Source organism: Streptopelia decaocto, assembly GCF_964273445.1.
Source record: "Streptopelia decaocto genome assembly, chromosome: 6".
Lineage (NCBI taxonomy): Eukaryota > Metazoa > Chordata > Aves > Columbiformes > Columbidae > Streptopelia > Streptopelia decaocto.
In genome coordinates this window covers 33296390-33368261 of record NC_138660.1, presented here as the reverse complement: position 1 = coordinate 33368261, position 71872 = coordinate 33296390, and the positions used below count along the sequence as shown (strand labels likewise).

Sequence of the window (71872 nt, the reverse complement as noted above, 5' to 3'; positions counted from 1 at the left end):
GTTGTTTCATCAGTCCACTGTATGGTGAAGATGGGAAATAGCCCATGTGCTCATCTCAGGGCCTCCAGTCTCAGACAGAAAGCAACAGGTCTAGTGTTACTTGGCAGTGCAAGGAGGAGCAGAGGGTCATTTTCAGTAGTTCTTGGAACTTTGCATTTTAAGGTAATTAACCTCCTTTCTAAATGTGTCCCTTTGCAGCATAAGTTCCTTTAGATTTTGTCACTATTTGGAAATGAGCCTTGAAGCATAGCAGCCTGTAAAAAGTGCAGCATAAGTAGAGAAAACTAATTCTAAAAAAATATTCCCACTTTATTTCACAGGGAAGCATCAAAGGGACAGAGTCTGCAGGGAAAAAGCAATCAGTTTACTTTAAAGGAAAAGTTAATTAAGTCTTTTTTCCTGTCCTATTAATTTTCATCACCTACATAGCTGGGAAAATGAATCCTGATATACCAGGGATCACAACTCTCTTGAGTACAGACAATATTTATGTTTTATTTTCTAGCTGCCTCCACCTTTAATAGATAAACAGGTTTTAAAACAATACAAACAGCTCTCATATATATCACCTCTTTTGTCAGGTTTCTAGTTAACTAATATTTCTGAAGAGCTCCACTTGGAAAGATCTAAACAAATTAGGCTGATTTTCTGGAGAGGCTGAATAGTTGACTTGTTAAATGCTAATTTAAATGCTTTTAAATTAATGTGGTATGTCTTTACTTTGTTTTCCTTTCTCCCTTCTGTTCTGCGCAGATCTGACAGCCCGCTTGTCTTGGGTAAAGTGGGATTAAGCGGTACCCAAAACAAAGATCTTGAAAGGCAGCATGTTGCAAAACCTGATGACCTGACTGCTGGGTACCGGCTGTTAAATTCTCAGTACTGCAAGCAAAAGCATGGCACTTACTATTTTACTTATTGTCACAGATCGCTTTCTCACTGCATGTTCAACATCCAGCCTCTTTTGGTGTTAATTCATTGCTGCATAGGGCCTTCTGTTTCTCTTTCTTCTAGTTTCTCACACACTTATAGATTGCTCTTGCATGAAAACAACAGATTAAAAATAAGTGTCATTACAAGCACTGCAACAACATTTTCTCTTCCACTGGATGAGAGCTATGCCCAAATCACGTTTCCAGCATGTAGGATAACCTACCCCAGATCACAAGAAAAAAATAAGCACCACCTGTTGCAACCTATTGCTTGGCTTCAGATGTCCAGGGCCATAACTGTAAAAGTCACCAGTAATTTACAGCACAGAGACCACAAAAGGGCCAGTTTTCAGGAGATGAGACACAGGTCTTTGTCTGTCTCAAAAATTTTTCATGCTTTCTTCCCGATGTGATGACTTTGGGAGGCTGGAGTCCCAGGCGTTTTGGTACGAAGAGGCCAACAACTGCTAGCACTTGGGCACCATCTCCCCCTCACACATGTGAATGCTCATGCAAAGAGAGCAGCTGGCTTTTGACATTTTTACAATAATTTTTCTCATTTGTTATTTTTTTGACCAAATGTTAGCAAACTGACGCTGCTCCAGCAACCATCGGGAAGGCTGTGATAAACTTTTCCAACATGAAACGTCACCCACATTCCCCCTGCAACCAAACAGAGGGGCAAAGCAGTACACTCACACTTGGCAAATGATTCTAAAGAGGAGTTTCTACAGAATAGCCATCCTGTTCTGCAGCCCATGGTAGCAATGAATGTTTTAATATTAGCAAAAATAAAACCATGAAGAAAAGCCTATAGCTGTTTGTGGCATAATTATCTCATGCTACCTGAGTGTACCCTAAACCTAACGTGTTTGTCTGTTGAATGCATTGTTTTTCCCCATCACACCTATACTCTAAAGACTCTGAATCTGTTGTTTGGTAAAGAAGAGCCATTGTACATCTTTGACACCTCTGTAACACCTTGCTAGTGCAGTCGGAGACCTGAAACCCTTCTGCCTTAATGTACTTTATTATGGTATTTCTTAGCAGGTAGGATGCTAGATTTAGATAAAAGAGGATGCATTTATTTTAACGTATTGGCTAGTTCTCCTCTAAGAAAAACCATGTTAGTATTTGTCATTTTGCTCTGGTTGAATTTTGATGGTTTTGGGGGGAAGTAAAAATGAAGAGAAGCCCTTGAGGGGAAAAATGAAAAGAACCTTCTACCCTTTTCATTTTTTCTGTCAAAACAAAAGAGAGAATTTCATCTCAGATGCAACAATGTATTTCAGTTGACTTAGAAGAAAACATTTCATTGCAAATTTTTGACTCTCTTTTCTCACCCACTCAAGACATTTGGATAAATTTTTACAGTAAACAGTGCCTGAAAGGGTAAAACCTTAAAAAAATGCTTGGAAAGGCAATTTTCCACTTTTACTTACTTGTCTACTCATTTTTATTTAAAAAACCAACAAACAAAACAAACAAACAAAACCCACCCAAACAAAAAACCTAAACCAAACAAAAATACGCCTTCAACCAACCAACCAACACCAAACAAACCACACCACAAAAATACCAATTGGATTTTAGTTGAATAAGTAAATAATACAAATCTGTACAATCTCTAAAATATGAAATAATTGACTTTCCAAATCTGTCACTCTCCTTTGCTAGAAATACAGCAGGTCCTGTAGACAGAGACCTGGCTGGAAAATCAGGGCATGTGGCTGAGGTTCTTGTTTCTACCCTATCTGCACAACTTGGAGCATGTTGCTGATATGCTGATCCACTCTCCCCTGGCTCCTTCGTTTACACAACTGTCCCTGCAAGCCCCCAAATGCTTTGCTGTGTGCTCCTGGGCAATGCTTCACTCACAGGAACCCAGCTGGGACCTCCACTTGGGCTGCAACGCTAGCAATACTGAAGCCACCTCTCTATTTTGCCTGCAATCATAAGGCACTCCAGATTGGGCCACACAACACACGCAGCGAACCAATGCAGCAGTCCTGATGCTTTAAATCCCTAGTGACTCCCTGCTCACACAAAAGCAATATGGGGAGATGAACAGGACCTAGAAGCCTTGAGAGGCCCCTATGCAAGACCAGCAGGACAAGTGTGATGGGCGTAGTGGTTCTCCACACTATCTTACTCCTGACCCACAAGCTACTCACCAGTGGCCTCTGTAATCATGAAAAGGTAGGAAAATAATATGATCCAGGTTTGCCTGGCAGGCATACAGAAGCAGGAGGCTGGGTTTTTATTCTAGGAACACGTGTGATGACACCCAGAAGAGGACCCTGCTCTGAGGGAGGTGCACCTTAACCTTTACCTCAAAGAGTAGGGCTTATACAAACACAAATTCAAACTCTTCACTCTTAAATAGCAAGACAGAGACAAATAACAGGAGAACACCTCCACTTCTTTCCAGAGGGACTACTTGACCCTTTGTAAAAGAGGACAGCACACTTACCAAGTAAAAGCCACCCTGGCACAATGGGAGGTGTGATGACATTACCACCTTCCTGCCTAGATTAAGGCAGGCTCAGCCTCCTCAGTGGGACCACAGCCATCCTCCCAGGGCTGAGAGACCTCCACACCTATCTCAGAGTTACACTCAGTAACCCAGGACCCACGCTCTCATTGAGGAATGCATGGGCAGGAAGAGCCACATGCCCTTTTTCTAAAGACAGACAAGTCTTCCCACAGCACACCAAGGGTGACAGGCTGTCCCATCTCCACAGCCCCTAGCACGTTTGGCCAGAGAAAGCCCTTTCAGCAGCCTAAGATGTGATGCTCAGCCACCTATGCAGTTTGGTTGCCATCCTGGATCTCTGCATCAAGGGGAAATACAAAGGTCTGTATGTCCCCATCTCCTGAGTTAACACTACAATCCTGTGACTGCAAAAACGGCACCATCCATGTCAACATGGGAAGGGGAGGGCTGAAGCAAGCTGGCTATTTAGGAAGTGCCCAAACAGACCAAACAGGGCTTTCTCCAAGTTTTTATCAGGATGTATTTCTTCAAGAGCCTTAGTTATCACAACAGGAACCTGTGACTCACCCCTCCAAGATGCTCTCAGACAGATCCCAAACGTCACACACCGTAGTAATGATGAAGCAATAATGCCTCTGTAGTGCAGTCATGGCTAATTTTGGGTGTCCAGAATCTCTGGCTTCAGATATCCCCTCTTTCAATAGTATCAGAGACTGGACAATCTGCCTTGATTTACTTTGCACTGCAGCACTTGGAGGTCTGTGCTGGATATAAGACAATAACGCCACATTATGAAACAAATATTTGCTGCAGGTACCTGGTTGCAAGCAGAAATCTCTTTGCCCTTTGGTCCAGCCTAGAAAACCTGCATAATGTCTTCTGAAGCAGGCTGGGTATGTGCAGTAGCAGCAGGAAAGCACACTCATATAAACGTAATATTGGGCAATCTCTCAGGTTCATGAATTACCTGCAGTGGACCAACAACTAATCTGGAGATGACATTAGTACCAAAAGCATCCTAATGACAAAAGCAGGAAGAATTGTCCTGGAACAAAAGAGATGTTCTTCAACATGGTGACTCCAGCTAAGGAAGGAAGCTAAAGCTGCAGTCCTCCTCTGAGATGCAGACACTCACCACTGATACTCCATCCTCAAAAAGTGATTCCAGGAGAGACAGAAATATCTGCTGAGCCTTCTCCAGCCCAGTTCCACCAACATGACTGTGGAGCTCCTGTGGGACTTGACAGTTGTTTGAGCACAGCTAGCCTGTGGTCTGCAGGTTGGCAAGCTCTGCAAAATGCCTGGCTGCGGAGGCAATCCCACCTATCCCTGGTGCTGTCAAGGAATTATTGCACAAGGCATGACTTTGAGGAACAGGCTGCTGGAATTCGATGATGACTCTAAGCCCGGAAAAAACGTAGCAAATAAATCCCGCAGCAGGATATGTAAGGATTGGGGTTTGGGTTGAAGTCAAAACCAGAAATAAAAATGTTCCTTTCGGGAGTTAAAACTCTAATCCTGGGCTCTTGTGTCAGTAAGTAGGAGTCAATACATTTATTGCCACCATTAAACCTGATGAAGCTGTTTCTCCTCACGCACATGCTGCTTTGACACCAGTATAGTTCTGTCGCCTTCAGTGGAGCCACGTTTGATTTACACTGGCCAGAGGGGACAGTCCACCTCTGCCTGCCCTCCCCAAGCTACCTGGAGTCTGACAGGCTGTTACAGCTGACACACCAGCCAAAGGTGCTGGACCAAAGGATGCTTCTTGGATGATGTCTTGTTAAATCATTTGGATGCAACTGGCGTCTAAAATGGTGAACGTGTCATGCCATCAGATCAGTCTGTTTCATCCTCTCTGATGACCCCATTCATTTGGGATGAATAAAAGCAAATGAGGAGGCTATCAGCTCTCTCTGGCTGAAGGACACCAAGCCAGCACTATGGCCCACTTCCTACTGAAAGGTGCAAAGGCAAATTGACTCTTCAAGGATTTTTTTTTCCAGGATAGCTGTTCCTGAACAGCTTCAGGTCTGGGCATATTTGCTATTAAATAAGCCTGCCTTTTTCCAACTGAACTTCAGCTCCTGGAAGCAGACTCTAAGGCAGAAAGACCCTGGGGGGAAATTATTTCTGTGCACTACATTTACACTCCATGTCAGTCCAGGGTAACTGCTGTGTGCAGACATGCTCCATGTCCACCCATCTTCTCTCCTGCCAGTTCTGGCTCATTCCCTGTGTCACGCTTGATAGCTGTTTGCCCAGTTTTCTGGTATCCTGTTGACAGGCTTGATTGGCAGCACAGTGTGATTCTCTGCCATGGAACTACTTCTGAAATTTACCCTCATTTTTCCATTTCTTCATCTCACCTTCTGAATCCTGAAACTTTATCCCAGGAGCAACAACTATAGAGTTCCCATAAATCATACGGAGTCTGTTATACACACAACCTAATTGTACAGCAGTCCATACACAGTAGATGACACTCTAGCACAGATCAGGATTTTAAGATCACTTTATGAAGGTGGAGACCCATGCGAGGCTCCTCAGTTCCATCAGGAGGTTCTCAAAGGAGCACACTGACTTTCAAAGCAGCTCTCAATGACCTCCCTGGTTTGGGAGCCAGGCTCCCACTTCCTGGTCTTTTCATCTCTCTTCCCTTTGCAACACAGAACGGATCACCCCTGCTTTTTCCTTACAAAGCAGCAGGATCCTCCCACCAGAAATTCAATGGCCAAACCTCCTCTGGAAGGAAGCCAGGTGCTGAAGAATGGTACCCTCATATTGCAGCCTCTGAGGACCAACTTAGGGGCCCATCAACAGCAAAAGAATTGTTCACTTGAAACACGGTCCTGCTTCCAGCTCGCCACAGTCCTTGCCAAGAAAAGTGAGAATGATTTGTTACACCTTCCTTCCACCAGAACTAAACTACTGACCCTTTCTGAAACAATGTACCATGGTTCTCCATCAACTTGGAAACTCTGGAACAAAAGAAATCACATCTCCATTGTAAAGACAGAAGTTGTTCTTTTGAGAAGGCATGAATAGTTTCTTTAAAGGACAGACCTGGGCACGAAGGGACAATTTGCTTTTTTTTGCCACAGACCCACAGTAGCAAGGTTCATTTCCAAGAGCCCTACAACATCAACAAGGAAAAAAGACTTTCACATTTTATCTGAAACAAGACTGGGCAAGTAATTGGACAACTTCATACTGCTTCTTTAGTGTTGCCAGAGCTGGTGAAGCAGAAGCAGCAGCAGGTCTGTTATTAGCAATTTGTATTTCTTACCTGGCTTTCCTGGCATCTTCTTGGTCCAAAAGCTCATACGTTATTGACAAGACTGGGACTTCATCACAGCCTTCATTTACTTTCGAAACCAATGATCTTCATTTTGTGTAGGATTCCCTAGGCATTTCTTATAGGTAGTGTTGTCCTGTGGGACCCTGGGATCTGCAACAGAAGTTGTTTAATCCTAGGTCAGACTTTGGGAAGGAGACAAGAAGCCTGTTCTCTTTGCATGGTCACAGAGCAGCCTGGCCAGGGCCAACTCTTTGGTCAAAGCTGGACCTTGGACTTTCCCTGCAGATACTACTTGGAGCAAGATGGTCGGTTTACACACATAGGGCGGCAAACACGCAGTCTGTACTGGCTTTCAAGAGGCAGTTAAAATATATAGCCAGCATCCTAAACGCCTTGTGGAATTCCCCTTACAACAATCTAACACATTGCCCTCCTTTCCCAACTTGATACTCTCAATAAATAAAAAAAAACACGGAATATTGCCATAGGGGTTACCAGCAAGCCCTGACCTTTGGGAAGAGCCTCTCAAGCCACATCAGCTCCTTTTGTGGGAATAACGTGCAATTACAACCACTGTGCCCAATTTTAGATGACTCCCACCCAGTCTGTTTGCTTAAGTCCAAGTGCATTTGAACAGGGAAACACCAGAGCCAAAGCGACTCCGATCTCAAAGGTAATTTCTTGCCAGAAGAAGGGAAAAGGCAGGCGGGGGAGGGAAAATCAGATATTAATTTGCACCAACAATCAAAGTCCGAGTACCAGGAGGATGTTTGAGCGCAGGGAAATCCAGCTGCAGGCACTGCCCTCTCGTGGTGCAGGATTAAAATCTCGCCCTGCCAGAAGCAGGGGATGACTCTTGCGAGCATCCCTGCTCCAGCTCAGCACCAGCAAAGCAGATCACCTCGAGGAACACAGCAAACAGAAACAGCTGTTAAAAATGCACATGAAACGTATGCATAGCTATCTATCTCTGCAGTTCGATAATGCTTTATGCCTCTTCACCTAAAATCCTTATGTTTTATCTTTCTGAAGCCATTTTACGCATCGTTCTGCCCTCTCTGCAAGTCCTAGTTTTCACACCTTGCATACAGAAAGAGCCTGAAATATTATTTAGCCTGAAAATGCTCCCATATGCAGTGCCTGAGTGCTCAGAAATATCAGTGTAGTACTTGCAGAGCACCTGGGGGAGCCAAGATGACACAAGCTGGCACACAAAGTCTACAGGCAGAGCATCGGCTGATCTTGGACGTCCTCGGGGAGCCAAGCACCATTCCCAGCTCTTGTCCTGGAGGCTGCCGGCACTGCAGTGAGACACCTCTTTCTCTCATCAGTGTCTCGCAAATGGCTAAGCCATCCCCTCTAAAAGCGCTTTCCAAAAATAACCAAGCTGAGGCAGACACCGGGTGTGGAAAATTTTAGCCCAAGCCGTTCCCATTAGACACTGTTGTACAGAGATGAAAATGGAGCGAAGTGACGGGAAGGGTAGTCACAGGTTTGGCTATTTGGAGTGCACAAAAGCACTGGCATGTGTGCCCCTTTCTCTTGGAAAGGTGAGATAGGACAAGAGGGAATAATAAAACTTCATGTACAGAGATCAGCAATTATTATAAGCCACGAAGTGACACCCGCCCAAAGGACCTTACCTTGCAGCAAGTGTTCTCACAGCATTTCAGTGCCCAGCAGGTTTCCCTTTCACCTGCCCCTCCAGCTACAAGCCACATTCACAGATGAGGCTTATCAAAAAAAACACTGATTGGTCACAGGGTGAGATTTAAATTTGGATTCCCAGAGGACACTTTTGCTAAACAGTCACAAAGCTCCTCAGAATGGAACCTGATCCCGATACCTCCGATGCTGAAGCACGCACAGGCGTGCACTCACACACGCATCCTGCTCCAGCGTGCAGGAGAGATTTCCCAAGTTAACATTTACACAGTTCTCCAGAGGACAATAAAGTTATATGAACTGTAGCAACCGTTATTGGATGTTATAGCACTAGACCGAGCCAGTGAGCTAATCTGAGACCTGGTTTTCAACAAATATCAAATCCTCTCGTTATTCAGATAACCTGCATTTCAGACCTGCAATTCCCAAAGTTTTCGACTTGCACACCCCCTGCTGCAAACGCCTCTCTCCTCATGTAGTTTAAATTGCAGCAGATACTTCTATTACTGTATTTGTTTCCCCCAATCCTACATTTTTCTCCTCCTGTGGTACACACCAACACATCCAAAGTCACCACCACATATAAGAATCTTGGGAGATGTAGCAAGACAAGTTTGCAAGAGCGAGACAGACTTTTCCAGCCAGCACAAACCTTTGCACAGATTTTTACCCACCTAACAGGCTGGTTTGCAGCATTTCTGCACTTTAATCCCAATTTCACCAGTCCAGGAAAGTGACAAAGCACATGCTTAAATGTGCTTATGCTGAGCTGGATTCAGTGGGGGTGCAATTAGTACCAAGGGTAGACTCCTATGTTTTGATGGATCAACACCTTACATTAAGCAGCTTATCAGTATTGCTTTCTGCTATTGAAATACGTGCTGCATTCTTAAATCAAACCCGTTCCAGGAAGATAATTCCATATTATCAGTAAGTTTCCAATAGACACTGTCCAACTCTCCCTCTGATACCATGTGCTAAGATTTCTACAGTATCGTGACAATACAAAAACTTCAGGCTTAGAAACATTACACTGCCCCAGCAGAATGATGGATCTGCTTCCAGGGTGTGAAAAATCCTCAAGCCAAACAAAAAACAGAAAAGGTCTTTCAATAACTTTATTTTCTTTTTCCACGTTATTTTCTTCTACCAACTCTTACATCCTCATGAACTGATCCCAGTGCAGCTCTTCAACAGCCAAACTATTCTCTGTGGGGTAAAACATCAGCAAAACACACAACTTGGAGCCAGCGCTGAAACTGAATTGCTTCGCAAAATGAAAGTAATACGCAGTTGGTATCTTCCCAGCGAATGAAATTAATAATGTTAAAAATCAATAGGACTTTAACAATCCCATAAAACTGAAAAATTAAATCAGTGAAAGAAGGTGGCAAACCCTTTAAAGTTTTGCTGATTTAAAAAAAAAAAAAAAATATATATATATATATATATATTAGAAATTACCAACTTTCAAGGTATCTTAAATGCCAGGAGGAACAACTGCACGCTATCAAAACAACTTGTTCTTGGAGCATTCAAGTGAAATCTGCAGCAATCTTAACCTTGGTTATTTCCATGTTAAAAAGTGCTGCTCTTATCTTTTGAAAGAGTTCATAAAACTAAACATTACCTAAGGAAGAGCCGAGCACCCTCTCTTCTGAAGGTGTTTAGCACAAATAGTTAGGAGCGATACCAAATTCCTAACTAATACAAAGACCGACCTTTTCAAAGCAATAAAAAATAGTTAGAAAACTGCATTGAATAAGTATTCATGGAATTTGTTTTAATTCTTCACTAGCACGTGAATGCAAAATAAGTACTCTTAAAAAAACCTCTCACTGCTTAAATAAATTTGAGACCCTGAATAAACAGCAATGGAAGTGATTTTTGGCTTACTCCTTTATATACACACATATATATATATGTATATTTAACCTGTCTTTTTCTTTGCAATTTCTGTTATCTTGCTACTTATTGCTAGCCCAATTTCACAGCTGCAGGGAGGGGTTTTTTGGGGGTGTGTGTGGATTTTGGTGTGTTTTTTTTTGTTTGGTCCCCCCCCCAACACACTTTGTGAGTAAATCAGCTTGAATTCCAAGAGGAATTTCATGGCTGCGAATGTCTCTCTACCTCCAGAATTGAGGACAAAGCTGTCTAGCCTTCCTTTGATAAAAACTGTGGTGGAACAAAACAGTACATTTGAAATAAAAAAAATAAAAAAAAAAAAGAAAAAAAAAAAAGAAAGAAAAACACACACAAAAAAAAATGCTAAATTTCATAAACTCAACCAGATGCCTTAGAAGGGCAAATATCTTGTTCCTCTTTAATTAAAAGGTATAGCAAATAAAAATCTGGTTTTAATTAAACAGCAGGAATATATTATCTCCTGTAACCACTCTGCCACGGTGAATTAACTTTTGCTAGTATTTTGTTTTAAATCCACTGCATATCAGTCTAAACCAGGCACACAGAAGAAGTTAGCTTCTGTGGGATTATTTACGTGCTCCAAGAGAACAAGGCAGCAGCCCCTGCGTGGGTATAACCTGGCAGGGCCAATGGTTTGTACTGCTTTAGGCTGACACCAAAACGGGTCCTCTCGGGTCAGTTGATGTTGACCACCACACTCAGCACAGATGATAATGCAAGGACAGACATGCTCGCATATAAGCACGCTTAGCCTTTGCTTTACACACCGAGAGACGCAGCAGATTTAGTTGCAACGTTTAATCAATTTTTTTCAATTTTCAGTTCAAGACCAAACAAGCCGCTTACCCCGTTCCCTCAAGGACTGTCCTCGCCCCACAGCCAGCGCTTTCAGGGATCAGCATGCCCGCGAATTTGCGGCTCTGGGATCACAAGGGAAAAATCGCTTTGGACAGAGGCATCCGCAAGCAGGGCTAAACCCTAGCCTTTCCCAGCAGCATGGCATCCCAAGCCGGGACTGAGTCTGCTTGTAAAATAGTGCAGGTGTGTTTGTTGTAATCATCTCTCGCTAAAAAGAAACAGGTTCATGAGGTTTCAATATAATTAGCATGAGCTACAGGCCTGCCTTTAATCACTACCTTGCTGGTTAATATAATCAAGAAGGTAAACAAACAAGGATTAACTCCATTAAATTAAAAAAATATATATTCTGCTGAAAAGCTTGCAAAGAAATTTTGTTTTGTTATGCTGCTACAGAGTATCATTTTATTCCCACATTACAAATTATTTTTAAAATAAAAATACTCTCCTAATAACCAAAATACAACACCCTATGTTTCTGCTTCACATTCAATATAACCACAATACTTTGCGCTTCCATATCTTTCCCTAGAAGACATCCAAGCACTTAAAAATGTTTTATTATACGTCAGCTATAAGATAGGAGTAGATAACACACCTGCCGCTCTGACAATTTATCCAAAATGATATGTCAGACATAAATACAGGTTTCAGTACATTTTAGTGTCCCTAAATGTTTGGGTCAGTCTATTGCTGTAATCACTGTGGCTGGACCTGCTCGTTTGGCATAGGAGAAAACGCCTGAATCTGGAACAGACATTTGGCTGTTTGGACACCGGATGGTATATTTTGCAAGTGAGCTTTATCATGACATAAGAATCACACAACTACAAAATAGCTGCGTATTTCACATGGAAAGCTCAGTTTAAACTGCCTAAATACAGGAAACGCTCTTATCAGCGGAGATAGACGCGGTAACGCTTTAACGCAAGGCTGCTGCGATCCTGAAGTTTCACGTTTGCAAGAGGAAGCCCAGATAAATCCACGCATATGGATATGAGCCTGTTTGGATGTGTATATATTATCTCCTTGCAGAGACAACAAACAGCTAATATGCTCTCCATGCTTTCCAGCTCTCAGGATTGTCCGTAGATTTATTTAAAATAATCCTCCAGCTCTCCCTGAGAAGGGAAAGTCAGCTCTACAGGCATGTTTATTGATACAGGAACTTAAGTACCTGACTGACCAGCTTTTGCTTATAATAAAGACACTTTTTGTGCAAATTTTATGGAATGCAGCATGTCTAGAAGAAAATGGACAATTATCACGCTAACAACACATGGGGGCTGCAGGTCCCTCTGGAAACCACAACAGCAGCAGAATTTTCAGAATTTGCTTTTTTTTTTTTTTTTTTTTAAATTACTTCATAGCTGTGCCCAAAAAACATCTAGGGGGAGGGGAAAAATAGAGGAAAACACCACAGTATTATTGACGTGTTTGCAAATAAACATCTGTCCTTTCCACTTCGAAACGGCCAGGTGGGGAAAACCATTAGAAGAAAATATTCCTCCTGAAATACCACGTTTTAGAAGCAACGCTGCCAATGCAGCAGGAGTTAAAACAGGTTAAAAGATGCTGGGCGGATCGCTGCAGCTGGCTGAGGCCAGGAGCCTGGAAAGGATTAGTGCTTACGACAGTGCTTTACGCACGGCGAGCCCGATCCTGCAGAAGTTTATTTGATGTGCTCTGTTTTATCCCCCCTGATCTCGGGGAAACTCCTTGTGGTGAGTAGCCGGAGATAAAAATGCCGGCAAGGTCCCTGCCACCCCAGTAACGGGGTCTTAACGCCTTCCGTGCTCAGTGCGGAATTAAGCAGGACCGTAAATAAAGCAAAGCTTAAACGCATCCCTTCGCTAGGTTGAAGATGAAGCAACAACTTCAAAAATGAGCCAAACTGCTTAAAAATGGCAGCTTTTGAAAGGGAAATTCAATCAGTTTTCATATTTTAATTGAGGTTGCCAGACAATTCACAAAAAAAATCAGAATAAAATGGACCTGCCATAAAAACAAATGCAATGTTTTCCTTCACAATACCTGTGTTTGCAGAAGCCACACACTGATTTTACAGCAAACTGAAAATGTTTAATAAAAACTGAGATGATCCTTGTTTGTAACAGACTGCGTTTTCTGATTTTACATTCCTAATTTTGGAATCAAAATGTAAAGGGAAAAAAAAACCAACCTTTTCCCATGAAAAATTTCACGTTGTTAAAAAAATATTTAAAAATTGACCAACCATTTCTAACAGCAACTGGGACAGGATACGAAGTTGAATAATGTAGAAACACAGGTCCCAGAGTTCTGCATTTCTTGTATTGCCTGGGGAAGTCACAGCCTCCCGAAGCCCATCTGCTCCAGCAGACAGAAAGGTGACTTTAATAACATCTGTCCAGAGGCAAATTCTACCAGAGGAAATTTTGTTTCACAGCCACAGCCATACGTGCTGTGTATATTTTTCATTGTAAGTTTATAGCGTCAGGGACAACTTAAAGAGACTTAAGTCACGAGAGGCAAGCGAAGCTCTGCGTTATGGACAACTATTCACGCACTGTGTTTTTTAAGTGAAGACATTAAAAATTCAAATAATATTCAAATCATAGGCTGATCACTTGAAACGAATTACAGATATTGCTGTGCAACAGTAATGCACCGGTTTACATCTCTGCCCTTGGAAAATGACTTCAGGTGTTTATGAGCTGCTTCTGCATTTCGCACAGGTTTTTTTGCTCATTCCTGGGGTGCTTTGGCAAGGAGGCAGTGCTGGCGGGGGTCAGAGCTTCTTGAGTCACATCCAGCTCCACGGCTCATCCCAGCACAGGGCTGGCGGCACCGCGTGCTGAGCCAGAGCCCTGTCTGCTGGGAACCAGCGGCGAGCAACGTGCCACCCGCTCGTGGTCTCGCAAAGCAAGCACACGATGTGACTCGGCTGCAAAAAAGGACCTTTTCTGCTCACGTTTTCTAGCACAACTTGCATTTGTTGAAACTCAGGTGGAAGCCTGGCAATGTTAGCACTGGCGATTTCAACACAGAGTGAAATATACTTAGAAACTCCTGCTGTCCTGCCACCTGCAAAATCTCGAGTCTTTTCCACCAAAACCAGCAGGGACTTTAATAGGGGATGGGCATAAAAATAGAAATCAACTCCATGTTATGTTAGATCCTTCTTTCAGCAATGTCCTTGAGTCTCAAGAGCGCGAAAACCCCCTTCCCACAGCTCCCTGCAACACCCCATCACACAAAAACTGCTGGTGATGATAAAGGCACGAAGAATAGCAGTGGAGCCAGAGGTGATTTGGGGCATAATGCAGCAAGACAAGAGCAGGGTTGGTTTGGAAATGGGGATCACAGGGTTGTTGTCACCACTGGACCACAGTGGGGACCAAAATGCCCATTGGTGAGTTTTGGAGCACCAGGATTACTCTCCATCTCCAATCCATTTAACAAGCAGCTATGGTCAGGTGGAACTAACAGTATGGCAACTAACAGTAATTTCTGGAGCTCTTAAAATTCATGGAAACTGCAATAAATTAGGAGTTAGAGGAGGTGGTACGGTCATGCCACTTACATGCTTACAGAGAGCATCATTAGCAATAACATCACTGTAAGGAACTGACAAAAAAACCTTTTTATGTCCATCAAGACCAAGCAAAAGTATATGGATCCATTCTTGTTGAGGCTGAGATAAACAACTGCTATTTTTCCATGCCTTTCCCCTACTTCCAGAATAAGCTCATTTTCTGAAACATTTTTAATTTTTAAAAGTATCCTTCTACTGTTGCTGATCCATCGCCCTCATCTGTGCCCCAAAGAAAACAAAAAAGTGAGTGAAAATGTGAAACAAAAGGCATTTAAATATAGAAAAAAAAAATCAAATTAATTAAAATTCTGCTTTCAAAAGCTGTATTGTGAGAAAATAAAATGTATAACCTATTTTGGTAGACTGCAAAACAGGAAATCAACAGAAGCAAAGGCAAATAAGGCAAATTCGTCTCCTATGCTTTTCTAGGTGTAAGAGCTTTGTAAAGCATCTATTTTGGGGGCTGGTGGTCAACGCCACTTCTTTCTTCCTCTCTAAGAAAAATTCAAGAAAGCATAAATATTGTTTGAGTTAACTCAAACTTTTTTTTCTTCTATCCCTTAAATGAGAAAGCAGTCGGGAAAGAAGTGTTCAGTTCAAACACAACATTTCATTGCATCTGAAACAAAACGCTTCATTTTTGGCTTGGGGTGAATTTTGCACTATTTAAAAACACAACATTTAATCAAATTTAGTCTCATTATATTTTGTTGAAATAAAAACATTTTCCTTCTAAATTTCAGCAAAAGGCCCATTTTAATTAGGGAAAAAACCCACCCTTTTCAGCTAAATCTATCTTATATTCAGCACCAACTTACAAATAGTTTTTCTCAAACCAAAAAAATGCATATTTTGGGCACATCATCTTAACATCTTCTGAGCTTTGGTCTGTGTAGAAGCTGGTACTCTGGGCCCTGACGTGCATTTTGGGTACTTGACTATTGCCACAGGTTGAACAGTGTCATATCTTTCCTGCAGTCAAGAACAAGGTTGTTTAGTGCTAGGTGCTGTAGGAAGACTATAAGAAAAATGTAAGTATCTGCATTATTATTATTGGTGCTACTATCATTATTATTACTCTAGAAGCCTGGGTGCTGTTGGCTTGGACATTCAATCATCAGAAAATGAGGAAGGAGCAAAATGCACCCCATCGTTTCTTTTTATCTTTGGATTAAGCTATCATTTCTTTGGCATTCCCATTCCCCGTCATGTTAGCAGCTCTTCTACACTTGAAAGGTTTGACTTCGCTCAATACGATCAATAGCTAAGAACAGCAGAAAGAGAAGATCATCAACACAAGACTATAATATCTGCTTTGGCTCTTCGGTGGCTCTGAAAACGTGCAAGTATGGTTGGGGAGATGGAAAATAATATGAAACACTCACTAACAGCATGTAGAATAGAAACTTAGAAAACCACTGCAGTCATTGACTCGCAGATGGTCAAATGAACAACATGTTTCTATTCCTGTATTTAATTAAATCTTAATTATGCCACCAACAGGGTTCAAAACAGCATTATGAAACAGCTTGCATGAATACCAAAATACGATTGGCTAACAAGACTTTGAACTCGTGTAATTATCTTCCCCAAAAAGCGCACACGTTGGGTCTATAAAGCCTCTTCGCCAAGCAGCCCATTGCACCACAGCACATGATTAAAAATAAATTCATGTAGAATATACTCAGTTCAAGATATGGAGCTGATAAATGGAGAGGCAGATTTTGAATTACCAATGAGCTCAGCTGAAAGATGTTGGGAGTCAGGGGGAGCCTTCAGTATACTCTGGATTGGGCCCCTCCATGGAGGCTTTGCATCCTACCTTTGTCAGTCTGCAGATAAATGGACCCATACAATTATAAAAATCAAGCAACTCTAATTTAATTCTTCTACCAGCCGATCACGTGAGCTAATTAGAAACAGCTGCCTAAGATATTCCTTTGAATTATCTTTTTTTTGTTGTTGAAAGACAGCCCTTTATTCAAAAGGAATATCTTGAAGGATCTTTCTCTTTCATTTTTAACATGGCAGCTAAAAACCAGCAACTTGTAAGAGTATTTTCCCAAGGAGTTTAGCTTTTGCAGTGCCTCCCAAAGCAGGGAGCTGGGAAGGCCCCTGTATGGGAGCTCCATCCTGAATTTATCTTCCAGGCTCTTCTTCCACCTTTTAAAGATATTTCAAGTTGCTTTTCAACTTGATATTCAGAGCAGGGATCACCTACCCCTTTCCCACTAATAAGCAATAAGGGGAAAAGAAGGAAGATAAAATGCCATTGCATCATTGTATTTTTTTTTCCTCCAATTGAGGTACTAAAATTTAAGCCATTTTGTTGAAAAAAACATTAGGAGAAAAAAAAATTATGCACTTCATGACTGGGTATATGAACTCTGTATATTTTTTTTTACAGAGGCAGTCAGAGAACAAGGTTCTGTGTGAATTTACAATTCAAAATAAAAGTGCCCCAGTCCAAATTTTGCACCCAAGATCCGTAGTTTATTGAGGGTTAGATTGTCAGTGAGAATTATAGGTTTGTAATGGCTTTAAATTTTAAATTCTTCACCTCCTCCCTGATGTGACAGATGCACTCCTCCTGACATGTGTATAGTAAGCTTAAGCGGTAATCATTGTATCCCATACTAACTTTAAGCGTAGTAAATAGTATCGACAGCCAATCCACCTGTATTTATTAAATATTTTACACACTTAAACTTACTGATTTGAACACAATAAACTAACTGCTATCTCTGATATAAGTGATCTTCTCCTGTCACACCCCCACCATTGCAGATATTTTTAAAGATGAACTCAAATTTCTGAGGAAAGCAGATCCTTTCCTGTAAAACTTTTGTTAGTGCAAAAAAGGTCAGCTGGGTGGGGGGAAATAACTTCAGTGGAACACTTTAACCTAAAAAAAAAAAAATCTCCATTGAAAATGCAAAGGTTCTTGAGGAAAATGAAGAATGGGAAACCCCCCAGATGGAAGAAATCCTGGCTGGGGGCACCTTTAGGCCTGTCTCAGAGAGGAGATAGACCACAGGAGATAGAATATAGAATTCCCCAAAATGTCCTTGCACCCAGGGATGGAGGCTACCTCTGCCACCACCTTACTAAGCCAACAAAAGCACAGGGAGAAGCATGCATGGAAGCTTTTGCTCCCTTGAATTTTCATTTTGAAATGAAATACGACACAGACAGACACTCTGTAGATGGCTGGCAGCGCTCCCGCTTCCTACAAAAACCCATCAGATCTGCTGAGAGAATGTTTTTTCACACCCATTACTTGCACTTTTTGATTTTTGACCTAATTTGATTACTGATTCACCTTTAAAGGACAGAGCAGAGTTTTTCTCGGGCTTTCCTTTTTTTTCCCCAGTGAGGCCTCACGCTCCTTGAAATACCCAAAATCGCTGACACAGTGTGCTCCTCCAGGAATCCAGAGCCTTTCCCACTGAGTTACAAGCTGCCAAGGAGGCTATATTATAACAAAAGAAGTTTTTATATCCTTCTGTAGGCAGAATAGTGGATACTACCATGAAATGCGCATTATCTGAATGGTATTTGTTGATGGTTAGAATTAGCTTATTTAGGAAATTTCCAGCTGATGTATAAACAAGCCACAGAGAAGGACAGAGACAACAGTGATGCAGACAGGTTCTGAATCCTCTTGGCCTCAGGCCTGAGACTTAATATCTTAATAGCTTGTCCTTATGAGTCACTGCAGTGAAGGAGCCAGAATTGCCCTTGTCACAATTAGTAAGTGGACTGAAAGGCAGTCACGGACCATGCAGTGGCTCAAGATGGGGTTGGGTCAAACATCTCCACCATGGCAGGAATGCCATTGTTTGCAAGAGAGGTATTGTTCAAAGGATTAAAAGGAAAAATAACACAGGGAGCAAGGTGGGTAAAGTTGAAAAGGAAAGAAGAGAAAGATGAAGAGCAACAAATTTTAGGCAAACGTGTCAGTGGACTCAACACAGGTGTCAGTGGCCAACATGCTCCAAGCCTGCCATAAACAGGAGCTCAATGTGATCAGACAGTCCCTTTTGGCATCACACTAACCTGTGAAATTAAAAGTAAGCAGTCACAGCAAAGAGGACCAGCAGCAAATGTTGTTACTGACCAGCCCAACTGATCAATCCAGAACCTAAAAATCTGGGAACGCGGATGCCCTTCTCTCTTTTCCTGTGCTGCATCACTGGCAACATAGGTTTTGCAGACTGACTTACGGTCTCAGCACTGCCGTCTGAATCCACCACAAGCACCGCTTTGCACTGATTCCCCTGAGCAGCAGCTGAGGAGAAAAGAAAACATGCAGGGAGCTAGCAAATCTTCACATCTCTGAGAGCATTAGACTTTGAGGATGAGCTAATTCTGCATTTACCAATGGCACCAAAGAAAAGCATATCTGAATGCAAACAGATTTCTCTTGGGGAAAGGCAGCATGTTACATATGGGTTTTGCAGGGTAAAACCAAACTCTTGGAGTGACTTTGTACTCGGCAAAGTGTCTGTAAAAACAGCACCTTCTGAGTCATCAGCTGTGATCCTTGCACACATCTGCCAACTCCAGCAACAAAACCAGATTTCATGCTCTTGGGCGTGTTGGAGCTGCAGATTCAGGCCGGCTCTGCGAGAGGGAGCTCCATCCCCCTCCGGCTCCCGGCTCCCCAGGACATGTTATCCGAAATCCTCCTGCGGAGCCCGATTCCTGGCACGGACGTGGGAACAGGAAGGAGCCCTGTGAGATGTTCAGGTCCCATCCCACGTCCTGCAAAGAAACACCAGGGCTGCCCAGGCAAGAGAGCAGATTTTTTCCACCCCCCAAAAAGCCCCTATCATGGTGTTTTCATTTGAAACCCGCAGTAAATTCAATTTCCTGGCCAGCATTAGGGATAAGATGGGAGAGGATCTGTCAAGCATGGGTGCTCTCCACTACCTCTCTCACCAATTCCTTCATCCTTTTTCTCAAAAAGAGAGAAAACAAAACAAAACCACCACACACACAAAAGAGAAAAAAAAACAGGAATTGCTCAAATATATAATGATAATTAAAAAATTATTATCCACAGCCTTATTTTCTCTGCTCTATCCCCTTTCTGCTGACAAGGAGACCCTCCCATATGAAAAGCAAAAAGGAGTAAAAGAGTGAAAAAAAAAACTTGTCCCCAAAAAATATTTCCTTGGTTTTCTTCTAAACTTAGGAGGCTTATGTGAGTATTTCAAAAGTGAGGGTTTGGGTGGGGTTTCCCTGTATTTAAGAGGTAAGAAATAAAAATACATGAAGGTTTCTTCAACATTTCGCATTTAGTTTTTCCCTGAAAAAAGTGGGGAATCTGAAAGAAAGTGGAAGTTTTACATTAATTTCCAAATTAAAAACATAGACATATCAACACTTTACTACTTCTTCTTCGCTTTGGAACACTGAAGCAAAAATATTGAAAACCGTAGCTTCCAAAAACTTATGATCATGATTTTTGTCTGAGATGCTTTTTCCAGCAAAAATAAAAGAGAAAGAAAACAAATCTTATCAGTGACATGTTTTGGTCCCTGCTATCCAACAGCCTCTTTATTTTTAACCCAAGAGATTTGTATCTGGGTCAAGTGTACAACCAATTGCTCTCCTCCCACAGTGTAAGATTTAGCCTATCATTTCTCAGGTTAGAAATGTGCACTTTGCAAAACTCTCTTTGGGTCAGTGATTAGAGTGAGTTAAAGGCCAACTCATATTCCATATAAATCGGTTGGTCCAGTCCTAGCAACAACAGCCAGAATATCAAATATACAACAAAACCGGCCTACTTAATGATATTTAAAACATATGGCACAACAATATACCACATATTTCCATAGCTTCACGTGTGTATGTTACTGATACACTTTGCATTATAATGAAAATATTAGTACATGTTGGATTGCCCTCCCCCACCCCTCCACATGGAAGGATTTCGTCATTTGTCTGCTCCAGTCTGATTTTGTTATTCATCTGCGCTGCGTGCCTGACAGATGTTTGCTTGAAAATTTCCAAATCAGTCTGCACTGGCCTCACGTTGCTCCCCCTGCATTCACTGGGCATTTTACCCCATTGCATATGGGGAGCAACACTGTCCACACAGCAGAATGAAGATTGCAATGCAGAGAGGGTGTCTGTGCTGGAAGGTTCCCGCATGAAGCACATGTCTGGGGACCGAGGGCTGGGAGGAAGGGTCTGGGGGCATCACTGGCCCTTCAGCATCAACAGACTGAGCGTATCTCACTTGATTGACCCCAAAAGTGCCACCAAAAGAGCCCACTCTGCTGCTAGCAGGCTCCCCTCGTCACAATCAAGCACACAAAAGCCATTTCCTCCAGCATCCCATGCATCTCCTCAATTGCATGTTATTCTTCTATGCACTTTTGCCAAGCAACACCCACCTTGCAAAGATTTCAGGTTAAAATCTCCCTCCATCTTTGCCCACAGAAATAACTTTGGGCAGAGAAAAAAAGGCAACATTAAAACAGCAGTCACACTTTGGGGTTTTCAAAATTGTTTTATCAGTGAGGTCGGGCTGAAGATTCATCTTTTGTAATACTTGATGTAAGCACTACTGCATATAACCTTCTGCTTTCCCTCAAATAAAACTTCTAATGCCTCTGAAAACTTCTGTTAGGAAGTTCAAAACTTCCTTGAAAACAAGTTATTCTCAACGAACTATTTTTTTTTTTTTATTTCTGAATCATTTTTTTAACATGTGCTCCCATCAAAAAAATCTGATCTGATCAAGAAGGGCAACTCTAATTACAAAACATCACTGAGCTCTGGTTGCACAACATGCCGTGAGACGCTGACATTTCTAGCATTTAATTTAGGCTTTGCCTTGTAAGCGAGAAGGTATGTGCCCCACCAGCCCCGCCAAAGGTTCAGAAAGTGCTCGTTGTGCTTATGTGGAGTTTAACTGGAGATCTTGGCTCTTTCTCAGCCACCCAAATCTCACAGTTCCCAAGGTGGGGCTGACCCATAGCAAATCAAAGTTAATGGAAGTCTGCCCAGGGCTGTTCTTTGCTCATTTTTGGTGCCGCCAAGCTCTTTGTTCTCCTATGGACTTCCTTTCCTGCTTAGGCAGAGGGAAGATCTTTCCAATAGAGAATGTGGTTTTACAGAGGTGAGGTCTGAATAAATGGCTGTTCACGTGTCTGCGAGTAGCTCGATGCTTGCAAAGGACTTTGCGTGCAGTTCATGTGGCTTTATTGGAATTTATCATAAATGTCCCACCTGCCTCCTGGTGCGACCCCAGAAAACAGAGTGACTGGAAGATTTCCCCAGTTTCACTGTGGATCTGTGCTTTCTCTAGGACAACACTCTTAAGCAGAAGCTCTTTTATGTGAGTTGAATGGTAAAGGGACCTCCTAACCTGGGGATCCCCTCCCCAGTCCTTCCAACATTTAACAGATCATCTGTCCTCCTGCTTGGATGTGAGTGTTTCCATGTTTCCACTCAAAAAATGGTTGTATGTCCCACTCTATTCTATACCATCCTCCAGAAAATGTTGGTTGGTCTTGGTGGTTGTTTTGTTTGTAGTGGTGGTGTTTGTTTGCTTTTTGTTGTTTGGCGTTCTTTGTCTTTTTTTTTTCCCCTTCCCTTTTAATCAGCTGAGCAATTCTGGGGGACTTCAATAGCATCCTTATCCCAACCCTGAAATAACTACCTCCCAACAACAGTAGGACTACAGAAGAGCTGCACTAAAATCCCACCAGACACCTCTATTGTCAGAGACCATGGCAACTTCTACAGCTAGGTGCCTCCAATCTTAATTCTTTCTAAATGAAAGGCTGCCTAGCGGCGTACTGAAAATTGAGCCTTTGAAGCCAGCGTACAGCTCCCCCACCTATTATTGCTTTTTCAGATATACTCCACTATATCAAAATTATACAGATGGTTCTGTCACGAGTGCAAAAGCAATGGTTTCAGTGTCTTCCCCACATAAAAAATGTAAGCCAGCTTATACAAAGGATCTTCCAGTTATATTTCCTCCATGTGTTATTTTTATGTATCTTCCAGGAAAATGCAACTGGAGAATTTGAATTTAATAAGTGTGGGATATGGAGCACTATTAAGTCTTCAAAGCACAATCAAGCAACAGTGATGGATCAAAGGCCTACAAAAATATTGCAAGAAATTATTGGCCCTTTAGGAGACTGAGACACGACAAATGCCTACTGGATTCGTACTTCAGCCCCCTTGGGAGGGCAGAATTATTAAAAGTCGCTGTAAAGCCTGCTGAGAGCAACATAACATTTTCTGCTGACTTTGCAAGTTGAGGATCAGACTTTGGGTCACCTGATAGAGTATGTAGTAGAACCGACAGTAAACTTTATCTTTGCCAAAAGCACAAAAGAGAAGGAAATGAAACATCACAGTAGTGTTGATGCCAGAAAGAAAAAAAAAAAAAAAAAAACAAAAACAAAAAACACAACAAAAAAGAACATTGGAAAGCTCAACTGATAATGAAAAATGCTGGGGGAGGTTCAGGCTGAGGACAGGTACGCATTATAGCTCTCCTCCAACAATTAAATGCGAGTTAAAAAACTTCTTAAGCTAAAATACACAGAAAATGTAATACTTTGCAATCCACCACAGGTTGTGGTTTTCGCCCTTGTAGCAAAGCCAGCTATTACTGTTTTAATTCAAGGACTGGACAATACGGAAGCTAGACCTCATATTTAGACTGTAGCTGCTGCCCATGTTATAATACCTCTTGACCTGGGATGCTTACGTGGAAGTTTTGAACACATGCATCACCCCCTTAACTTCAATGCATTGACTTATATGCTTGAAGTTGACTGTACAGGATGTCATTCTTTCCCACAGAGACCAAAACATGCCCCACCACGTAAAGCAGCACATCCATCCCTTTAACACTTCATACTTTCACCAAAAGGAATATTTCTCAAACAAGCTTCTCATCTGTGATGCTAAAGGTAGGATGTTGGCAGCTGGGACAGACAAGTTAGAGCCCAGGTTCTTGGAGCACTGCTTCTTACCAGCCAGTCCCAACACAGCAAGGCTCAGGATAATATCTAGAAAGGTGTCCTTACCCAGTGAAGAACACCAGGGGTGCAATGGAGAAAGGCATCAATGGAACAGGGAAGAATACCCTGACTCCTGGATGCACAGGGCCTGCAAGCTTAAAATACCTGACACTACACATGCAAATCCACAGATGCTTTGCAGGAATGCTCTTCACATGCCTTTGAGGAATGCAGCTGTTTCCCTGAAAATTTCATTTCCAGTGCTTCAGCTACTATACATTCCTTTACACCAGCTTTGGTGTCCATACAGGGGTGTGTTTACAATCAGATCTATGTCAAGAAGACTTGTGTTATGGTTCCTGATGTTCCAACAGTCAATATGGTCTACACAGGTAAATGTTGTTACTTTTGAGAAAAGAGCCAGTTCACTTAATATTTCCGGAAAAACAATTCAAAACCAGTGATAGTAATTTATGAATTTTTATGGTTGCTTCTTTAAAATTCAGCCAATTTTAACTTTTGAGAATTTGTTTGTTTGCTTTGGGGCTTTTTCACCTAATTGTTTTTGAAAGAAATGATGGGCTTTTCCTGCTCTTTCTCCCCAGATCTCACTAAGAATGTCAAGCCTGGTTTTCCTTGGATTTGCTGAGGGTCCCAGAAGTAGAACATGATCTTTCAGGGTCCAGTGGAGTCTTTAACAAAGTTATCTTTTCTCCTCAAAGTTTATTCAGGTGCTTGAGTTAAACAGGTGTTGGTAAAGACACATTAAAACGCAGAAGTTTCAATCAGTCTAAGAAAAATTATTTCCTCTCTCAGCTGAGCAAGTCTGGCTGACTGTCCCTTCTGATGTTCTAAGTGTAGACACTCAGCAACTTTGCTGTGTTTTGTTTTGTTTTTAAATGGAAGATTTCAACCTTTCAGCATCAAATTAAATACTAAAGTGAAACCAAATCAGCTGATAACCAAGCAATTTGATCAGAAGGTACAGCCCATTCCTGCAGCAGAATTCAAAGGGCTTTCTGTGTCCACTCCACTCCTGGCCAGGCAGCCAGGGACATGGTGAGCCCCTTTGTGCTCAGCTGCTGTGGTCTATGAGGGATGTTCAACGTGGGGAGCAGGGGCAGCAGGCAGCTAAAATACCTCGACAACAAGTTAAGGTTAACTGCAACACACTGAAGTAATGTAGTCATAGTTAGGGTGCCTGGTTTCCCAAAATAAATCATTTCCCTAGGAGCATTCGCATGTTTCACAAAGCATTGTTCTATCTAGAAAACAAATATTTTTTTCCCCCTCAATATCTAATTCTGGCAGTTTTTTCTTTATCTACATGGCAAGAAGTTCACCCAGGGGGCTCTACAAGGCGATACGCCTTCCCTCTTTTAGGCCATTTAAATATATAAGAGCAAGACACAAAGGACCAAAAACAGATCACTTCTTGGTTGATATCCAAGGGACCCTCACCAGGTCCCATCCTTCTGCTAAGACACTCAACCACTGAAGGCATTAAACAGCACCATCTACCTTCACAGAGTGTGATCCATAGCTCTCCTGAGGCTTTGGGTTAGTCTCATATTCTGCAAACAAAAAGCAATAAGCAGGCTGGGACACTGTAATTTGTCCTTCTGCTGTGGGAACATCAGTAATGTCTAAAGGTAGACAGCATGGAGAAGCACTGTTGGGAAAGAACTTAATAAAAAGTTAAAATGTGGTTAAAAAAGATGGATAAGAAAGGAAGAGAGGTTATGATTTTTGTGCACTGTTTCCAAGGAAGGGAAAACAAATGATAGGCATTTGTTTTTTCCATCAAGTTATGGGAGAACAGCTGCGATTTGGCTCATAACTAGTTCCATAGCATTTGAGGTAGAAGATTTCACTCCCTGTTTTACACAGGTGAGTATTAAGGAAAGTTTAGGCCAATTGCTTGAGTTGGCCCAACAGTGGCAATGACCCAACCCATGGAGCTCTTCCTTTCTGGTACAGGAAACCAAGGTCCCACCTCTAGGATCCCACTACCATGCTGATGGGGACTGGGAACACTTCAAAGGCAGCACTTTTCACTGCTGAGAAACATGATGAATGACCTGTCACCCAGCAGCAACCCATTCAGCCCTTCAACAAATGCTGCTAATGAGCAGTTTCCCTTAACCAGAAGACATATGCAACATGATACATGACCTCAACTACGGCTTAAACCCAGGAAGAACTGATGGGAGAATTACAGTGCTGTGGGATGAGAAAGGAGGACAGATGTTGCCCATTTTTTTCTGGGCAAAGGAGGGCTCCAGGGTTTACAAACTAGCGCAGGTATCAGCCAAAGCCAAGGTAAAGTTCAGAGCTGTCCAAAGAAACTACAAATAGTTTATTTTAACTGACCCCATCCTCTTCTCCTTGAAAAATCAGGTTTTCCTCACTTCAGAAACATTAGTAAGTTTCCCCTTGTTTTGCTCTGGCATTCAAAATCGTGTTTTTTTCCAAATTCTGGCAATTCAAAAAATTGCAATGGGCTCTAGCACAGCCATTCCTGGGGTTGTGCTGGGCTTCCTATGCATGCACCCAGTTCCTAGGAGGTGTTTGCCTTCCCCTGGCAGAGCAATCTTATTGCTGTCTGGGTCCAACTTCATCATTTTGGCTTCCTCTCTACCCATCTTCTGAACTACAAGATGCTGTACCTTGGTGGTTAAAATCCAGGGGTAGCCTCAACGGCTTGAACTCGGCCAAGGTTCAGGGCAATGAATCTCTCCTCTCTGTGTGCACATCTATCGAGCAACACACCCAGGCAAAACAAAGCTGCTTCCAGATCTGCCTTTGCACACATCATGCAATTTTTCAGGTTGTGTCTGTATGGTTGGGAGGCCCTTCTCTGGTCAGCAACAGGGAGAGATGTCACCAGTGTCACATGTCCATCTGACAGAGCCTCCAAAGTGATTTGAGGGTAAATGGGTAAAGCTGATTTGTAACATGCTTTGAGAAAGATTATGTGGACCCAAGGAGAAAACCATTTGTTTCAATAGCAGTATAATTGCCCAGGGCTTTGCTTTCCAGTACCTTGTTGCTATCTTTTCAGCTGACAAAATAGTTAACTGCAAGGTTTAACTCTCTAGGGTCCTCACTAATCCTCAAAAATACTGAAACACAGGAATACAAGGCAATAGTACTTTGGACTTCTTCTTGGTGGGCTTTCCAGTCACGTGAATTCAGAGTAACTATGGGCTTCAAGATGTGTAAAAAAAGTATTTGCATCACAGACCACTGTCCTTAAGAAGACAGCACTAGAGTCAGAGTGGCTGGTGGATCCAAACGAGGAGGTGGACAAAGGGGCAGGGTGTTTGCAAAGGCAACCTGTGCCCAACAGGAACAGATTTCACGGTGGGATCCTGTTGATCCCTTCAGAAGGCAGCTAAGAGTTACAAGCTCTAAGGCATATTTATGGATCAGTGCCTTTCTTGCATTGTTTCTGGGGGTTTGCAGATTAAACACACCACCAAAGCACTGGCCAGAGGCAGTCAACTAGTTCAAATCTATTTTGTAATCCACAGGGAGAGAATGCCAACACAGAGACCCAGAAAGAACAGTCCTCTCTCCATGGCCTGCACAGGTAGATGAGTTCTGTCTCCCTACACTAGCATCAGGCTGGCCAAATCCTGCCCAGACCACAATCTGCACTTGCATTGCTGAAGTGAACCAAAGTTTCATTGCAGGACCAAATACTGGCTCCTCACTGGAAGCAGTTCTTCATCTTCTAAAGACAGAGAGGCTGTCAAGCAATGCTCCAAACTGGAAGCCAAACTCATTGTTATTTTGAATATACCTGCCTTGAAGTGCATATTGCAAACCTAAAAATGAACAGAAGCCTGACCCTTCCCAGCAGTGCCCAAATGCTGTTGGAACAGCCAGGCTGGTTTTGGATTCTCCTTGATGTTGGTGGGAAGTCCTTCCTCCCCAGCTTGATGTGGCTGGAGATGGAGGAGGAAAAGGCAAGGAGAACAAAATACTTCACGTACTTTGATTTTCCAGCACACGAAACAATATTTTCATTTTTCCTACCCCAGGTTTTAAGCTACATTTACTACTGCTGCAGCCACAATTAATATTGCGCCTTCCAAAAAGAGGCAAAAAATCTGTCTTCCCTGTGGATTCACAGGGAGACATTCCGCTCCAATCTGCAATTAGTGGTGGCCTTGGGTAAATGATCTAAAATAGAAATGTTATTTTTGGAATCATGATAGCTACTACTTTTTACTCCCCCGAATGCCAGTTCTTTTAGCTTTGCACTACCATTAAAAATAGAATCTACAATTGCAATGCCACTGCCTTTCGGTTTATTCCTACAGCAGAACACACACTGTCTTCCCAACACTACTGACATAAGAAGTTATGTTCACTTCTAATCTTGCCAGCAATCAATAATCATGCCTGAAACATTGCACCCAGCATTTGAGGCAGAATTGTGTCTGGTCTACGTTATCTTTGTCCCATGATAATGGAGCTTGGATGACCAGGAGATGTGAACTGGTCCTCCAACAGCTTCATGCTTGAGACCCCAATCCAAAACCTGTTGCAGACACTGACAATCTCTCTTTTTATTTCAGAAGGAGTTCAGATCAGAAATTCAAGCCCATATTTAGCATACATGTAGCTTTAAACACTTGCCTATGTCTCACAGAAGTTGGTGGGACTCAGGTGCATCTCTCTGCTCCAAAGCATCACAGAATCTAGGACTCTGTTAGAGAAACTGTGAATTACAGTGCATTTTCATAATCTGACTCAACATAGTAGTTTTTGAAAACTAATTATGATTTACATTTATCACGATTACACTGCAGATAGCTCATCCTGATGTTATACACAACAAATAAAGCAAACTCTGGAAAAATGGCCCTTGCAATTCAGACCTTGCTGGGTCAGAGCTTGGATGAGCTGACAGGTTCTTAAAGGAGATGGACAAAGGGCCTGTGTGGCTTTCCCAGGAGAAAGAGATGTCCACTGGGAAAATATCTAAGCCCTTTCCTTCTCTCTGTCATTCTCCTCTAAAGACTTCCCTAAAAGTGTCTGTATTTCCCACCTCCTCAAACACAAAGCTGAGGAAGCCAGATAGAGCCATCAAACCACGCACAGGGAGAAGCTGTCCCCATGGGACAGGCACATCCAGCTACCACAGCAACGCCTTTGCAAATCAAAATCACACCTTCACCTTGACTGCATTTACAAGCAGTAGGACTCACAGTCCCCGGGTCAGCCTTTCCTTTGCTCATGTCCGCTGCTCTGAGGGTTTATAACTGAGGAAGCAGAAAGGACGAGCGGGCATATCAGCTGGTAACAGTTCAGAAACAGATGTACATTCCTGCACAAAACTCCGATGTTAGCGTATCCAATTACTTTGAAACCGTGCTCTGCTCCAACTGTCTTATCCCTAAAGCCTCGCTCGCCTTACCTCCTGCCTCTTATCTGCCCTGCTCGCTCGCCTCTCCTTTGCTTTTGATTATGAACTTGTCACTGCAGGGCTGATGCTTTGGGAAACATCCACCCACCACGTCTGGCCGTTGCTGCGGTTCAACACAAGGAATAGGGAAACAAAGCCCACAATGCAGAAGTCCAAGACAAAACATGACTTCGCAGAGACAGCATGTGGAAGATGCACACACAAGAATCACAGAATTGTACCAGATAACATTAAGTGGCTGCTGCACAGAAGTATTAAAGAGTTATCCCTTAAGTTGCACCAATGGGAAGCAAAAAAAAAATATACAGCTTAACTAGAGCTAGCTACTTTAGAGGCCATTTGATGCTGGATGCAATTTGTAGCAGGTTAATTTCTTAAAGGAGAGATGATGCTGTTCTCTGTAGCAGTACGTAGCAAGGAGGAGGAAGGCAATTAAACACGGCAGCATCTTATCTCAGTTTGCTCCAAAAATTTACACCCCTAGCAGCTCCCCCAACAGAGAGGAGCTGGAAGAGTGGTCTGAGCATGTTGAAACGCTATCGCCTATACTGCCAGGGCACCCAGCTTTTCTCCACTTCTACCGCAGGCAGAGGAAGGGTAGCAAAGGGTGAAAATCCAAATGCTCTCCTCTGCAGTACAAGCAGTTTGCTGGCCAAGCCCTGCCAGGGGGTCAGCTGGACCATAGGCTTCCTGCAGAGAATAAGTACTGCCCCCAAAGTCCAGTCTGCATTCATTGAGTCCCTCTAATTTAGAAATTTGAGGAGCCTGGTAATGGCAGTGGAACAGTAGCAGCATCATAGTAGATGTCACATTTAAATAGGGCATTAAAATTTCGCCAGAACTATTTTTTTTTTTGTCGCGGTTTTTATTTCATAACCTATTTATTTCCTACCCTGCTGTGGTAGCAGGAAGGATGATGCATCCCCAGCCTCCTCGGCCAGCAGTACCTTCGTACCTCATGGCTCCCCCACAAACCTCTCAAACTCCCTCTTCCTCCAGGAGAGCCAGATCACATTTCACCGGGGTCTGTGCACACGTAGACCCTGCCTTTGGTCTGCTGCAAGGGAAGATATTTGCAGCATTGTCAACGCTGTACTCAGCTCTGGCACTAAGCACTGCTAAGGGACTCGGCAGCCGTAAAGAGTTCGCACACACACAGCAGCTCTGGAGCGACGCTCCTTGGAGCTGGGCTTATAGACTTCATAATTATGACACAGCCGTGTTTCACCATAAAAATCCCCCTAATGAAGCCTGCCTGGTGGTAAAAAGCTTTGCACGTTTAGAGGTTACGCACAGGAACAGCCCCGTAAGGGAGAAATCCTGCCTCACTTTGTCATGCAAACACTCCTTCGGGCACCTTGGAAAAGCGAGGCAGGGGGCTGTTGGTTTATTTATTTAATAGAGCCATGGCATGCATGCAGGAGCTGATGCGGGAGCCCGGCTCCTGCTCTGCACCATGCAGCCCTGTGTAACTGTAATTCACAGTTTCTCTAACAGAAAAAGCCCGTTCGGCCGAGAGTGACAGGAGCAGCAGCCGCTCGGCTGGACCGGGACTGTGCCACGTGGCCGCATCCTTTCGCCAGCGCAGCTCCAGCATGATGCCCAGGAGCTGTACATCTCCTGCTGTGCTTGTATGGGATAGGCCTGGTGGTTATCACAAAGGCAAAAACCCTGTGCCAGCTGAGAAATGGGTAATTTGAGATACATCCATGCAGTCTGCTCCCCACCTGTGGAAAGACCAAGTCCCACCCCATTGAAACACCTTACTCCCCAGGAAATTAAGTCCTGCCTTTGATGGTCACAGCAGGGCAAAACAAAGGTGCAGAATAAATATTAGCATGCATATTGACAGGGGTGCAGGAAAAGAGAAGCAGCAACGAGCAGCTCTGCTCACTCTCACAAGTTCGGGTGTGCTCCCCTTGCTCCTGGTGCTCTCAAACACAGCCCAAAACACAGCCCTGCTCCCACCTCGAGCAGCCTTTTGCAGGCACCCACACCACCTTTGGGCAGCGTGCTCCAGGTGCTCAGCCCCGCAGCCCTCCCATGCTCCGAGCATCCCGGCAAATCCACGGCTCTTTACCACCGTGAATGACGTACGAGCACAGAAAAGCCGGTGCCGTTAGCAGGGAACCTGCTTGCTGGGAAAACCGTGTTCTTTGCAGAGGTGCCCGCCAGCAATAGCTTCTCTTAATACTTCGAAATGATCCCACACACGAAGAAGAGGAGACTTCTAAATAACTCAAGTATACACCAAGCACCCCTTACAAGGGGTGTTTTGCCCTCTGGGGCACAGTTTCACATCGGCACCACTATTGATAGCACTGTATTTCACTTATGGGATAGGCAAGGAGCCTATTACTCAGGTTTCTCCAGTATAAATGTTGATTGCCCTAACTCAGCAGAGGATGGTATCTGCTTTTGGGTCTGCAGGACTGGCAGACACCATCTCAGTCCCCTGTATTTGGGGACCTCCCGGTCGCTGATGCAGAGCAATTGCCCACCCTTGGCCCCAGCTGCTAGCCCCAAGCCCTCCTGAAAACCTGGCTTTGGGGCACAAGCGGCAGAGGCACCCGGCCCGTCCGACTCGCCGGGGTCTTAAATTGGATTAAAAATCTATTTGCAGAACTGCCTCGCTTTCCGACTTCTGTGCTGCACCTGAAAACCTTTCCTTTTGAAAGCAAACACAGGCTCTCCCCAGGGGCTGCCCGGGGAAGTCTTTCCACTATAAACATTACCTACCAGTAGTGGAGTCAGCCCCAGGCAAGCCAAAATTCCTTCTCCTACAGAGGAACACTTTCCAATGAAACCAGACATTATTTTTTCCATTAATGAGTGTTGATACCTACTGGAAAACTTTGCAAAGAAATATACTCCAAACTAATTCTTCTGATACAACATTTACATTTTATGAGTTTCTTTTGTCTTATTTATTTTTCTTATTATTTTCTTTTCCTGCTACGTATCGAAAACATGATCTTTGCTGCTCAGGAATGCGTCTGTTCCTGCAATTTGGGCTGTAACTGAAATCAGAGGTCCAAATCTGATTTTGCTCTGCCTCAGCTCCACGGAAGCAAGCAGAGTTTTCCCACCTTTTCCCTGTTGTGATGGAGAGGAAAAATAGATCCATCGTCTCCTGTTTGATACATCAGAAACCCTCGAGCTGCTACTGTGATTTTTATGCCCTGGGATACCACGATTACAACAGCGGGATAGACCAAAGGAAAATACGTTCTCCTACCTACCACCCTCAGCTCTTGCTTCCCCCAAAAGTGTTATTTAGTATTTAACAGGGCAGGAAAAAAGCAGGGAGAAAAACGGCAAGCAGATGGGCTGGGGGGCCAGCATCACCTCTCCAGGGCACTCTCCATGGGGTTTTGTACATACTATTAGCTGCTTTCTGGATGACCCGTATTTTGGGCTCCACAGGGTTAGTCCAGGAGGGTTTTTCCATGCCCCCCACAAGTAGGAGGCTTGAAGAGGCTTCGCCCCCCAGCTGCTCCCAAACCTCCATCCTCCCCACAGCTCAGCATGCCCCAGGGAACTCCTGCCACCCCGAGGTCACCCCATGGGACTGGGAGGCATGTTCCCATCCCATCTCCACAGGGCTGGGGTTTGGAGAGCAGGGTGCCGCAAGGAGCAGCAGGGCATTGGTAAGAACGCCAGCACCAAGGGTTGCAAAACGGGGCACCGCTTTGGAAAAATGGGGCACATTCTTGGGCGTGCAAGGGCTCACGTGCCCTGCACCCAATTCAGGCAAGGTACCACTGCAGCCTCGTCATGCTGGGAGTTGTCCCCTTGGCAGCATGGGCTGGGAAGCAGCCTGCAAGGGCTCAGCAAGCAGCCCAGCACCCCAAAAAACCCTGGTGGGGATGTGTGGGGGTGGTCACCCCAGAGGGGTGCTGCAAATTCAGCTTCTATAGGGATGGGGGTTGGGGTGGCAGGGGGTGGTCACCAGCTATCTTTTATTCGAGGTGCATTCCCAAGATTTTAGTTAAGTGTAACATAAAACTGTGAAAGTTTAGCAGGGGAAAAGCTTTCCTCCCACTGACCTGGCCGGCCAATCAGAAGGGAGCCCCGCACCTCCCTCACTTCTGACAACTATTTAGCAACTGAGCTCAGCTAAAGTTTCCAAAAAGTTAGAATAACTTCCTCTCTCCAAGACCTCAATTTTTTGCACAACCCCGATCCTTGAAATAAGAGCCCTTCAAGCAACCTGGAAAACGTTTGGTCAGCAAAAAAAAAAAAAAAAAAGAAAAAAAAAAGGCAAAAAAAAAAAAAGCCCTCCTGTTTTTCCAAAGGATCTGTCTCAGGAATTTAAAGCACATTTAAGACACACACACACTCACATAACATAAGGAGGGGGGGAAAGTCTCTTCCCCTCCCCTTCTCGCAGAAAGCATGGAAGAAAGCTCCAGTTCTCCTGTTTCCCCTGTGGATAGCTTGGGGACCAGTGAAGAGGAGCTGGAACGGCAGCCAAAGAGATTTGGCAGGAAGAGAAGATACAGTAAGAAGTCCAGCGAAGATGGCAGCCCCAACCCAGGAAAGAGGGGGAAAAAGTCCAGTCCCAGCTCCCAATCTTATGAAGAACTACAGAGCCAAAGGATCCTGGCCAACGTCAGAGAGAGGCAGAGGACTCAGTCACTCAATGAAGCTTTTGCCGCCTTGAGGAAAATCATCCCCACTTTGCCCTCTGACAAACTCAGTAAAATCCAGACCCTCAAGCTGGCGGCGCGGTATATAGACTTCCTCTACCAGGTGCTACAGAGCGACGAGATGGACAGTAAGATGACGAGCTGCAGTTACGTGGCTCACGAGAGGCTGAGTTATGCCTTCTCCGTATGGAGGATGGAGGGAGCGTGGTCCATGTCAGCCTCCCACTAGCCACCGCCCGGGCCAGGCGAGCCCAGCTGGTAGGTACCAATTTCTCTTCTCCTGGATGATGCTCTGTGTCTGCCTGGCTATGGGATGAGGTGCCCGCAGTTCTCTGCACCAGCCCGGCTTTGCCGCGGGGCTGGGGAGATGTGGCATAGCTTGGTGGGGTGTGGAGATGCTGCCGGGCAAGGGGTTTGGGGCCAGCGACCTGGAGGTGAGATGGGCAGCGCGGATGTGTCCTGCTGCCTCTCCCACTCCCCAGGGCCTGCAGAAACTTAAGACTGAAAAAAAAAAAACCACTTCCAGGCAGGCAAAAATCAGATATACCCTATTTAAAAAAAATAAAATAAAATCAGTATATGTTTCTGCTTTGCATAGACTGGGGAGCTGAGAGATGACCAGTATTAAGATTTGGCTGATGAGGGACAAGGCGGTGGGGGAAACCATCGTTGCATGAGATTTGCCAGAAAGCGCTGCTTCAGGGAAGGGTTTCAAGGGAGGAAAAGGCAATCTGTAAAACAGACTGACAAGGGGATCTGAAACAGCTGCCACCCCACTTCATGGGCGGCTGTGCCCAAAAAACCCAGTGCTGAACCAGTGGTCCCAGGGCAGCTGCAGCCTCTCCTGGCCAGGGGTACCAGCGGGTCCGTGGGACCCAAGCGGGGTTCAGCCATGAGTTTGCCCCAGGTTGCGTTTGTCTTAAAAGAAACAAGCAGCAGATGTCGGCTGCAACCCCGGGCTGTGCCCCTTCCTCCTCACACAATAAAAACCAAACAAATATAGAAGAAACTTTGCCAGTTTTTTGTATTTGTTTGGTTTCCTTTCCTCAAAAGGCTGGTAAAGCAAAGGCTGGTGTTAGACTTTTGTAGACTGGGACTTAATTTCTTATTTATTCTCAGCTCTAAATCCTTCCCTTATCGTTTTCCATTAGCAGAAACCTACTTCCTCTCATGTTGCCTTTCATAATATTCGGGGAGGGAGGAATAAACAGTAAGAAAGGGGGAAAAAAGCCCTTAGTAACACCCTCATCTCCAGCTAATTAAGCAGAGCAGCTCTGTGTTGTGTCAGCCAGAGTTTGCAAAGGGCCAGTCGCTCTCTGGGGCTCGGTACATAAAGCAGAGCTCGTGAACCCATTTCACCCAGCAAACACTCAAACGGGAATTTCCCCCCCACCCCCTTGTAACACCGTGCGTGATGCAAAATGAAATTTCATCATGCAGCAAATCGGCTCCTTAAAGAGGAAAAGAAAGTTTATCCCAGCCCATTGGCCAAGCTTTTTTAAAGACAAATCTATCTTTGCTTTAATAGCAATAAATGTCTCATATTAAAAAAAGCTTCATGCAACTACAGTATTTTGGCTTTTTTCAAACAAAAAGTGTTCAACCACGACTTATTAGTGCTGTAAAATGCTGAGTAAAAACCGTTTTAGAAACCACTTCAAGTAAATGTTTTACTTGTGTCTTGAAATGGTTTGCATTTTGGTGCTGCAATTAGGGTTTCCGCGCACTCTTCTAGGGAGCTCCAAAAATGTTAAGCTGTTCAAAAATTGGTTATTCCATCCATTGCATAAGCTGCCTGTTGTTTTAGTTTTGTTTAAATAGGTAGTGCTGCTGTGGTGGGTTTTATGGCTATTGCTGGCGTTACTATTTTTTGCATGCTGTGCGTTAATTTAAACGCAAAAAGCCCAAGTCAAGTCACTTTTTAAAAGGATAAACCCTCAGTTTATAAAATAGAGTGCCTTTTTCCCATAATAATCTGACTAAAAAAGCTGCAGCAAATAGATTAAACTAATACACACGCAAAAAGCCAGGCTCCTTGTCAAAAACAGATGTAGAATGTCTCAAACACATATTTCTTCAGCGGTTTAGATTGGCTGAATAGTAAAGTGCTGGGATGGAACAATGCATTTATTCTGTTGTCTCCCAAATGATGTGCTGCCATTAGCCAATGATGTTTTAAAAACTGTTATCTAATATACAACCATTCCTCGCTCTCACACAGCACTTTAGCAGCAAAACCTGCTTCTTTTTTTTTTTTTTTTTTTTAATATTTAAAAATCACTGTTGTTTGAATTATTATTAGAATTTCTCCAATGAGGCAGATATTATTTGTGGATGCCCAGATTGTCCCTAAAATAAAATGTCCCTAAAAGAAAATGAGAGCGACATTCCGGATCGCGTGAAAAACCATATATAGAGCCAAACCTCGATGTGTTTTCAGTTTGTTTCAGAACGAATCGGTATTCGGCGTCTTTGCCACAGCTCCATGGTTAGAGGTGGCTTTTTCCTCGGTGTTTGCGTATCCTAAGTAGGAAGGTGGTCTTTCCCCTGAGCCCTCGGACTTTCCCCTCTCGCCTCTCCGTTCTGCGCCTGTGTCTGCACGCACACGTGCGTGCGGTTGAACTGTTGAAAATGTTGTTGACAAATGGCCTGGTGTGGTGCGGTGTCAAATTCTATCGTTTATGGCAACAAAATTTACATCTGCCAGCGTTAAAAAAATTATATCTATATATCTACATACAACAAGATTCTCAAGAAACCCTCTAAAATGGGCAAACTGAGGTGGGTGGTGCGTCATGGACTTCTGCGTGGGTCTGTCACGGCCAGAGTAGTTTTTATGTATATCAGGGGAGCAGTCTGTGCAGTCTCAATGGCAAAAAAAAACCCAAAAGCATTAAGAAGTAGTTATCCGAACGTGGGATCAGCTTATGCCTTTCCTAGGGAATGGCGAGCCCTGCAAACATTGAGTGAGCACGAGGGGTGAGCTCTGCTTGGGCTGGGTTGCCGCAGCCATCCTCTCTTTTCCCTAGGTTTTGGGGAGAGATAGGCAAGGAAAGGTTTTCTCCTTAAAAGAACAATTGTTCCCACTCAGCTGCAAAAAAAAAAAATAAATAAATCAGAGGAGCTTTCTGATTAGAAAAAACAGAGCCTTGGGAACTGGTAAAATGCCACCTGGCCTTCACAAATGCCAGCAGGTCACTGCTGCTCGCTCCTCTGGCCACGAGAAGTTTTCCTGTTCTGCTCCGTGTAATTACAGACAACTCACTCCGGTAGTTTCAAGAGAAGCAGGCGCAGCTTTGCGCTTCGATTAGTGTAAGAGGATGTTTCAAAAGAGATGCAAAGTTGAGCCTTCCTACCCCAAATGTCCCCATCCTCATCCCCGGCACCTGTGCCCCTTCCCTTGCAGCCGCTTCTCTCTTTTTCCTTCAACGTGTTCAAGATGCTCTAAACTTTAAAAAAAAAAAAAAAAAAGGCAGAAAAAATATGTTTCTTGCTATTCAATTTAATAGGAAAAATACTGTCCAACCAGGATATCAGGAGCATCAGCAAAGCGTGAAGGCCAATATAGCCCCAACCCAGTAAGACCAGTCTGCCAGCAACCCCCTTCTTCCCACTCACCACAGCAGGGTTTGGGATGGACCCTTTGCCTCCCCCTGGGCTGGCACTGACACTAGTAACACCTTTCTCATCCTTTTGTGCTGGAGAAGCCACGTGCAATGTGTGTGTGTGATACACAACCATCTCACCATTGCCCCTTCAGACTTCTAAGAGCTGTTTCCAGTGTAAAAAGCTAGCATCCTATTTCATTTTGTCCTTAAAAGAAGCAAACAGATGTTATCTCCGTTGGCCCTGGGAACAACCTAATTCTATAGTTTATGAGAGCAGTACAGCTAACCGGGGGTGTTGTGACACTGGAACTAAGCCCTTTTTGTCCCAAAAGCCCAATTTTTTTATACGCATCCTTAGAAAAATGTAAATATGTTTCCTTGACAGGAAGGATTGTAAAGTTTGGTATTTACATTAATAGGCTTGTAGAGTAGGGGTTTCGTCTTAGTACATTTAAAAGCCCAGCAAAAAGCATTTTGGATCTTCTGTTTATGTTTGTGTCTTTTCTTGGGAAAGAATAAATCTGTTACACAGCGGACACCAAATACATTGCAATCAGCCAGAAAACGCTCAGGCTCAGAGATCTTTGAACGAGAGGGTGCAAGGGAAAGGGTCCAGAGACGGAGACATGCAAAAGACAAATCTGCCATGGACCAGACATACATAAACTAATTACTGATTGTAAAGAGTTGGAGACAGGCATGGTGGAGGATAAATGTTGGATCAAAACCGAAAGACCGCTTAGAAGAGCAGCAAAAGCATGTTATTACTTAATCCATCAGAGCCTGGGCTGCGGCAAAAGTCCTATCGAGAGATGTGCAATGAAGGGTCATTAAGGGAGCAGTCAAGACATACATTTCAGCAAAGCAGACTAATTTGTCTCTAAATTAGTCATCCTCACACCAGTCATCTGTGCAAGAGGAGCTCTAATTTTAAAGATCATACAAAGCATCCTCATTAAAACAAAGGGGAAGATGGCAATGCTGTTCCTTCACAACCTCCCTTCACTTCCTTCCTTCAGTACTTTTCTGGACAATTTTGATAGAGTCATAGGTAGCAGTGATGAATTAGCCTTGGAGATCACAGCAGCCTCTTACAGAGTTGGGACAGATCCTGTAACCACTGCTGAAATCTCTTTTGGGGACATTTCTTGTCACTCTTTCCCCCTAGCAATATAATTATTTTTATAGCTGTAGCTCTGAGAATCATTTCCATGTGGTTCAGCACAACTTTGAAATCTCCAAGCCTGAAATCGGCAGAATTTATATCTTGCTGCCGAGCCGTAGGAATAAGTCTGATGAGGCCATGAACGTTTAAGGGAACGCCACCACAACCCCGAGCACAAACAAACCTTGACATGTAATCAGGGAATTACAGCTGCTGGTCGGGGAAAGCACACATTTGGGGTAGTTTTTTTTCCTTCCCCCTGTCTCCAGGCTTAGCAGAAGATAAGTGTGGGGGGGAAAGCTGATTAAAATAAAGCGCTGTGCCATTAAAAACTTCCTCAGCTGGCTCTGAGCAACCTTGCTGCTCCTTGCTAGCTGACAATCCCATCAGACATCTCAGTGTGTTGCTCTAAGTGACTTGGAGAGTACTACACACCATCACTTATGATTTAGTTCTTTGACAACTTTGAAAGCAAGAAAAAACAAGAAGTCCTCCAGCTGGATACTAGCAGCTTCGCGCTAATTAATGATTAGTTCTCAAGAATTAAAACAGTAGAAATATGTGCCAGGGAAAAAAACAAAAAAAAAACAAAACAAAAAACTCTAGGCACCCCAGTATTTAATTAGATTTGTAGTTATAGAAGATGACCACTCAGCAACAACAACTAATAATACGCAAATAAATTAACTCAACCAGCCACTAAATCAAAGCAAGCCAGCCCTTACCCTTATACCCGTCTCTTTAACCACTTCCATACCAGCGTCCTCTGGCCCTGTAGCCAGACCTGGCCACCAGGAGCTGGTCCACCCAGCCGATGTCAAGACACAGCAACTGTGCCACCGCAGCCAGCTTCTGCAATTCCCTTGTCCCTCTCCTGGCAAGAGGAGCCAGTTAAACACCGAAGATGCTCTTTTCTAGCAAGTCTCCCCTCAGCTGGGCTCCGTATGCACATTCACGGGTGTACAAGGTGAGGATCAGGACTCTGATAGCTCTTTGGGATGTGCTTCTCCACCTGCATTACCATAGGGCTTTCTTTAGAGGGCTGACCAGTAAAATAAAGGACCTGCTTTTGAATTTTTTCTGTTATCTGTGACCCTTAGAGTTTGAGGCTTTTGGCATTTAGCAGTAAAGGGGGTTTTCCCTTAGAGGCGGTAAAAAAAAAGAAAGGAAGAAAAGTCATTTTCCTCTGAAAAATAAGCCATCACATCACGGGAAGCAGCATCAGGAACCTGGAGACATGAGCACCTTGCTGGAGAAGGGTGCAAACGGGACACGGAGGCTATTGGCACCACTCCTGCACAAATGTTAAATAAGCAACAACTGTTAAGCCCTATTGCTAACAGAGGGGCCATTAGACCCCTGATCTGTCTGGAAGGTCTTCCTCGGGGTCTGAGCCTTTTACAGGGGGAAAACAGTATTTCGATCTAATTCTCTGAACCCCAGACAGGCAGCATGAACTCTCCCCCACACCAGCGGCCAGCGAGTATTTGCTCGTGCACGGACTTTCATCCTGCCCGTATCTCAATGGGAAGGGTGCAGCCAGGCACCTCAAGACCTCTCCCAGCAGCTTCGTTTGTGAGCCTTCATGCAATTCGGGATTTTTTTTTTGGGATAGGAGTTAGGCAGACACAGTCTCACACAGCTTGCAAAAGTGATCAGACATCAAAAAGAAAATAACCCTTGTACCCTGTGCTGTACCATGAACTGAAAGTGAGCTACAGTCCCTCATCTTCCTCCTGTGTTCTCCTCTCCATCTTTTAACTACAGCTTGGAAAACAGAAAAAGAGAGAATGGAGAAAAAGAGGCACATGTCTGCTGGTTCAGCTTGATATATAATTACTGGAAGATGTCCAGTAAGCCTGTGCTAGCTTTAATTGAATTCCTAATAAGATAATTTTGCCTTGTTAACTGCATCCCCAAGAAGCAGCTTTACTATTTCCTTAAGAGATGTTAGATCAGCCAAACGCACACTTTAAAATGCATGAATTAGGTTTCAGATTAATTTAGCCACCAAAAACCCTCATGCAGAAACTTAAGCGATTATGCCTTTAGTTTAAGCTGTTTGGGGCTCCTTTAAAAAAAAAAAAATCATACATTTGTGCTTAAATGTAAATAAACTTAATCACTTAGCTAGGAGACACGGAGGGATCGCGGCTGTACTGAGGCTCCTGTTAAAATAATCAGCTGATCCAGCTTGGAAAATTTGGGAAAGTGGGATGGAGCCAGAGAGAGGCTTTCACGCAGAAAGTTATATTTTGCGTGGTTGGGGGATTCCCCGCTGCGTTTGAATCCAGTGTCCACGACACCAAGCTCCGTAATAAAATTAAGCTGCCGGAGGGATCCCGCACAGCCACAAACACGCACATTTAAGACTGACCCTTACGGCATGTTTCGTGCGCACCGTGATGAAATCTTGCTGCGTAATATGGCTTGTTAGAAGAAATTCCTGGCCGGGAGGTGAGGCTCAGAAAACCACAGGGATGTTAGGAGGAAAAGAATGGCAAACAGGCTTCCCAGCATATGATTTGCTGTTAGTAATATGGTGGTTTATCTCTAGTTAAGAACAATAAAGGACTTTAATCCCTCTGCAGAAAGCACGCCTGGGGAGCCCTGCAGCACCCCTGTACCATTACCCCGCAGATGCTGTCGTGATCGTGCTCACCCCACAGCACAAATGACTCACCCTCACTGCGCTCGGGACAGGGGAGCAAAGCAGCGGCATTTCATTATTGAAAGGAAAGGGTGAAGTGCAGAGGACCGGCACCGAAATGCTGTTTTGTTACATCCAAACAGCCCCAGCCCGCTGCACGCTTCTGCAAAGGGGGATGTAAACATACATGGCACTTTTATGCAAGCGCTGCTCATTTAAGGAAAAGCTGTAAGCTCCCATTTGGGTGTTCAGAGCAAAGACCCCGGGAACAGCAGTGCTGCGGGCTGGGTTGTACACGCAGCATGGCCCAGGAGGAGCCCCAGCATCCGCAGGTGCTCAGCAATGCCACCCACCCCAAACACGGGGGGAAACCCACAGGGTGTTGTCCTCCCCAAGAGCACACCCTCATACCAGCATCACCACAGGCACAGCGGATTGCCCATGAGAAAAGCATCTGGGGCACGATCAAACTGTTAATCAAAGGAGTTAGGAGAGAGAAAATAGCTTCTCAGTGTGTCAAAACTGAGCGCCTGTCTCCTTGTCCCTCTCGCACACTTCCCACTGGGATACCCAGCGCCACCTCCATGGCACGTACACACCAAATTGCATCCCGTAGGTACCTTTTGCCAATTCTTGTGAGCTTTTAAGTCTTTCTTCCCGCAAAATGCCCAGGGTGGCTTGTCCTGTTGGCTGTGGCAACCCAGACAGAGGGTGCCACAGCACGGGGTGGGTGACAGGAATTCAGCCCATGCAAGATAATCTGCATGGAACCAGAGAGTTTTCAGCTATGGCAGCATTTTTGGGAATAACAGAGAAACACCACCATGAAAACTTCCCAACAAGATAGTGGTGCGTAAAGTTACATGATAAAGGCAGGCTAGATTAAATATTTTCTTAAAAGAAAAAAAATCTACGCATGCAACATTAATATGTATTTTTACACATTAGATGAGATGGATATTCTGCGTCTGTTAAGAAAGTTTATTATTTTGCCTGATGAGCTCAGGAAACTTCTGACATCGCTGAACTCTTTTTGCCGCCTCTAATTGCATGTACGATGCTTCAGGCACGGCCCTGCAATCTCCGCATTCAAAGCTCGCTTCCAGCTCAGTGGGGTCCTATGCACTGAAGAAACAGGTATTTTGTAAAAGGTTTTTCATCCTTTGCCATGAGAAGGGCTGTTTAATAGATTGCTGTTATTACCAGCAATAAATAATCTCTTTTTTTTAATACTAAATGGGTCTAAAATGTTCATTGTTGGAGGGGAGCTGAAGCACGGCTGAGCGTCTGGTTTCTCACCAGCTTCCCTGTAGAGAAGTGGAGAGCTTGGACTTGGGTTTTGGTGCAGAGAGGTGGTTCAAAGCACCGGCTTTTCCTCAGTTTGTACCTCAAGAGCAATGGAGATCAGGACATCCCTTTCCAGTGATTCCTTCGGAAATTTTAAAAACACACAATGTAGTGTTCAATATTTCTTGTGATAACTTAGCACGCGTGAAGGAGTAACTCACCACTGTTTTACGTGCCACAGAAATACCCCATCATCTCAAAATATAATTACGGGTACCCCCAGCCAACGAATGCTACATGCCCAGGGGGATGAGGATACAGGGTAGCATTTTCAGCCATAAATTTGGAGCTCAAAACACACCAATTTTCAATAACACTGAGTTAATGTGGAAATTTTATTTCTAAGCACTGTTATTTTGTAAACCAGGCAATACTTTCACTCTCAGTGGGTGGCAAAAGGTAAATATTTTAAAGTGGTTGAACAGTCAAAGGGAAACAGACATGGCTTTGAAAATTGTAGTTATGTCTTAGCTGTGAATTAAGTCAGAATGAAAGAGAAATGCCTCGCTTAAGAAGTGAGAGTCTTCAAATATATTTCCCTTTTTTGATACTGGTTTATTGTTCTCAAATATAACATTATTGGCCCATTTTCTGCTGCAATTTGAAAGGTTTTTATAAGTACCTCATAATGCCTGAGCAGGTATATACACAAGTCCTGAGAATGTTTATTATTAATAGATCTATCCATTCATCCCTGTTCCTACAGAAAATAAACCTTCTGTTTATAGCACATTCTGTGCTATTTCCTAATGCCATAATTTCATCAACTGCGCAAACCGCTCGCGCTGTGTTTTTGTTCCCCAGTGCCGCTTTTTCTTAATCTTCTATTTAAATGCTACTACACGAGTTATCACACAGCTTCAGCAACATTTGAAATTACAAAAACCTCTTTCTAGATAGGAAATCCATAGGCTCCCCCCTTGAATTAGTCTTCCGATCAGTCTGCTCTTCAGCTTTTATTTATTTCAGGCACATCTTTAAAATCGCACAGGCAGCCAAAATGTTTCAAAACGAGGGGCCTTTCAATCATTTCTCCTATGCCACGCCAGCAGACTCAATGCCTAAAGCTTTGCAGGGGATTTGATTACTGGGACTCTTCAGGGCACGGCTGAATTTGGAGTTGCTCCGTCACACTTTGTAGGCACAAATGCAGCCGGTGAGGCACCTGCGGCTCCGCAGATGTGGCAAGCTCAGCATTTGCAGCTGGTTCACTTCTTGCATGTGAGCTGGCAGTGGTATGGGGATGTCTGCCCCAGGGAAGGGAAAGCAGCCATGAGCACAGCCCAAGCGCTCAGCCCTTTCCAGGCAGTGTGGGGACCCCAGCCTTTAATTCTGGTCCCTCCCAGCCCCAGCAACTCCCAGCAGGACAGGAGCCCTCTCAAATTTGGGCTCTCTGTCTTCCTGGCTGCCAACACTTCAGCACAGCACAGGGATGCAGCACCATCAGGCTTTACTCCAGCAGATCCAGGGGACATCAGATACAGCTGAGAGGCAGAGGAGGCTGTTCCTCCCATTATCATTTTCTTAAGAAACTAAGATTTTTTAATTTTTTTTTTTTTTTTAAAGAAAAAGGAAAACAGGATTTGGCAGCAGGCAGAGGGTAGGGATCCCTGCCAAGGCCTGGACAGCTGTACCTTCTTCACTAGCAAGTTGTGTGATCAGCCAGGGCTGTGCTGAAAGCCAAGAGGAGTTACCATAGCTGCCACATTGCATTTTGCTGATCCTCCCTCTGGGAGACACCTTAAAGAAACAAACCCACCCTAACAGCTACGCCAGCACTCACACTCCACCGTGCATCAGAGGAAAACTATGGGTGACCTCTCAGGGTTCCCCCCCCTCAATCTCCAGCATTTCTGATCCAAGACAAGGGGACAGAAAAGGAGAGCAGTTTATACAAAACAATGTTCTTCCGTTTTCTGCAGCATCGCTCATGCACAGAGGCCACCCACCCCTCCCATTCATGGCCTCAGCAGCGCTCCCCATGGCTGGACCTTCCCAATGCCTTGAAATAACCCAGGAAACTGTGCAAAAGCCCCGGCAGGTCCAATGCTGCCTGGAGGCAAGCACAGCTCTGCCTCCAAAACAACCCACCCCAGCCTGTGCCATTGCCTTGCAAATCTTGAAGCTTCTGCCTGGTGGGGTCTTAAAAACAGCAGAAGGAAAGGGGCACATCAGGAGGAGGGAGTGAGATGTGATGAGCATGGAGGAGGTTTGAGAAGCACTGATGGGCTGTGCCCAGCTGGCAGCAGATACCTGCTGGGAGAACTCCTGTGAGTCCCAGGCAACAGCTGGGGGGAAACCTCCACTCCCTTCCCAGAAGAGCTGGTGACAAAACAAAAGGCACTCATTTCTTTTTCAGCAGAAAGTTATTCTTCCTTTTCTTTAGGAAAAAAGCAAGAGACCTATTCCCAGGTGTTATCTCTGCTCTGTCCCCTACATGACAGCCAGGCACTCACCAGGCTTCAAGATTTATTTTTAAGCTCATCAGTGAAACAATCTTCAGACCTCCAAAGCTTTCTTTCACATAACCTCCCACTTAACTTCTTGTTTCAATTATAAAGCTCATTTCCCTTGAAAACAACTCCAAAATATACTACCAAGGAGTTGTGCTTGCTCCAAAGCCATACTGAGGTACCCTGTCACCGAACTGTTGCGCAAACATACTTAGCTGTTCTCCATAACCTAGCAAACCCATAACTAGTAGTTCCCCAGGCTCAAAGCAATCTGTTTGATGGAAAAAGGCAGAAAGTCACAGGTGCCCAGCACAGCTTGCTCCTGGGCTCTTGCTGACTCAGCATCTGCAAGCACTAGAGGGCAGGATACACTATATTAAAGACTAAGGTGGGTTTGAGGTTCCATCCACTTATGTCCAACAGGGGAGCATGCAGGATATCTGGGAGCAGCTCGGAGCTGCCTCACTGCGCAGAGCAAGGAGAATCTGAATTTTGCACCGAGCACATTCCAGAGTGGTGATCATCAGGACAATCATCTCCCAGGTTATTTAATTTAGGGTCAGAATACAAAATGGCACCAGGGGCACTTTCCACCACAGTGCAGTCACAGCTGCCTGTTGCTCTGCCAGCCAAGTAATTCAAGGTAAAATGTTTTGCCTTGCAAGGGGGATGCTCCGAGCCATATTCACTGACACTATGCAGCACTTTCTGCTGAAAAGCATTTGGCAAATTCGTGCAGCAGGCACAGACAAGCTACCCTGCAAGTGCTGCAGCTCAGATTCTTGGAAAAACTGGCTTGGTGCTCAGCCAGTTGTCAATATACTTTTTCTATATAGAAAAACTGTTAGGATTTTTTAAAATATAATCTCATTACTTTCTATGTATATGATTAAAGCTCTACTGTCCTCATCTTAATAGGATATTTTAGACCAATTCCAAACAAAACAAGTACAAGTTTACTCCATTCCCTTATTGACAGCCACTTCAATAAACAATCAAACTTTTAAAAGATTGCTCCAAGCAGGTCATGCAGCACAGCCCTTTCATTAGTGAAAAACCTCATAGAATTGGCAGGCTTCAAGAGGAAGGTAATTTGTGGTCTAAACACAGGAAAAACCTCTCTCAAACCTCCCAGACCTCTTTGCAGGGAGGGCCTAATCCCACTTAGCAGCACAGTGGAGGCAGATACCTTGTGCCCGACTGCAGAAAATACTGTGGGCTGACAGCCAGGAGCAGCATGTTGCACCCTGCATAAACCATGGTTTTTTTCTGACATCACAACTTGTAATACATGATAGCAACTAAAGAGATAGATTGTGCAATGGCAAACCCCTTCCAGGATGCACCCTGTTCCTACTGGCAGATCAGCAAATGTGGTGCAGGAATCAGGTGTGATGGGCATCACTGCTGGCTGCTGGTACCCACAGGTCTGCCAGAAAGCATCTGCCCTTCACTAAGGGACTGAACTCCTTCACAAATGTAAAGGTTGGGGTGCTCAAAACCTGCATTTTAAGCTGGACCACCTAGAAACTGCATAGGAGAGCTTTCAGGACCATAATAAAAATATTGAGCTAGGGAGATGAATGGGACAAAAAAAACGCAAAATATTGCTGTTTCATAGATTTCTTAGCAGAAAATCATCAAGAGCTGTGAACAGAAAAAAAAATGGAGGTTTTGGTTGCAATTCAGGAGTGGAGATGTCTTGCTCCTGCTTTGCTGCTCAGGAAAGAAAAGAGGGTGTCTGCAATCATATACTTGGCTGCTGGGAAATGGGATGTTTTGCAGGGCAGTGAATTAGTAGCCCCTGCAGAGATGGTGGTCGAGGAAGGGTCCCCCACACTTGCTCCCACCCGTTCTCTGTTATCTCCAGCCTGTTTTCGCACTGCTGCTTTTGCATGGGGCTGTGCGTGCCTCTGCCCCACATGCCACGGGATTTTGGGGCTGGTTTTGCTCTCACCAGAGGTCCCTTGCATGGGCAGTTTATACCAGAACCGCTGGGCTAACTGTAGGGACAACAGCTCTTTGGTTACCATTTGATGTGCTGGAGCCAGCAGGCACAGCAGGCTCTGCTCTCCTTGCACCCTTAGCCCATCCTGGGGACACTCATCTCCACCATATCCCGAATGAAGGGGCCAGGCTGAACCTACTCCTGGTTCAAACCCACACAGTTTTGGTTGATTGGTGCCTCAGTTTCCCCTCTGAAAAGCAAATGCTAGTATTTTGAGTGCCTATTGCCTGTCTCCCATGTAGCCACCCAGAACAGGACCTTCCTACAAACAATGCATGTAGAGAAGGGATCCATATGCAACCAGACTGGTTTTTTTCCTCTGCCCAGCCCTGTGCCCCCCAGCCAGCCCATCCTCCTTGCTGGCTGTACCCCCACAGCACAGAAAACACCCTCTTGGTACCCTGTATTTTCAGGTGTTTTTTGCATCCCAGCAGGATCCGACTGCTGCCAAATGGACACGGGCTCTGCACTGAGGCCAGGCTGAGCAGCCTATCTACAGCAATTTATATGCATTTCACAGCTTCTCATTTCAGCAATGTAAATTGCAGATGTGCGCTTCAGATTTGGAAAGCGACAAAATGGAAGGAAAAAGGTTAAGCAGCTCTGTGAGTCACTCCAATACACAACCTACTGTTGATTTAGAAACTTACCTCGGCAGTAAATACAGAATAAAGTTCTCTAAACTGTTTAACCTTTTGTATTCTGTCCAGCAAAACAAATAAATGAGAACAAAACACCCCTCCAGAGTCAGAAAAGCAACAAATCTGGAAAACTCTGCAGTGGCGTTAGTACCAAAAAAAAAGAAAGCAGCAGACATGAAAGGCAAAGAGGCAGGAACACACATTAGCAAGCAGATAATGAAGAAGAGAGCACAGAGCAGGCTGTGCTGCTCTCTGGGAACTGCTCCAAGCAGAACAACATGAGCAACATCTTTCCAAATAAGAAAAAGAAGATAAAGCCCAAAACCTGCTCCTGCTGAAGTCAACAGTGAGACTCTGGTTCAAGAGGAACCAGCAGCCACTTTGTGCAGGAGAGCGGTTTGCACCCAGGCTCTCCCTGGAGCTGCAAGACTCATCATGTCCATTATAATCCCAAATTGTTTACCCACAGGCCGTTTAGTTGCTGCTTTTTTTTTTTTGGTGCTAGCAGCAGCAGGCTGAAGGCAAAACACACCTCAGCCACAACTCAGAAAGAGCTCTGTGTGTAACTGCAAACAGGCATCACATACAGTTAGACAAGAGCATTCACAGGAGCATTAATTTCACTGCAGGCAGACAGGCAAGTCCTCCTGTGTGTGCATCAGCATCAAGAAGTTTCTGCACTGAAGACACAGACCAGGCTGTGCATGAAGGTCCCCTTATCTCTCCTTTTCAGAAACCCCTGCAAATTTCTGAAGGCAGCTGAACCGTACAACCCCCCCCAAGATCTTGTCGAATCACTTCTGTCTTCAAAACACAGGGTGTAGCAGCGGAAGGAGAGCTTTCCCTGGGATTTGAGGCACTGAGTGGGAGTTGAGAGAAAGGCCAGCATCTGCTGATCTCAGGGTACCACCAGGAGAATACTGCACAAGGATCTCGACGAGTTCACTTGGGCCAGAGCCATCCCGAGGTCTCCAGTTAAAGCAGAAATGCTAAAAAGTCATGCAAAGTGACCAGGGGAGCCAAAGGGGCTTTAGAGTCCCAACAGTTGCAATGATTAAAAGGAAAGCTGATGAATAAGCATTTATAGCATAAATCAGACTTTCCTTAAATATTTAGGCATGCTTTAAATCAGCAATTCTGCGGTGCACAAACCACCAGAGATTTTGCAGAGATGGGGATGCATTAAAAAAAAAAAACAAACAAAAACAAGAAAATGCCACTAAGGTCAGCACAGAGATGCAAAACTCAAGGCAGAGACATGACTGCCTGCATAGTACTGATGGATAATAATCCAGACCCTAACACCTCTTGGACTAGTTTTCTCCCATGACTTCCTAGACCAGGGATGCAACCCTCCCCACTTCCATTTGTACAACAACGATAGCCCCACTGTTGAATGCGAGACTGAATTTCTTTGTTAAAAATCCCGCTGACACCTGGAACATTTTGCTCCACCTTGCTGTGAAAACCCTCTCGTGTTTCCACAGCCCCGGTTCACCCCGATTCCCAGGCAGTTGCCAGCCCCCCATATCAGACGTGAACCTGGACAGGATTTCAGAGACCATACTTCAACTCTTTTTGCTAGTTTTGAACTCTTCAAAGATCATGTGTTCAAGCTTTTCCACCTAAAGTCTGAAGACTAAAACCATACCCTTTTAGAAATACCACAGTAGGACATGACATGCTTTATAAATAACATAGCTTCAAAAATTACATGGGACTTTAACAAAATACTGAGAAAGTAGGGCTAAATCTAGGTAACACAGCAGCAAAAAAGGTTCCTGGTGCATAAAGGAAAACAGGAAACATCAATATTTTTGCATTACAAATGTTGAGCTAGCAGTGTTGCCAAATTGTGGACATTTTCAGATGCGTTTATGTCCCTTCATCTTTTCTTTTTTCCTCTTTTGCTGCAGATCGTAACACAGCAGCATTTGCTTGCTAAAGATAGACATGAAACTGCAGGATTCTCTGCCATGCTGCAGCCTCTCCTGAGGAGCAGGAGGGGATCTGGGGGAAGATGCTCCTTTTTAACTGTAACAGATGATGCCCAGTGTTGGGAGGGAGCCCCTGGGAAGCAGAGGAGATTTAAGCATCAGTTTCTTTGGAGGCAGGACAAACCCCCACCGATTACATGGAAGGAGAATTTCATGCTGCTTTTGAAACCCTAAGAAGTGAGGTTAGTGACATTATAGAGAGCTGTCAGGAGCAAATGTGCTCACAAACATCTCCCTGTTCTTTGCTAGGATTGAGTTGAGCCTGACAGACAGTGAGGAGCCCAAAACTGGGAGAAGGCGCAACACAAAACTCAGGGAATATGAACCAAGAGCTGGGATAATCTCCTGTGCTCTTATTTCAGCAGAAACAAGTGACAGAGCAAAGCACAGAGGGAGCAAAGGGAGCTGGGAGGGAGAAAGGTGGAGCAGACCAAGAGAAGGAGCCCAGGAAACAAAGGGCCTTGGAGACCAGGGAAGAGGCAACATGCAAAACGAGCAGCTTGGGCTGGAATTTATCACAAAGGGAGGCTGAGCTCACAGCAGCTCAGGGCTCCTCACAGAACACTGCAACCCACAGATGTTACAGGCATGATGACCGAGGTGAAGTGGGAGCAACCAGACCTGCCATGAGCATCAGGTTCAAGAAAAAGAGATAGGCTGGAGGCAGAAAGGACCCCAGGGATAGGGCCATGTCACTAAATATTACACGGAGGCACCCCGAGGTTAATTTAAGGGACAACAGAGTCCACAACAACTTTTATTAAACCAGTGAGAAACAGGGTTTTAGCACTCCACAAGTGACTTAAATACAGGTTCGGATATCAGCTGAGGAAATAATTTGAAGGGGCAGCAACTAATACAACAGGCGGTCCACAGTGTGCATGCACGTGGCTGCACCAAAACAATGCCGGAGCCGGCCCTGGGTCCCGGAGAAGCACACACTTGCCAAACACGGTGCAGGATTTTTCTTTTAAAAGAGATGCACGTACTCGTAGTGAGTACAGGAAGCGTGCACTCGCGATTCCGCGAGGGTAAATTTATAATACACTCGCAATTGTGCGAGGAAATAATTTACTTACACGTGCTAGTGTGCACGGAATCCTACACGTGCTTATGTGGAAGCACGGGAGGAAAATACACTCGCGGTTGTGCGAGGGGCTCTCAGCGGCCACTCGCGACTGTGCAAGGATTAATTTAAAGTACCCGTGCAAATGTGCACAGGAAATACATGTGCAAATGTGCACAGAAAGTATAAATATGCTCGCAATCCTGCGAGAAGTTTTACTTACACACGTGGCGGCAGGGCAAGCGGAGTCTCCATCCCGGGGAGTGGGGGGGGGGCCCGTGGCTCCCGGCGGCAGTGGCCAAGCTTGTGCTCCGAGGGACCCGCACAATGGGCGGAGTCGCCAACGAGAATCCCGTTTTTATACTGGCTGATCAGATCTGACCTGTAGGCATTCTAGAAGCTTCTCTGCACCCCCACACTGGAGTGGGTGCCCCTGAAGCCTCCAAAACATCCCCCACACTGGCTCCTTGACACTCCCTTCTCATAATAGCCCTAGCCAGGGTGCTCTGGGGCCAAACAAAAGAAGCTGTTAGCCTCAAGTACCAGAGAAAGAGGGAGATGCGCCCACTCCTTCCAAACAGAAGGGTGGGAAGGGGAAAGAGGGGGGTTGCATTCCACCACAGGCCAAGCTCATCCTTTTCACACATTAATTTCCATGATTCTTTTGAAAAAAACAACCTCCGTTCATGGCTTAGTCTTTATCATTTAATTACTCTTTCAATCTCTTAGAAAAACTTTAATCCATGACATACAATACCAACATAAGTAAGCATAAAGCAACATTTCCAGGTTTGAAGCATACAGCTGGAAGTCCAGGAAAAGACAATCTGGTTCAGAGCAGCCCCAATGCATTCTGCTACTGCAGTAGTCCATGCCATCTCCATAGACATTTCTGGTCCCTGGACTAGATTACAGCTCCCTTTCCTAGAAAGGCAGCCCACAAGCATCTCCTTAGCTCTCTTGTGCCTAGGAGCAATCCTCAGTCAACAAAATGACTTGGCTGGGTCTCATCAGAGGTCATCCCCTGGCTGGGTAGTGATTCTCCAAAAGCTAAGCATCTCATCCATAGCCCATGTACACACGAGCAAAGAAGGATCTTTGCAGACATGGAAAAAGGGAACAGATTCCCCCAGAACAGATACAAACCGCCGATCTCTGCAGCCAGAGCCCAGCTTGTGAAACCAGGCACAGCTAAAAGGAATAAACTCTGTTCCTTTTATTAACAGTGCATAGATGGAAATAGTTTGGATAGTTTATACTGGAGAAAGCTAACAGCCTGGATTTCAGTGCATCTCACAACCAGAGATGAAACAGCCAAGTGAGGTGATGGAAGCAGACCAGGGACATCTCTGGAAGGAAAAGCAATGCCAACAGCTCTCCTTAGTCCCTGAAGTTGCTGTGGTATTGCACACTCTAGCCAGCTTCCTTATCCCAGCCTTACCTAGTGTGGGGACAGCACACAAATACTTGGAGATGAGTGCAGGCCCTTCCTCCATGCACATCAGGATGCTTTTGGAGCATGCCCTGCTCTGCTGCAGTGGAATAACCCTGCAGTGTTTGTCAAAGAGCAACTGAGGGGAGGGAAAGGGAAGGAAGAAGAAAGTATTTAATAACTCCCAAATCATTTTTAAAAATTCACTAGCTATTATTTCAGCTGTGTGACCTCCTGAAGGGGCTTTCTAGAGGGTCAGATTATGCAGTCAACTAAAAATATAAATAACTATGGAAAGGGCAGAGAGAACTTTCTTTGGCCAAATCGTGTGGGATGTCAGGTTAAGTTTCCTGTAGGGTGCATCCGTGCACATCCAGGACACCAGCACGGCCAAACAGCTCCCCCAGCCTGAGGATACCTCCCCAGCCAGCAGGCATAGTGCAAGAAAATAAGTTATTTTCATTTGGGGAGTGCTGATTTCCAAAGCCTTCCTGCCAGAAGGGACAGAAGCACATTGCATTGCTGCAAGGTTTGCAGCTGCAGCATCAGATACATTGCAGAGACAAGTTCCCAGCCAGGCACACTGCTCTATGTAAGGGTCTTTATCCTTCCTAGCTGCAGGACTCATATTTGGGTAGGAGAAACTTCTAAGTTCCTTTCCATTTCTTTTTTCCACCACCTTCAAGGAAAAAGTGGGTGCCACAAGAACCAGCCAGTCTCCCTGAGCCCATCCCTTAAAACTTAATTTCATTCACGCATTTAATGATGTTGACTTAAATACCTGCTGGTCTCAGGGAGCCTCTAAGTTAAGGAACTGATAATGTTTAGATAGCTGTTTATCTTTCAAGTGGGGATTCAGTAAGAATACAGCTAATCACATTTGCTAAGAACCAAGGATCAGGTGGAAGACAAGGCTCTATCCACAGGGTATGATGTCTAAAACCAGAATCCTTACGGTTGTGCTTCCTAATAGCCGAACACCAGCTTTGCAGTATTACAAGCTTCAATTAAGTCATTACAGACATCCTGTGCTACACCATACCTACAGTATTTTGAAGTCTAAACACAGTACTAGAGGTGACCTGTGTACTGCATATAGAAGCATGCACACACACTTCTCTAGACAGCGATAGATCAATAGTTCCACATACTCTACCTACATTCAATGTGATTTCTTAACGAGCCTTTAAGTCTTTCACTTCAATTATCAGATGTGACACCCAGCCTTTTTCATTCTTCAAACCTACACGTGCAATTTTAACCTGGGGAATGAGAAGTTTAAGGACACATTTTGCTGTACTGCAAACATAAGCCTCATGCAAAACTCAGTTGTAGAGAGTAGAAAAGCTGTACAGCACCAGTTGCAAACCCGAGCAGTCAGATGAGAAGCCCACCAGCAGCAACTGCAGAGCAAGTCTCTGATTCACAGGAGCACAGGCTTAGCACAGGTCTGCACATCTTAGGACAGCTTGCAAAATTCAGAGAGGAACAGGATTGCCAAAGACGAAACACAAAGTCTTTGTTTTGAACAGATGCAGAGTGCTCCTCTTCCTCCCCCCACCCTCCCCAAAAGGAGATTGTGTCGGTATTGCAATAATACAGGTTATTAGCTCAGTGGGAACCCAGCAGAGTTCAGACTCAAAGGTTCAAGCAAGTCCAGCTTGCAGCTGGCAAATCTAAACAAGACCAGCCAGCTGGCCTTGAGCTGAGTCATCCACACAGTAATTTGGCTGAAAGTGTTGACTTAAGCCATTCATTTAATCACCAAATCCAAAAAAGCCCCTGAAAACTGGAGACAAGAAAACGCACATCTGCCTTTTGCAGAACAACAGACTGGAAAAGACCATGCAAACCAATTTTCCAGAGCTTTTTCTGGGCTTCTGTGTGCATGTTGTATGCAGTTCAAGTTCTTGGTAGTCATTTGCTAGTCTGTTCTGATACAGCAGAGCACACGGCACATCCTCAGTGCAGGTGCTAAATCACACTTAAGTCAGCATGGCTAACGGAACACATTTAGACATTAGGCGTGTGATTAAATACTTCACTAAATAGAGACAAGCTAAGGACACACTGACTTTTTCTCCTTTTAGCAGAAAGATTTCATCTTTGCATGTTTCTTCCCCCTGGAGTTTGAGCTTGTTGGAGTGAGACTCTTTGTTCCCCTTTGAAAAACAGCAGGAAGGGAGCAAGCTACTTTGTTTTACCACTTGTGAAGCCATAAACTGCAGAAGCCTGATGAAAAACTGACACGAGAGCTCTGGATAGCTTATTTACAGGGAAGAGGCAGAAAACAGCAACACAGAAAGCATAAAGCAACAACATAGAAAGCAGGTAGACAGCAAGCAATTCACACCACCTTTGGTGTCCACTATCAGAAGCTGCACATTAAATATGTATGTCTAAATAATTGTCACTGATTGCAGAGGAAACTGAAAGCCTGAGGACATTAGTTTATGTGTGTGCAGACTCCTGGAGCAGAGCAGGGGGTTGGGCAGCTCAGGGCAGCAGCCCGACTCCAAACGTGTTGCTACAGAGGTCATGAGCAGCATCTGTCCCTCTCCCACTTCCCAGTACTTGCTCACCCAGCATCACCATGCAACAGTTTCAGGAAAGCCTGTAACACAGCCTGCCAGGCTCCAGCCCAGCTGCAAGCGATGATTCTAGCCTTATGAGTCTCGAAACTGAAAAAAAAAAAGTGATTCACAGTTGCTCAGACAGGGACCAGTGGGTTACTGTTATCTCCTCAGGAGACCACACTTCCCAAGGAGGATGGCAACATCAGAAACCACAAAAATAGAGATAAAATATGTCACCTATGACCAGTCTCTAGGGAGACCCACAGCTGCTATGATATTGCCCAGCCGTTGCCTTAACTATGAGCCCCTCCAGCAGCTACCACAGCCCAAGGTGCACAAGCAGCACTGAAAAACAACACAGACATTCAAGGATTTGTTCAATCAGCCAGCTGAGAGGTTTGAAACAATGCAAACAAGGCCATAGTGAAACATAGTGTATTCAAACAAACAAAAAACAAAGCAACACCCTGCAGACTCCAAAACCTTACCTCCTGCCACTTGTCCTGCAAAGGTCCTCTGATGTAAAGTTGTGCTGGGTACCCCCCAGCAGCAGAGCCAGCCTGGAGAAGAATCTGGTAAGGAGATAAGAGAGAAGCAGGAGCTGCTTATAAACACCGAGGCGGGGGAGGAAGAGGCTCATTAAGCTAAAGAGCGACAGCTGAGTGAAAGAGCTCAGGCTGAAATCTGGAGGGCTGGCTTTAAGCACGGGCAATGCCACCTGCATTGAAGGCAGAAGCTACGAAGTTTATGAGAAGGGTTGTACGGTGTGATGCTTGCAGCAAAGTTTGGAAGAAAAGGCCCAGGAGAGATGCAAGATACAGGAGGGGTTCGTGTCCATGTTAATGTAGCTGTCAGACCATGGAAGACAGAAAGAAAGAGCCTCAGGGCACTATCAAACACCTAATGCAAAGCAAGATGTGGTTTACCAGCACACCTATTTAAAGTCACGGTTCCCAGAAGCACAGTGTTGGCATCGGCCCTGTACAGGGTGCCCGAAAGGTGCATGCAGCTGATGTGGTGTGTGGCAGGATTCCTGTCCTGAGATGTGCCCTCCCCAGCCTTGCACATCAGCCAGTGGCTTTCTCTAAAGCGCAGTGTGGTTTACAGCCCGGGTACACGCCAGACTGCCTTTCTTGATGCCAAGTGCTTCTTACCCCCACAGGATTGTTTGGCGTGTAAACTTGCTCTTCATGAGGGCAGCACTCTGTAACCCAGCATATTTTAAAGAGTTGGACTATTCTTGCCATAAAAAAAGATCAGAGTAGCTTTATTGACTGCAGTGGAGTTAAGCTGGTTTATTCCAAGTGCGAATTTGGCCCCTTGACTTCAATGAAGCTGTGTTGATTAATCCCAGATGGAGACCTGGCCTGGTACAATCCCCTCGGAAAATCCTGGGAGATTAGTAACACATAGACTGAATCACGGCCTTAACTCAGAGCTTGGGTGGTTATCAAAAACCTTTACCTGCCACCTTGGGAAACGCTGCCGGGCTGGGACCGAGAAATTGCAATCGCTGACTTAAGGGGCTGGGGTGCGGTGGGTGAGGGCACATTCTTCAAACGCTGCCTCATGCTCAGGGGAGATGACAAAGTAGCACCCTTTCTTCTGCAAGCGTCTGGGAATGTTACCGGGATGTGAATCCCGGCTCTGCCAAAACCCAAGCACGGTGACATTCAGCAATCTGGGCAAGGAAACAAGGGAATCCTGATTCTTCTCATTAAGGGCTTTTTGTGATGCTCTGTAAAGATCCGTAAGTGTAAAAACTGAGGATTATGTCCCCAGAGCTTCAGGGAATCTGCCCCAGCATCTGTTTGCCAATTTTGAAGGGCAAACACAGCTTCATACAGCAAAAGGAAATCTTCCCCACTCCAAATACAAGAAAAGAAATCAGGGTCTCTTTTTCAGCAATCACCTCCAAGTCTCTGTAACGGCAGGCAAAGATTTGCTTCCCAATGTTATAGGCACAAGGGCCCTACTTTTAGCAGGAAACGAATCCACCACAAATTAAAATCTCTTGACTTTCACAGAAGTTGCTTTACATATGCACAGACACACGTGTGCCTGTAGAGAGATGGTGAAGCTGTCCCCTTTTGTTGCAGTGTGCAGCAACTCCAGAATAAACCAATTCAAATGCAGGTGGTGATGGTTTTTTGGTCTCAGGCAGCAGAAATGCTGAATGGATGGTATGTAGCCGATCTCCTCAGCACATTATTCATGCAGAGGCATTATTCCTGGCTATAGGATGCCAATGTCTCTCCCCAGATGGCTGAAGTTTCCCCTCTTTTGCTTTGAGGTTGCATTGCGCAGGTCAAGGTGACAACAAAAGGGCTCGGTGTTGCGTGCGGAGGAGGCACGACATCACTGTCAGAAAGAAAGAAACCCCTAAGCTCGCTGTCTACTCACTTCAGCTCTGCCTTCCAAGTGTTTCTGAAGTCAGGCATCTGGAGTGTGATGTAATCTGAAGATTGATCAGCAGCAGCACACGTACAGCTGTGCACATCTGGCCTCTAGGTGTTTCTGCTGCTATTTGTCAGTGACTGTATCGAACATTAAAAAGCACCTTGAGTTCGTAAGGCAATCGTACCTGTCCCGTGGAGTGTTCACAGAAGCCCCCGAAATGCCATTGATTTTCTGCGAACTGTCTCCGATTTTCAGTGGGTGGCCCCACGTTGTTGGGGCTTGGGGTTTGTTTGGTTGGTTTTTGTTTTGTTTTTTAAGTAAAGAATTTAAACCATATATGCTTTTAAAGCTAGTGTTTTGTTGTTGTTGTGAATTCCACTGGCATTAATCCATGCCAGTTGAGTCAGTCATAACAGATGGCTGCTATCATCCACTTTCTGATTTACTCTTTGGAGTCAACATAATTATGGAGTCTTTGTGCTGTGCTGATGAGAAAAAGCGGCGGCTCTTCCTCCTCGTGCTCAGCTGTGTATGGACACAGCAAGACTTGCTCCAAAAGTACATAATCTGAACAGGGCAGGGACAGGTGAAGTGGGGAAATGGGCGAGAAAGGTCACATCCATGGGGTAGGACCTATCAGTGCTCAGTCCCAGTCCTGGAGCCAGAGAATGGTGCTTCCCGCAGAGACACTGCCACTCCTGAGGTTTGCAAACTGCAGCTGAATACTCGCTGCACACAAGAAAAATAAGGAGAGCAGGGAAACTGCTGGCTGAGCAGGCCAGACCAAAAGAGTTCCCTTGGAAAAAGAATAAAGCTGCAGATGTATGTATTTATTTTTAGAGAAGGTGTTTTTCCTATAATTTGTATTATTTTGGCAGGAGTGCAGCTGGGAGGAGAAAAGGTTTCCCTTCGTCCAATACTCTTTGCTGTTCCAATACTCTTCACTGTTCTCAGATGGAGTGGAGGCAGAAGGGTGTTTTTACAGCCCATTTCATATCTCAGTTGTGTTTATCCCCGTAGAGATGGACAGGGACCAGAGACACATTTCACACTGACTGCCAGCATTGTCAGAGCACGCCGCACACCGTGCTGCATGCAGCCCTCAGCTGCCCAAAGCCACCGTCTTCATATATTTCCAAGAGGAAGACAACCACGTTCCTACTGATATTTTCCTTCCAGATAGTCTCAATCAGCCTACAGGAACATACACCAATAGATTTTACTTTGCTAACAGCTTAGCGCAGATATACAGTCAGTCATTGTAGCCCAGCTGATGGTATAAGTCAATAAGCCATAACAACAGGTCATGCAACTCTCTCCTGAAATAAATTAAGCCTTAGCTTGCAAGCTGTGTTTGTGCAGGGTAAAATTTGCACATGGCTTTTGCTGTGAACATCTCAGTAGAAGTGTACAGCCCACCTATAACAATTTTGTCCTCCTTACCTGAATTCTACATAACATATTGCTTTGCCTGGCCCGAGTGCACAGCAGGTGTGCATTTCAGGCAGGGAGAACCAAGTGCCTGCCCAGAATTGCTTGTGGTCTTTCAGCTGGAGCTTGTATTGATCTCTGAGAAGTCCAGAGGCCAGAGGATGGGGATGCATGAGGCAGAGGAAGATGTGAAATTACTGCCCTCCATCCTTGGCATGAACCTCATCAGCTTCAGAGTGACTCTCCCAGGACACTTGTGCGTCTGTGCTACCTCTCCTCCCCAACCCCTTAGAGGTCACTTGAGCTGTCCAAGAAGAACATCTCATTCCCTGCCTTTTTCCCCCCTCCCTGCTCCTTCATTCCATACTTCTCTTGTGCAAAGCCAGGCTCCTGTGTGAGTGTCTCTGGGGAGGGGAGATGAGACCAAGGGACAGCAATGGGCTTTTTCAGCTGCTACATTAGCTGGGAGGGTGGCTGGCTCCCTCCTGTCCTTCTTTGCACCCCGCTGCTACCTTTCTCTGGCCACTTGCCCTTCCATGGGTCAGAAGATGCTGGTGGTGTCCCCCAGAGCTTGTTCTTCTGAGCCACCCACGAGGCAGCTGGGCAGAGCCAAGGACAGAGCTTAGACGGCCCTTTCAAACCTCGAAGCAGCTCTGCTTTTTCCGGCTCCAACTGTTCATTAGCAGCTTCCGCCTCTCGGCAATTTCTCGCCGCGCATTCAGTGATGTGCTGCCAAGTTTTTAACAAGGGGCTCCCACAAACCTACCTCCTCCTCCAGCTGCGACAAACCCCACTGCCCCGCAGAGGCCGATGCTCGGGCTGTGGAGGAGTACAGAGCTGGGGGAAATGTTCCTTTGGGGGGGGGGCTTCTTCCTGTTTAAAGCTTTTTTTTTTTTTTTTGCTTTTTTTGCTTTAATTTTGTGGTGAGGGAGGAACACAGCACCTTGGAGCAAACATGACTATGTGCCTGAGGCTTGCTGCAGAGAGGCAGGACATAACACAGAAACCCTGAGCGTTCCAGCAGCAAAACACGTCTCGCTTCTCCTCCCTACCGTCCTTTGCAGAGCTCTCGCTTCTCCTCCCTACGGTGAGGCCAGCCCCAGGTGACTGATTTTATCTGGCCTAGAGCAATCAGCCGCAAGCCCAAATGCCAAAGAAGTGGCTTTCTCCTGGTGTTTCGGGGCAAGTTTTTCCATCGGAAGTGGTTGAGCCCACAGGTTTCTGGGTATGAGGGAGGCCACTTCAGCTTTCTCATGTTGATGGGTGCGTGTGGGTTGTGCCAATTTGCGCCGTGGCAGAGCTGGCTTCCCAGAGGAGCTCTGAGCTTGCAAGCATCTCGCAGGTCCAGGATGGGGATGCACCAGACATCACTCTTTGGTGAGCATCTCTCTCTTCTCGAATGAAAAGGAACTGAAGCCCCATGGAAAGCCCCACAGCTTGGTTATCAGGAACGAATGAAAAATCAAAATGAGAGCATGTAGAAACGTCAGACATTTTTGTGAGGGTTGCAGCCTCCTATGGTACCAGAGGCACCTCTTTTGTTCCAGGTAGTTTAGCCTTGCAGAGGGACACCTGAAGCTGGAAGAATCCCCTTCTTTCGAAAGCTCATTTTCCACTTTTAAATATGAGCTGGGTGCAAGAAGGTCAGCTACATGATAGATATTAGATTAGACAACCCTGTGGCAGTCAAAAGCATTAAACTAACTGCTGATAATTATATTAACAGATCCCGTAGATTACATACTAATAAAACAGTTTTAAACGCAGGCCATTCTGGTTAGCACAGCAGTGTCACCAGCACTGAATGCACGCAAGCAAATGTTATCTCATGCAATTCTAAAATGTCACTTTTCTAATTTTTGTATTAAAAAGACATCTTCTGGAAAGGAATAAATAAACAGCGACAAATACATTGCAGCAGTGTTAAACCGGACTCAAGCACCTTACAGGTCTGGCAGCTCTTCCAGGACAGCAGACCTTAACACGTGTTACATAGATAATATCTATTTAGATGGGTGGCCATGAGCACAAACAAGCCTTTCTGCAACAGAGGAAAAAAAAAAGGATTTAAACCAAGATTATTCAGTCATTTCAATCAATACTGGCTGCTTGCCGGCATTGGATTTATTTTGAAAAAAAATTGAACCAGTCCACATCTCTCTTCTGTGGGTAGTTATTTATGAGACGAGCACTGACAAGTGCCCTGGATTTATTTCAGCTGTGGGTGAGGAACAGTTTTTGGTGGTGGGTCCTGCTCAGCTGGCCAGGACGAGACACGAGCAAGAGGGTCCAGGGCCATGGGCTCTGCCATTTGTTTCTTTTTTTGGCCTTGTCTTTTTAGGATCTTTCATCACCACAGTTTTTCCCAGACAGTGTGGTGTAAACAAGCCATCAACCTTTCTCGGTGGTGCTGGAGAGACAGAAACAGGCTTGGAGGGAGGAGAAAAGGCTTAAATCTCCTTTGTCTTACACCACATCCCCATCAAGCATCTAGTTATGCTCCCGATAACAAACTGGGGAGCTGCCGGATGCAGGGAATATATTTTCCCTCGGACCAGCCACGGGTAGATAAATCCTCCAAGTTCTGAAAAGCCTGGGGTAAATTAGATTAGAGGCTTTCCTCTAGATGGCAAGAGGTACATTTGGTGATAGAGAGGGAGGGCCTGCGGCTCAGGAATGAACAACTGTGAGGGATATGTTTTTAAAAGGTTTCCCAGCTGTAAGATGCACATAATTGTGGCTTTCCTTCATCTGGGAGACTTCAAGAGCGGATGGTTGATAAGGGTTCATACCAGCAAAGGCAGAAAAACACAAGCCAGGGTATCTGGTTTCAGTCTGTCCGTACCCGCAGCATTAGATCTGATTTTGGCCCTCTCTCCCCCCGCTGCATGTACACAATTATCTGAATTCCTTTCTCTGCTGCTTCCTCCCTTCTGAAGACTTTCAGACCGGCCCTGCTGCCTTTTCCATTACTTGAGGTACGGCCGCACATTTGGGCTCTCTCCTTTCCCGGCCCGCAGAGGGGTCTGTGCTGCAGCCACAGGGACCGGCACGCTCCAAATGGCAGCAAGCAACCCCAAGGATAGGAATTCATTCCCCATCCCCATCTTTTCAGCCTTCCATGGTGGGAAACACCCCAAAAATCAGGGGATTTCTGCTATTCTAACCAGTCACCAGCACTGTTCCTTTGTGCCTCAGTTTCCCCTTTGTGCCTCACCTCTGCTGCTTGCCCCTGGTTGCGTTCAGAAAGCCCCTTGTGTTGCACCTGGGGATACCCAGGGACCATGGCACACCTGCTCACAAAGGTTCTCCTGCTGATAAGCAATATGGTGTTGTTCCTTAACAGTTGCATTTTTTTGCATCATCCAAATCACAAAAGTGTTTTAAATTTCAAATACATGCTACTGTCCATTTTGGCTCTGGGGACAGCTGACAATTTCCATAAGATAATTTGAGAATATTGCTACCAATGCCTTCAGCCAGTGTAGCTTTATGTATGCTGTATGTATAACAACATATCTCTTCTTCTTTTGCCTTTGTTATAAAAATATTTGATCATATATTCAACAACACATAAACACAAACACAACATGCGCAGTTAGAGTTTTCCCATCCTTAAACAGAACAGAGACTTGTGTTCTCATAAGCCCCCCTAAAGATTTGACGAATTCAGCTGAAATTTTCCATGTGTTTTGATTTAGGTTTTAGCCTTCTTGATAAAAGTTATCTGCACAGATTTCAGCACAGGAATTCCAAAATAGAAAAACCTATGACAATTCCTCTGGTGCCACTCTGGCATAACTTTCTGACACCCCGTTTTGACTGACAGAGCAAATGCTTATCTAGAAACTCTAGAAACACTTGGGGCTGCCTTCAGCTATGGAGCAATTGCAGTTGTTTCGTGGTGAAGCAGGCAGAGGGAGGATGGCATTGGGCGAAGAGGATCCTTCTCAGGAGGGCTCAGGGTGTTTGCGAGCATGGCAGGAGAGAGGCAAGGCTGCACGCACAGCCTGTGCTTGGGCATAACTTAATTTCAGCTGGCTACGTGGCACCGGGTGCTTCTTCATGCAAGAGGCATCCCATGCCGCAAGGTTGAGGAGCTGTGCTGGTTTGTTAACGTTTGGCCAGGCTGGGAACACATCTCACCTCATCCAGGTAGCAAATACTTGGTTTGCCTGTGTACATCCCAATGTGCTGGTTGTGAGTCCAGCCCCACACCAGCTCGTGGCAGCCACCACCTCACCTCCACCCTGGCACATCTCAGCTGCTTCGTGGTGGCTAAAAGTTTAACCACACTGTGACAAAAGCCGAGCCAAAATATTAACTCCCCGGGCTTCCCGCCTTAGTTCTCCTTCACGCAGCTCACAGGAACACTCAGCCCGTGCGTAGTTGGAAGGTGGTTTTCGGAGGCTCCTGAAAACATCTCCAGGTCCAGGTGTGACACTGCTTGGCAAGCTGGGTGATTTGTGTGCTGCCTTTCAGCTTTCCACCCGCCGCCGTCCCAGCCTCCAACACACAGTCACGGGGAAGCCTTCAGCATTTTGGCATGTATCTGTTTTCCGCTCTCCTTGTGCTTCGAAACAGCTGGACCGTTTTTTGCCTAGGCTCCAGCAAACAAAAACAACAACGAGAAAGAGGAATCAGTGTTGGGCATGGAAAATTTTCAGCTCAAGCAGCATAAATTTCAGAAAGTTATGAGCAGATTAAAAAACATGGGATGCTGGAAGGCAAAGCTTATAAACCTGACCATGGATGTTAAGACTGATACTTGCCATATGCTTCGTTTTTAAAGCAGTCATTCCAAGGGCAGCTGGGAGCGATGGTCCCTTGTTGACCATGCCCAGGAATAAGCAAGGTTAAGGGGTGAATTGGTGGGCACATCAGCCCAAAGCATCTCGTCAAGGAAACCTGCCCATGATGATGACAACCCCTGCCAGGCTGGGTGATTTCTGTGCCCCCAGTAAGATCCTCCTGAGTATCTCAGACTTCAAGCTGCCATATCGGTCTTAATGGCAGTAAAATCTGAGACTGAGTTGGGCCATAGGTGTTGAGAGAGTGGATCACGGATGCTCTTAGGAGCCCAGGTCACCTGCCATGGGCCACATCCAGCTCACTGTCCTGGTAGCCAGGTGAGACAGGCTTCTTGTGACCAGAAATAATTCAAATTCAGACTTTCTGGCTTGAGAGTCAAGGCACTGTGACTTGTCCTCCCCTCCAGCTTGGCAGTTCCTAATCTAAAAAAGAACAACCCGATTTCTGGTGCTGCTTGCTTTGGCATTTCAATATTCACGCCAGCCCATGCTGACCTTTTCTCTCCAAGGCACGGGGGCTGACATGTGCACCCCCAAGCCACATTTTGCATTGTTCGCTGTTGTTTTTCCCCATCCCTGTGCCTACAGGGCAGGACACACGCAGCGCTGATGCGGCGGGCAGGCGTACCAGGGGTATGACATAATGCAATAACCAAACTCGCCGCATTTATTTATTTTGAAAAAATATTAAGGGCAGCTGCGACTTACTGACGACTGAAACATTTAATGGATTTTCTAAATCAGGAGCATCCCCTTTTGTGTTGTAACCCAGAATTGCTTGAACTGGGTGGTTGGACTCTTCCAGAATAGCTCATTTACATAACATTTTCCTCTTCTCCATAAATATATAGAGTGTTTCCAGAACGTACACACCTGGGTGACAACCACAGAGGTCACTGCCTGGTATGCTTGCTCTGCTCTGTCTTGCTTAGGTGCTATCTCCAAGCAGATACAACTTGACATGGGACTTCTCCTTCCCCATTCACCCTGTAGGATGCCTGTAACTTCTTACCAGCTATTGTGCAGGACCTAAATAATAAAACATTAATTAACAGCTTAGACAAGGACCGGTGACATCCAGAGTAGGCTTTTGTTTTATGTTTCCCTATATTAATCCTTTCTGGTTATTCTTACTTTGGAAGGATGAGTTTCAAGAGGGTGGCAGTGGGGAAATGGGCTCGTTTAACATTTGTTTCCTTGGTGGAGGTTTGTTTCCCGGGGAGGAAGGTTGCAGAGCTCTTTTGTCACTCATGCCCAGCGATGCTGCCTGCTCTGCTTGCATCCTACCTCTTCACCCCAGGCAGCCCCACTGCTCTCCAGCCTGCCTTGCAGCAGCGCTGCTCCCCGCTCCAAACCTCCACAGCCTGCAAAAAAGCAGCCTTTGAAGTAAACATCCCATTTAAATGAATTCTGTGGGGATGCTTAAAGAACAGGCACAGTCTGAGGAGGCAGACTTCAAAGAAGGCAAAACACAGTGGTGGGGACAGTGCCAAAGGCAGCAGAGATGCTGGGACAATGCTGACCCATGGGGAAGCTGGCCAGGACCGTGGGGGCAGCTGCACACAGGGTGGGTGAGGAGTGTGCCCACTGGTGTCACTTATAAGAAATTTGTTATTGCAGTTGAAACTCCTTTCTGCAACAATGCTTGGTCAGAAAGCGCATCCACTCAAGGGGCTCCCAAAGGCAATGTCGTCAGCCCGTGGGCTGGGTTGGGGTCTTGGCTTTCACCCGTGCAGGTTTTTACTTCCACAAAATTGAAGAGGAAGTGGGGAGGAAACAGTTTATAAACTTCTCCGTGGCTTCCAAAATCCGTACCAGGTGGTGTGGGGCAAGCAGCCCCACAGGGCTGGGTGCTGCCTACTTGCACCCCTCATCCTCCTGCTCACTGCCTGACCACAGCCCCAAACACAAGGCAAGAAGGTGGGCTGGCACCTTCCCGGCAGGGATTTTGGCTGGCGGGAGTCTACATGAAGGGAGAGACGCTGGGCACTGAGCACAGAAGCATTTTTTTTACATTCCAAACTTTTAAAGAAGTTGAAAAAGCATCCTTAAAAAAACCACAAAAAAACACCAACCAACCAACCAAACCCCCACAAGAACACAAAAACCCCAACCAACCAACAAACAACAACAACACCACCCAAACCAAACCAAAACCAACTTCAAATTGTTTTGGTGCATTTCCTATTTAATTTGCACTCTTGGTCATATTGTAGAAATGTTTTCAATCCCTTTGTAACCAAACCCACCCTAATCCTATATAAACAAGGACTTTGGGGACCTGTTTCAAAATGTCCTGCAAACAGGGCTGTGTTCTTGCTGCCACCTCACATCAAGCCAGCAGCTCTCGGTTCTTGTGGTTTCCATGCTGTGCTCTTGGGCTGGATAATGCTCCTTATGGGGCTGGGAAATGTTCCTAAAGCAAAGAAAGAATAGAACAGCAAGTCCTCAATTCACTGTACAGTGGAAACTGCATTGGGTCTGTGATAAAGAACTGCATGATGACTATATTCTGTGTTACAAGCTACAAGGGTGAGAGAAATATTTGGAAACTATAGTCAGCAGAGAGCTTTACAGTATATCATCTCTCAGTCCAGATACTACAATCATGCATTATTATAATATAGTATTATGTCTTTCAGCTATACCTTGGAGAATCACAAAGTACCTTATGGGAACTAGTTGTTTAAATCTCACATGACCTGTAAGAGAGGAACAGATATACTGCAATTTCCCAACCAGGGAAACTGAGGGACACACACAGACAGCAAATACATAGCAAACCTGTGTGTGAGCTGGGATTAAAACTGAGCTCTACAAGGTGCCGCTGTCCTACCACACCAGCTTAGTGCCAGGAACCAACTCTGTCCCCTCCCCGTGACATTCGCTATGGGCTTTGCTGCTTCTTTTCAGAGTAAGTCCCACAGATCCATACCTCATCATCCAGCTGCCACAGGGAACCTGCGGGATTGTGTTCGGAAGCCTCTGTGGGTCCGGCTTGCGGGAGCGGAGCTGGAAATGCCGTGGGAGCTGCCGCCAGCTGCGTGCCTTGGCAGGCTGTGACGAACGCCTCGCCGGGATTAAAGGATCATAAACATCAAGCTTGACCTTTGGAGGGTCCATTAAAGCACAAAATCATTGCGGAAAAGTTCTCTATAATTTAGCAGGGGGACGGAGCCAGGAGGGCTCTGGTGACTCATGTTGTAGCTCCTGAAGGCAAGGGGGGCTGTGCTTCCCCTTTCGGCGTACGAGGAGTCGGGAGATCAGAGCCAGCCCTGCTGGGTGCCCGGGCGCATGGCACTGGGTTTAACTGGGACGCTTCCAGATGGGCTGTCCAGAAACAAGGGGCAGGAGGAGGCAGCCACCACGAAGGGCCTGTCTGCAGTGGTGTGGCAGCACTGGGGAGGAGAGGAGGAAAGACCAGCTTTCAGATTTTGGGCGTATTTTCCACCTTCCTCAGCCAGGAGCTGATCCTCCCTCCCACTGCAATACCCAAAGCGCAGTGAGCAAGGGCTAGGTTTGTGACGTGAGGATCACAAGCCCGATTCGGGGTACAATTTCTCCAATATTCCTAGCTCCTTTTTAAGGAAACTAAGCCGCTGAGGTCTTCTTACCTTATTAAGCTCCACATGGGATGCTATCAGGTATTTAGCACAGTACTCCTCTATTTGAGTGACCTGGAGGGAGGAACTGAGAAGGAAGAGGTTTGGTGCAGACATCTCATTACTTCTCTGCCTTCAATGGAGTGTTTCCACACATCTCACCACCAAACCGTGTCCCTCATACAACATGCCCTCCTCCTCCTGTTACCATTCATCTGTTTTCAAAGTTGCTACTTGGAGTCAGATTTTCAAAAGCAGTCAGTGTCCAACGTCCCAAAGGCCGGAGAAGAAGAAATGCAGGGAGTAGGTCCCAGAGGGGTGTTTCTCATCTTGTGCACTTCTTTCCTTCTCTCATGCTGACAGATTGGGTCTGTGAAAGGGTTTTACCCTTTGATGTGGGTCTTACATAGACTACTTGGTAAGAGCAACCAGCAAAATGTTACACAAGTGCATGTCAAGATGGGGAGAATAACCCTTTCATAGCCAGGTCTTTCAGCTTCCTTTGGGTGACCTCTGTATCGGGTCATAACATTGCTCCATCAGCTGAGGTCGACTGCTTTGATATGCAGTGCATAATCACAGAAAATAGCAGTGGAAATAGACTACCAGGTTATCTGCTTCTGCCGGGGGTGGTAACCAGGCATTAGGTAAATGATGGCTGAACAGTGGGAACAAACATCTGCCCACCGTGGCCCTGGTCCTGCTGCCCTGTGTGGGGTGGGAAAACATGGGTTAAACCCTAGGAACAGGAGAGGGAACCTGGCAGAGCCATGCCAGAGCCCTGGGGCATGGTAGCACCGCCATCCACTGTGCTCATTCATCTCGCCTTAATGGGGAAGCCAGAACACCCTGTTAGCATTGAGATGCTGTGAAATTCCCATTTTTTCCAGTTGGATGGAGCCAAAAGAGCTGCTGGAAACCAGAAAGGACCAGTGGAAACGAGATCCCACAGTTCAGCAGCAGCCAGATCAGGGTGTTTCACCCAGGGTTAAAGGCGTTGGTTTGCAAATCACCATCTTTGCTCTAAGAGCAGCTTTGTGCTGACCTCTCCCATCCTGGGTGGGATTTGAAAAATTAGTGGAAGCGGATCAGCTCAATATTGCTTTCGACTTGGTTTCACCTTGTTTTACAGGGCAGATGGATTCAGAGAAGAGCAGGACACGGTGATTTGTTGCATAGTTGGCGGGGAGAATCCTCTCTCGCTTGCTGGAGAAAATTAAAAAAATAATAAAAATAAAATAAAATAAGCTTAAAGTTTGTCCCAGGCTCAAGCAGAAAATTTCTTCCACAGTATCTTCCTCCTCCCTATATTTTATTTTTCTTTCCTGGGTCCTTCCCTGGCTAGGGCTGCAGCAACGCCAGCATTAGGAAAGGACCAGCCTGTCATCTGTCAGATGTGCATGTGCACAAACCACCGCCACTCGCACACACCAAGCAGTTAAGCTTTCCTAAGTGATCCTGGGCAGCCTGTCAAGTCCCAAGCTCATCTGCAGAATGTGGTTGTAATTAGATAATTAATAACTTTGAGAAGGAAAGGAAAGGAAAGGAAAAAAGGAAATAAGCTAAAGGGAAGCTTTCCTTAGTGGGAGGAAATAATTATATCTGCTTTTTGATATATGAGCTGAGGTGGCTTTCTGAAGGCAGAAACAGCATCTTGCCTACAAAACCATCCCTCCCCCAAGTTAGACAGGATCTCCCATGGGCGCTGCTGGGTCACAGAGCTTGTCCCACCAGCCCACAAATGAGTAGCAGCAGGTTGCTCCAGGTCAGAGCAAACCCTGCAAGTTAACGGGACTCCCTGACATGTTGCTGCATCTTGTCTCATTCCGATAAATGGGGCAGAAAAGAGACGATGTGCACGATTGGGTCACCAGGAACCGTGTGGATAACAGGGGTTTAGCACAACAATTGTGAGGGCTGGAGAAGCTGCTGTCAGCATATGAACTTTTTGATGGATGCCTTGTTCCTGCCTTTGGATTTTCCATTTCACACTACGATGCAAAAAAAGGCTGTATATTACCAGACTCAAAACTTAGACTATACATCCAGAAGTCAAAAGAATTGTTAAGGTTAGGTTGACTTCTTGTTGTTGGTGGTTTTGGATGTGCTTAGATGTTGCATAAATGTATTACCCCAGGATGGAAAGAACACGTATTCATTTCCAGCAGGGTTTGTCTGATTTTGCAGGAGGAGCTGAGAGTCACTGCGGGTGGGGTTTCTAAAGCCCGTCCTGGCTGACTGGGTGTTCATGAACCATACCCTTGACTTAGAACTGTACAAGGGAACATATCTCAGAAAGATGTCCTGTATTTGGTGTATTTATTTTTATTTTCTTTCTTTTTTTTTCTTTCTCTCTAGACTGTCCAGTGTCTGAGACTGAAGTGGAACTGGGATATATCCAAGTCTGTAGCTTCTGAAACCTTAACAACCTCAAGTAAACTGGTCCAAAAGACCCCTCTTGACCTCCCTCGCTCTGAACTCTTGTGGAGCCCTTAAACTGAGCAGAAAACAGCACCAAAGCTAATGGCCTGAAACTTTGCAACATCTCTCCCCAACCAACTGACCAAAGAGAAAAGAGAAGCAACATTCCTGATTGTTATTGTTGGGTTTTGTGTCTGTCTGTGCGTTTGGTTTTATTTCTAATTGTTTTTTGGTTTTTTTTTTTCAAAAGATCTTCATTCAGGAACGCATTTATGAGAAATCTTTGGGTTCAGATTTTATTTTCCCTTAGCTGTATTATTTTGGGGACTTTTATTTTGTCTATTTTTTAAAAAATTCAAACCCTGATTTCTTGTACAGTAACGTCAAAACTGGACCAAGGCTCTGAGAAAAAAAAAAAGAAAAAAAATAAGAAAAAAGCCCACTATGCCCCCAGCTCCCTGCATGATTTGTTTCAAGTGCAGCCTGGATTACAGACTGCCCTCCACACTCTACCGCCTCTTCCTTATTGCTCCATGATTCACTACCGCTCGCCAATCTCCCCCCCCCTTTTTTTTTCTCATTTTCTGTTCCAGTGTATATGTTGCTTATTTGTTTTATTTATTGAGATATTTTTAACGAGCTAAGAGACTGCAATGTCGCTGTGTATACTGCTTCTCTTGCCAATAAAAATAAAGATGTCATGCAGCTACCAGGGTATGGGATTTACATTCTTGACTGCACAGCGCCGAGCAGAAGCTGAGCCTCTTCCTCGCACCCCGCAATGTTTTGACACTCACTGATTTGGCTAAAAGCCGTTTCCCAGGTAGCTGGTGATGGGGTGCAGAAGGTATGAGAGTCACTTGTCTGGGCTGATGTCTGCCTGCATACACCAGGAGTGGGTTATTTACTTGCAGCCTGGCTAAGGAGGTTTGCTCAGGCACGCATCTCTGCAGCACTGTGGTCTTCAACACAGCGCTCAAGTGGCTTCTGCTCTCAGCCCAGCCCTTTATTAAGTAAAATGCAACATATCTTGGTACGTACCAGACTCACCAGGCTGCACGCTTGCCTGCAACTAGAGTGAAAATAAGCTGATCTCCATCACGCCTGCTGGTGGAAATGCTGAGGGCATTTGTCTTGTACTGTTTTCTTCAAAGAAAAAACACTGCTTTAAAAAATTGCTATAAACAGACCAAGCTAATGCTCACTAACCTTCCTCCACTGCCTTGGAGAGCCCCATCTGCATACACATGCTGAAGCCAGGTTTCACTTTCCAGGTCATAAATGGCATGTTTAAAAAATAATCCATTCTGAAAAAAAAACAATAATAATAATTTAAAAATCATTCAAAGAATAGCCGTGGTGGATCTGGAAACATGGGGCTAAATTATCCCAAATGACCTTTTGTTCTCACACTCTTTCCTTGCTGGATTAACAACAATGCAGGTTCTCTTCAGAGCACCTGGGCTGCAACACTGAAGTGACAGAGAGGGATTGATTAAAGGGCAGGTCTATGGCAAGGGCAGTTTGGGAGCCTCAGCATACATTGTTGGGATTATCATCCCAATTTTGCAAAACAGGAGGCGAGACAGATCTTTGTAAGAAAGATCTGCTCAGAAATCGGCAGGGTGTTGGGGGTGGGGGGAAAGAAAAAATGGTGAGGGATAATCGACTCTAGGAAAAAAAAAAGCAACACTGTGGTGTCTAGAGCCATTAAAGAATAAATTGTGTCATTCCATCTAAACCAGCTTCAGAGGAAAACATTTTAACATACCAAATCAAGAACATTCATGTGTGTATCTGATGCATTAATTATCTGAAAGGTTTCGGAGCTTGAATGTCAGATGTTTATTTTAAAACAAGTGCAGTTGCATAGAGTAAAATACATCACATCCATAAAAAGCTCTTTCTTAGAAGTAAATGGTATCTCAGTCTGGGCTTTTGGTACCAGCAGAGCCAAAAATGCCATTTAAGAAGGTGAATTTAACAGATGTCATGCAATGCAACATGTCAATACAGCAAAGAGAATTTTTTTTTCCCAGGGTATGCATATTTGTGGGTTAGTTTTTGCAACTTTGTGAATCTTTAACAATGCTTCAGATTGCACCAAACTGATTTCACCACAAGAAGTGACGTTTTTCCAAGCGTAAGCACCCAAATCCAACTTCAGCCTTATCAATGACTTGTCAGAAGAGCCTCCCAGGATATGACCAGGACCAGGAGATGGTCAGACCTACTCAAGCCATAGGTCAGATGTAGCAGTGCCATCATCATTGCCAAGTGCCTTCCTCAATGCTACAAAAGGTCAGGGCTGCTGAACCTCCTGCTCCAATACCATGCATCTAAGGACCTGTCATGGTAGATCAAAGCATTTGATCTCTCTCTCTCTGCAAAGTGCACTAGCAACTACTATTGAA

The 71872-nt window shown here is 45.0% G+C and overlaps 2 protein-coding genes and 1 long non-coding RNA gene across 4 annotated transcripts in view; 2 read left to right on the top strand and 1 right to left on the bottom strand.

Annotated features, from left to right (window-relative positions):
- Positions 1 to 791, top strand: part of LOC309441338 (helix-loop-helix protein 13-like) — a gene marked incomplete at both ends in the record, with an annotated part of 1957 nt that extends 1166 nt beyond the window's left edge. The window contains one exon of the mRNA XM_082055971.1: positions 754 to 791. Within this exon, the coding sequence (XP_081912097.1) occupies positions 754 to 791 (38 nt within the window). The remainder of the gene's footprint in view (positions 1 to 753) is intronic.
- A 32552-nt stretch (positions 792 to 33343) lies between these two features.
- Positions 33344 to 70152, top strand: TWIST2 (twist family bHLH transcription factor 2). The gene is made up of 2 exons (XM_082055612.1): positions 33344 to 34108; positions 69396 to 70152. The coding sequence occupies exon 1, from the start codon at positions 33597 to 33599 to the stop codon at positions 34077 to 34079; it is 483 nt and encodes a 160-aa protein (XP_081911738.1). The 5' UTR covers positions 33344 to 33596; the 3' UTR covers positions 34080 to 34108; positions 69396 to 70152.
- Positions 59699 to 67497, bottom strand: LOC309441717. 2 transcript variants are annotated; one of them, XR_014184457.1, is made up of 5 exons: positions 67050 to 67497; positions 66371 to 66833; positions 65717 to 65851; positions 64309 to 64464; positions 59699 to 63224 (listed from the first exon to the last, which is right to left on the bottom strand). It is a non-coding gene; the product is annotated as an uncharacterized lncRNA (long non-coding RNA). The 2 variants fall into 2 exon arrangements; XR_014184456.1 differs by having other exon boundaries at positions 59699 to 64464.
- Positions 70153 to 71872: the final 1720 nt, after the last annotated feature.

What these genes read in the sequence shown, in the direction of transcription:
- TWIST2 (XM_082055612.1), top strand. Translation starts at nt 33,597, where the DNA reads ATGGAAGAAAGCTCCAGTTCTCCTGTTTCCCCTGTGGATAGCTTGGGG.